The sequence below is a fragment of the Nansenia antarctica genome (genome assembly GCF_963989245.1).
Source record: "Nansenia antarctica genome assembly, chromosome: 16".
NCBI lineage: Eukaryota > Metazoa > Chordata > Actinopteri > Argentiniformes > Microstomatidae > Nansenia > Nansenia antarctica.
Window position 1 is genome coordinate 20253711 of NC_137686.1, and position 71355 is coordinate 20325065.

The following is a 71355-nucleotide window of genomic DNA, read 5'->3' on the forward strand; positions in this document are numbered from 1 at the left end:
CTACTGGACCTAAAGTATGGCGGTCCATATGTTGGTGTGAATGGAGGCCTTTGTAAATAACCGTGCATTTATTCATCAATGACCTCTGTGTGTTAGCATTGTGTCGATTTCAATATGTCTAAATGTGTTGAAACTGTGTATCACCTAGTTATTTTTCTTCTAACCCACAGTGAACAAAGAGAATGTTAGACCGGGCAGCGAGTGGGCCTATGTGACAGAAGCTAAGGATGCAGGTACCAGTGAACGCCACAACCTTGTCCGAAATGAGGACGGCAAGCAACACATTCAGAGGTTTGACTGACTTGCATTCTACCTCATCAGCTCTCTGCATCACCAAGGCCTTCAGTGACCATTGAGGGAGTCCACTGAAGATGACCGACTCTCATTTCCAAACTGAAAACAACTGAATTTTATCAGCTGGTCATTCGGCTCTCTGGAAACTTCCAGTGATGATGGGGGCCACTTTTTAAAACAGTGTGGTCCAGAACATCTAACACCAAGGACCTCAACATCACCCATACAGAATCCTCTCCCGGGAGAGAGGTGGTTGGGGCCAGAATGGGCCCCCCGGACCTGGACTCCCAGGACATCCAGATGACTCTGCCTGGTTTCGGCAGTGTGTTTGAGAACACTGAGGCCTTCTCGGAGGCTCCACTGTCCCCGGGAGGTTTCTGCCACTCTGGGCCGTCGGTCCACTCAGGAGCCCTGGGCATGTGTCGTCTTCCCCGGGCTCCGCTGTCTCTGACCTCCCTGGGGCTGGACCTCACCTCCATCCTCTGCTCTTCATACAAGGCTGCTGGGTCTCATATCAACAGAAACCTGGCTGGCTACGTCCCTACAGGACAGACACGGCCCAAACTCAGCCCTCTGAGACTGGAGAGCTACCGCCCGCCGACCCCTTCGGCCTGCCTGCTGTCCTCCTCCTCCTCCTCCCCCTCTCCGTCCTACTGCTCCCCCTCATCCTCTCTCCCCTCCACCTCCTCTTCGTCCACTTTGTTTTTGCCCTCTTCCACTTCAGAGGTAATGAGCTCCCCTCTCCATGCCAGCCCTGGACCCCCAATGTCCTACGCCAAGGGTGCCCTGAGGCAGCAGCAGCAGCAGCCTCAAGAATACCAGACAATCGTGACCAAACTGAAACAGGAGCCAACGGATGAGTTCCCAGCATGTGAGGGGGAGCTGTTTCACCTCAACAACCAACAGGGGGAGCTGTTCCATCTGAACCAGCACCTGGGAGGACAGCAGGGCCTTGTGGTCGGTCACCCTGGGAAAGACAGCATCTCTCCCCCTCACCAACCCGGGAGGCTCCCGGGACAGCCAGGAGAGGGGGCCACAGAGGACCAGTCTGGCCAGTCGTGCCAATGGATCGATTGCAGCGCGGCTTATGGCCAGCAGGAGGAGCTTGTCAGGCACATCGAGAAGGCACACATCGACCAGCGCAAAGGGGAGGAGTTTTCATGCTTCTGGGCGGGCTGCGTCCGCCGCTACAAGCCCTTCAACGCCCGCTACAAGCTGCTCATCCACATGAGGGTACACTCGGGAGAAAAACCGAACAAGTGTATGGTGAGTCTATCTCCTCTTATCTACGTTGATGCACTATTAGATCAATAAAAATACATTTTAAAATAGGCAAATAAAGTACCTTACCTACAATCTTTCAATCATTTGAGTGAGGTGATATTGCATTGGATGAAAAACAGCCATTTCCATTCATTGATGGTTACTGAGGTCATATAGTGCATGATCCAACTGTTCCCCTATTATGTGGGCAGGTATACATTCTAACAGGGTTTGAATGGCATCGACTTTAATGGGTTTTTGTCCTTACCTCATTGCTCCGTCCAGATGGCTTAGCCACAGTAATGGAGAGAATATGTCTGAGTAAAGGACTGATGATCAAACGTTTTCCTTTCCTGATGTCAGGTTTCCTTTACTCATGCATGCCAATGGGATAAGTCTAAACATGAAGAATGAATGTGGGTTCCATTGTGTGAATGGAAGAGTCTGGCAACCCTGACAACTGTAGGAGCAGAGCATACACAAGAAACAGAAAAGATGAGGACCATATCATGGGTCAAATACAACTGGATACCATCCATCTCACACAAGCTTCAGGGTTAAGTCCTCAATTGGGCGGACACAGGACCACCTTTGGATCTGCGTCCACTCTGAAATAATGCTGACTGACTCATTCATTCCAAGATAAAGATCAGATTCACTTCGTCATCATTTCTGTCCATATGTCCCTATAGATATACAATTTTCTACTCACGTCAGCCCTACATAAGCTAACCGATACACCCTTAGGACATCCTTTTTCATGAGTCATGTTACAAAATGGAGATTGGATGGAAACCCTCTGCCATTTGATGACCTTGTGTTACGGGCCAAACCACTCCCTCTGAGATTGAGGACACAATGTGTGGAACCATTTCTTTTCATTCCCCCAGTGATTTCACCACTGTCATCACCCTGAGTTTCCCATTGATATTTAACTCAGTGAGAAACTTAAACTTCGGGAAAGATTTCCAATGAAAACTTAATTAGTTCATTAAAAAGGCCTATTTTAAGGCCAACTTGCAAATATTACGGTGGAGCATTCCCTCTTGACAGATTCATACGATTAAATAAACACCGAAAAGCATTACCACAGGAACGACTTATTAGTCTCGCTTGAGGAGCTCACATTAAATCATGATGTGGACGAAGTAATTCAATTTCATAAAGAGGCCGAGCCAAAACACAATAATTAAGTCATGCCTATTGCAGTGATGGAAAACGAATACCTCGTACAGTATGAATAAACTCAGTGTTTGTTAACGAATTCTGCTCGTTAACCCAGCAAATAAAGTTGGATCCCAGATTTGAGATGTATTAGGCTGCTCGGGTTGTAAACAAGTAAATTATGGAAGAATAGTCCATGCATGTCCGTGTACTGTAGTGTAGGGGCTCTTTGGTTCTTGCCAAATAGAGTTCTGAATTTACAGTGCTATTATACAGTAGAGCATTCCAAGAGAACAATGTTTGCTCTAGATACAAATGTACTGTATATTTTATATGTACTGTACTGTATATTTGGAACATTATGATACACTGTAGAATGGTTGAGTGCTTACTGCTCTGCGCGCAACATGAAGTCTGTTGAATGTCTAGTACAGACAAGGTAGATAGCATGGATAGAAAGCGCAAGATTGTTTCAGTATACACAACATCTGGACAGTAAGGAAAGTCTTGCCAAGAGAAGATGCTCTCCGAAAATGAATAGCCTGCTTTGTCCCTACCTCATTTAATCCATCCATAAAGCAATTTGATGATTTATTTCAAGGAGATCTGCAGCTAGAGGAAGTGTGTTTTTCTGGACTTCATGCGGACGTGAATTAATGTCTATATCAGCTTCATGGCATGTGAAAGAGAATGACAAAGAATGTTCCTCTTGCACAAGGCTTTCCATTTCAAATACAGAGGAGATTTGCTGACACACACTCTGGCATGCCAGGGAAACAAAGTACGTACTGTAAACTATTAAATCTGGGTGCTTAGATAAAGCTGTGTTTAATTTTCCCCTCAATGAAGTAGTAGAGAAATCTGTTTCTTCATAACTGGCACATATGATCATATGGATATGGTTTTTTATTCACGCTCTTTTTTCATACGCTTTAAACTGTGGTAGCCGTAGGGTGATTGTAATGGGACAGATTGAATACACATGTTGCTTCCTGTCGTTTACTGTTTAAACATTTCCTTTCGAAGGTCTCAAGCAAAGGTATTAGGTAGCAGACGTGAGTGCGGTTGGCCCGGAAAGGTCAATTGACAGAGATATTTTGGTTGTAAAGTAAGTGGCAGCCGCTATTTTAGGTGGTGCAAGCCAGAGGTACTTGAATAATGTTTGGATTCACAATGTGATATTTACAATTTCTCATAATATCATAAAACATTACACACAAAACATTATTTTGAATGTCACAAAAAAGTTTTTGACCTGTGCGTGTGTGTGTGTGTGTGTGTGTGTGTGTGTGTGTGTGTGTGTGTGTGTGTGTGTGTGTGTGTGTGTTTGTTTGTGCGTCTCACTAACTCTCTGAAACAATACAGCATTTTAAGAGCTCCAATTGACTGCGGATTGTTATGCAGCAGTTCCTCAGAGGTATTCGGATGTTTCAACACACGTTGAACCTGAATCTGAATCTGAAAACAATGTATGCCGAATAAAAACAGTAGTAAGTGCAGTCATAAGGATCATGATCATATGAGATATATACGATATTACCAAATGTCTCGTGCTATAAAACAGTAGTCTGACATCAGGTATTCTGAGGTCCCTGTGGGGCATCGGCCAGGGTGCCCGCTGAGTGTGTTATTCACTACTTTCCTGGCGTGTGTCCAAAGGAAACACTTTTACCAGAACCTACCACAGCTTCTCAGATCACACTCTTTACAGGGTCTTGTGTGTGTGTCTGTGTCTGTGTCTGTGTCTGTGTCTGTGTCTGTGTCTGTGTCTGTGTGTCTGTGTCTGTGTCTGTGCGTGTGCGTGTGCGTGTGCGTGTGCGTGTGCATGCGCGTGCGTGCATGCATGTTCGATTGCATTGTGTATAACTTTTACTTCTGTCTATGTGTGTTTGCCTGCCAGTTTGAGGGCTGTACCAAGGCCTTTTCCCGCCTGGAGAACCTAAAGATCCACCTGCGTAGCCACACGGGTGAGAAGCCCTACATATGCCAGCACCCAGGCTGCCTTAAAGCCTTCAGCAACTCCAGTGACCGAGCCAAGCACCAGCGCACTCACCTGGACACAGTAAGCACCCTGCTACACACTCACCTTCTCTGGTTTAGGCTTATTATTATTATTATTATTATTATTATTATTATTATTATTATTTATTAATCATAACCCCCAGCCCAAAACATACACACACACAAACACACACACACACGCACATATTCAATTTCTGTCTTTCCCTATCCCTCTCTGTGTTGCATGTTTAGCGTAAAGACATCCATGAGGGACATTTCTGTTGATAAACACAAACGTGCTGAAGGAACGTCCTTCCTCTCCCAGATTTATCATCCAAACCACTGGGGTTTTATATACACTTACTGACGATCCAGGAGAGGGCAGATATCAACTTTCACTTTAATGACTAGGGATAAAACAGAGCCACTGGTATTGCGCCCCAGTGGTGTGATTAAGAGACATTGCTTTTGGGCATTTTTTTCTCTCCCTTCTGCATTCACACTAGCCAATAAAGGTTTGTAATAACCAGCATGCTGGTGATATCTGTTACCACTGAATGTCAACATAGTGCACCCAATTAAAGCTATAGGATTACAGTAGTTTATTTTTGTGGGTAGTATTTTGCAACAACTATAATTTCTCAGTTCTTTTAAGTGTATTTCATACATTAAAATACACAGGAGTATTGCACAATGTCTTACAGTAATTAGGTAGAGAACATTTTATTGGTTATAAGAGCTCATTTTATGAACACTCATGAACTTGTATTTCAGTTCAATGTTGTAAAATGACGTAGAAATATAGAAACAGAGCAAATACTGAACTGTTCTTCTGACTCTCGTTTCTCTTTCTCGTTCACCCTGACTTCTCAGCACAAAGGTACAGTATAAGGTTAGATGTCTGTTAGATAACATGTTACAGCAACATATTTACAAAGGTGTGCTTACGCTCTCTCAATTCAGCGTCACATTCAGCCGTAAAGCCATTCCCCAAATCCTAATATCTGTCCTAATATTAGTATAGATTTTCAAACATAGCTACTGTATTGTATATAACTTTGCACCTGTACCATATCCGTTTGGGATTCCGGATCTCCAGTGACTCTGTGTTGTATTTATAAATAGAGTCTTCCTTAAACTAATTATAACCTCATTTTTAACGTTCTGTCATTATGTGAAGCATCTGGTGGGTCAGTAAACTTTGCTCTAGCTTTATGCAACACAGATGTTTTACACACATCTCCCTCTCTTACACCTGTTTTTCACTCTCTCTCTCTCTCTCTCTCTCTCTCTCTCTTTCCTCTCATTCTGTGTCTCGTTGTCTCTCTCTCTCTCTGTCACACTGCTGTCCCTGTTATGGCAACGCACAGAAGCCGTACGCCTGTCAGATCCCAGGATGTACCAAACGCTACACGGACCCCAGCTCTCTACGTAAACACGTCAAAGCCCACTCAGCCAAGGGCCATCAGGAATGGGAGTCCAAGGTACCAACACAGATACCTCTGCTACAAGAGAGGGAGATAAAGGGATGGGGGGGGGGGGGGAAATGGGGGGGAGAGACAAAGGTGTGGGAGACAGAGAGAGAAGGATTGAAAGAAAGAGAGAGAGAGAGAGAGAGAGAGAGAGAGAGAGAGAGAGAGAGAGAGAGAGAGAGAGAGAGAGAGAGAGAGAGAGAGAGAGAACAGGGAGAGAGGGAGAGCGATAGAAAAAAAGAGCGTTGTTGTATATTTATGATACGGTAAGATGAAATACAGTAAAATACAGCACATTATTCATTCGCATTCCTTGGAAGTCAGAATAGGGGGCCTATTGTTCTGAGTTATCTGGACTTTTTGTTTTTTTTGTTTGTTTTTCAAACTGCACATGGATGAGTTTGTAGCCCTCAGTGTATTCCCAGGGCTTTTTGTGTTGTAAAGCAGAAACACGTGTGCTTGTAAGTTGTGACATCGCTAATAAGTCGTGGACCTGAATAACCCCCATTGGACCAGATGGAACTTTCAAATGTCAAACAAGCAATTCATTAATTTAACTATACATCCAGTGCTGCAGCATGTGTTTCCTGGAAGTGGCGTGTCAACTGCGATTGAAGTTTTCAAAAACATTGGCTTGGTTTAGAGGACGTTTTTTGGTAGAGTTAGGCTTACTGTAACGTTCTTTAACCCTTTTTTTGGTGTCTTTAGAAAGTTTCTTCGAGAGACAGTCCAGAACCTAGCAAGCTTGGCTCTATGTTTTAAGATCCCCAGGGAGATTCTCCTTGAATATTCTATAATAGATGGTTTTCTTCTGACCTTGTCAGGACACTTTTGGAACATTGGTTTAATTAAAAATGTTCATGGAGCATTCCATTGTAATGTTGTCTGACAACTGAACAAGAACCAGAAATGTTCTATGCTGCATGTCCTTGTAAATGGAAACAAAAGCAAATGAAATGGAGAACTATGTTGGGGAGTTCTCTCCTCATATTGTACCCCCATTTTAACAGTTAATACATTGATTATTCTTTCTGCGTTGTCTCAATGTCTGTGTGGCAGGTACAGGTGCAATCTCGACTGGAGTCAGATATCCTGAGTGAATGTTTGGCAAGACAGCATCTATACGGGTCTGTCCCCTCCTTGCAGTTTCCTGATGGCAGTAGAGGCACCAGATCCCCAATACCAGGCCTGGATGAGTTTACAGGTGTGCAGAGAATTACAGGTAACACACGGTCAATGGGAATGCCCCACATATCACCTCAGATCTCCCTCTTGAAAGTCATTAAAAAGAGAAAAAAACATTAAAACTATTAAAGGGATGTTTGACCCAATTACCGTAATTACATTTTTCTGGTTAGGCCCTGACCTTTGCTTTTAGTTGAGAGACAGTTTTATGCTTCCTTAGATAGTGAGTAATCATGTTTTGCGCCCCATAGGGACCCATTCATTCTGGAAATGTTTCCAAAACACTTTGCAGACACTGTAAACCAACTAATAGGCCTATTATGACGGAATCCCCATCTGAAGACTTTGCATTAGATTTTGGAAAAGTCACATCACTGTATGAATTGTGTTACCGTGACAATAAAATGCTTTCGATGAGGGCTCTGTCATAATATTAGTCGGTTTGGAGTATCTGCAAAGTGTTTTGGACATATTTCCAGAATGAATGGGCTATGGGGCCCAAAATATGACTATTCAGTATCTAAGGAAGAAAAATATTGTCCAGGCTAATCAGTTACAACCAAAAGATCAAAACACGTTTCTGGGGTGGAAAAAAATCCTTTGAAAAGTCCTCTCTCTGTCTCTCTTTTTCCTCATTCGCTCTCACCTACTCCATCCCTGTCCCCCCCTCTCTTCCCTCTGGTTCATCATGCCAGTGTTTACCTTTGCCCAATGACTGGGGTGCTGCTGACTGTGGGCAGGTTGGCCCTTCACTCCGCCTGTCTCTCACACTCTCTTAAAGATGTTTTTTCCAGCCAACCTTTTTTTTCTCTTCTTATTGAATGGCTGAAACCGACTCAAGAAGCTGTCAGATATACTGAAGCTCCCCTGGCAGGCGAGAGAAGTGAACGTCCAGGAGAGCTGTCCATGCCTATTACCTCAGAATAACTTGCCATTTTACACTAAAAACACGTTGGGGGAAAGCCTTAGGCCGCTGCATACAAAGAGTTATGTTTATTCAGAGAGAAACAAGCTGTCAGTGTGTTAAACTGTAGAAATACCCCAGAGAGAGAGAGAGGACTGTGTTCCATATCAATAGACCCCATCCAGCAATTTGATGAATCAGCAATGTAATACTTTGCGTGTAATCTGTTTTTAATCCATTTTCTCTATTCCTATTGGGTAAGTTACCCTTTGATACCCATCGTCTAAAATGGTTGGAATATCCTAAGTGGTTTGCTCAAATACATTTAGTTTGTCTTCCAGGCGTATACCGTACTCTGTCTCCAGTATGCCCATATAACAGAGCTGGTTCTGGGCTTCTCCTTTCAGCTCTGGACCCTTGTTCCAGGCATCTGGGCCTAGAGGGGAACTTCAGTGTCAGCAGCCCTCAGAACACCCTATCTCCACTGGACACCCAGGGGAACACTAGAGAGGGGTGAGTAACAAGATGTCTTGCCTATATATATATATTATATCTTGGAGGTCAGCAATGATGTTGATTTTATTTTAGCACAGTCAATTCAGTGAATTTAAAGTATTGGACAATTTCCAACACAGCAATTGACAGTGAGTTATACTTATATGATAACGCTGGTGGCCTCTAGGCTACCATTTCAAGAGCTATTTCCAGGAAGCTCTATAATTTCTATATCGCAGATTTAAATCCCAGCAGCATTCACCACCACCCCTCAAACACAGTTTAAAGAATCTCATGCTTAGTTTGATCTGCCTCTCAAAGAAGGGCTTACTGTGTGGCAACTGCGCCGGGAATGAAAGACATTGATGTGTGCCTACGCATACTTGAGCAGGCCAACAACATTATCATCAGAATTGGAGACAGAGCTTTGTGGTGGCGCTAATTGAGTGATTGGAGCCCTCAGAAATTACATGTACTGTAAACTGAGACGGATTCTAGTCTTACTGGGACATCTGAAGAGACACAGCTGAATTTTCTGGGGCAGTGCACAATTTAGGATTCAAGTCATCCAATCATCTATTTGTAAGACGGTCGTTTGTGGATTGCATGGAATTGTTATTGGCACTTGGAGCACTTCAATGACAGATTTCCCATCGGACCCTGAGAGCAAGAATAATGGCAGAGATACAGTATAGGGATAGATCAGATAACATGGAATAAACACCTTTAGGACACTGCTATCAGTATTTTATCCTATATTCAACCTACTTATGCATACTACAATATTTGTTTTGTGTCTCTTGTACCACATAACCTAGGAACAAACATGGACAGAACCTACTGTACATATAGCACTGAATATAAAAGTACAATCTGCCCATTTACATTCATCCTAAAATGCGGCATCCATGTCATTTAATCCCTGTGGTTAGAACAGTATATGATGCCTTGCCAAAGCCAATAGCAGACAAGCACTTGTTTTTCCCCAAACGGTTTAGCGAGACATTAAACATTTTAAAGTAAATTATCTTTGCTTCACTGTGCGGCTGGGATCATTTTCTGACCTCATCGTCGAGTGTATGTTTATACTGGCTGAAACGAAGCATTTTAAGTCCTTTTAATTATTTAATACTGCTGGGATTTGTGAGGCCCATGTTGAAATGTGTCTGTCAGCATGCATTTGTGATGTGTAGTGTGTGTGTGTGTGTGTGTGTGTGTGTGTGTGTGTGTGTGTAATCAGTGGTCTCAAGAGGGGGACGGGCTGGTTTAGGGTTGTGTATCCATCAGGGAGATGAGAAAAACTGGGATGGGTCTCAAACAGTCTTTCAAAAGTCTTTCATAAGCACACACTTTAGCGAGAGGGAGTAAAGGACAGTTGACTATTTATATCTCAGACTGACAGACGAGCCTAGCTATAGTTACGGTAATGGTTTTGATACGAGGCAATAGATCTATGTCATAGGAGACACCGTACATGGTATGGTCAAGATCGTCCAGGCAATGTTAGAGAGAGATACTGAATGGGATACTGTATCTTTTGATCACACACACACACACACACACACACACACACACACACACACACACGCCACCCTACTCATCCCCTCCTCAGATCCATCCAACTCCGATGTAATTGAAAACCAGCCATAGTCTAATGTCTGGGTTTAGTATGATTAAATTTTATGTGTATATAATCTGTAAGATGACTAAGTCAGATTTTATACGCCGCATGAAGGATTCCTCTCATTCCTGCTGACTCCTGCGTGGGAAGGCAGCTGGCAGTGGTTAGGTAGTGATTCACTCTGGACCGTGCGTAAAGAGAGCAAAGGGGGTGGGGGGGGTAAGCTGTAAAAATATGAACACTGTAACTGTTTCCTGAGTTTGTGCTGACAGCTTCTCCCCTGGGATTGGGCTCTCTCTGTTAAACGCATGGCAACTCCAAAGTACGGGCATTCTGACCGCAAAGACAGATGACCGCGAGCGAGCAGGCCTGCGTAGCACATAGCTCAAACATCTCTGCTATGTTGCTGCAACATTGCAAGAATGTAAGCGGTGGAACAGGCAGCATTGTTTATAGATAAGGTCAAAGCTATTCAACTTAGTTGTTAGATGATAATTTTTGGATAAGGCAAATGGAATTCAAAGATGTGCCGGATTCTTGGAACCCACAGTATAATAATGGCACAGCAATGCACATAATATATTTCAACAGCCGTAGTATATCAACCACCACATTGTTTACATAAAGTTATACAAAGCCTGTTTTTTATTACCTTGCTAACCCGCAGCCATCTGTAACTTATATCAGATTGAATACCAAAAAGGACAACTGATTCCATTTTGGCTTTTATACTATTTCTCTTTTTAGAAACAAGGTTTGGGAGATTTAAGGTGATGTCTTTTGACGTGGGAAATAGCCAATAAAAAGAGCCAGAGAAGATGAATGATAGAAATGTAAGGAAATCTCCCAAACATTTTCCCTGTTTTTATGGCTAGTCAGATCTGAGTGTGACCCAGCAGTGGGCCTGCAGATGTCCGGGACCCTGACAAGGCCCGGCTTGTTTTATGACCCCCACTAAAACCTCTCCAGTAGAAACCAAGGCCGTCTCACCCCTGAGGGACCGAAACGCTACATCATCCAAGAGAGAGCTCTCAGGCCCATATGAAACGCTGAGTGCTCTTTGAAGGGAAGAAACGCAAATATGAATACCATACTCGTACTTTTAGCATCCTAACTCCTTCGAGAGAGAGATTCCATGTGCCTCTTTTTTTTAAAAACTTGGCTCCATTGAGTCACACATTTCCATGTTGAGTCAGAGTACTGTGTGTGTGTGCATAGTCAGCGCATTCTTTCTGTGTGGTGATGGATACTGCGCTACAAAGCAAGCCAGCACAGCATACCCCCTTCTGGTTAAAATGTTTTGCTTTTAAGATTTACAATGTGTTAAATATGTTGACTATGTCATACTTCGGAAACAGCTTCATATGACTTTTCGCTATGAATTAGCTCTGGTTTTAGTGAGAGTGAGACTGTTGGCTATGCGTCAATCTTCCAAGCTCTCTTTATGTTTTGAGGCAAAGTCACACAGCCCATGCCTGTCGTTGTCTTCATTCTCCCCTCTTGTTTCTGTTTTCCAATGCTGAACCCCCTCCCTCACAGGTTGGCCTCCCCCTTCATACCTGCTGGTGTCAGCCCAGTGAGGACCCCACCAGACTGCCCCCCTCCACCTGACAGACAAGACTCCCCCAGGATGATCACCCATCAGAGAGGCTACACACACCACCATGACCTGCTGCCACAGCACCAAGGTACCTACAGTAGGAAAAGAAGAATAGATCTTTTGAGCACTTTTTTTATTCAATGTAATTCAAAAATAATGTATTTGTCAGAGGTTTGAATGATTCTCTTTCCTCTATCTTGCCCGTCCACTGTATCAGTTTTATTGCATCTGCACAAAGAACAAACCAATATCTCTCCCTCTTCCCCCTTTCCCACTCACTCATCCTCTACCTCCTCTCTGCCCCTCTCAAGGCGGTCATTATGGAGATGGTAAAATGGAACAGCCTATGAGTGATGGAGGCTTCCATCAGTGTGGTTATCCTATCAACCCCTCTGTATCCCACTCTACAGGTCAGTCAACAACATATCCTGTGAAATCAATATGCACCTGAATGAATCTAACGCCTTATTCCCTGTAAGTCCTAACGTCCTGGGAATGGGGACAGCTCTAACTCTGGTCTCCTCTCCTCCAGGTTTTGACATGGTTCAGGACCTCCACGGCCAGGCTGGGGGTGGGTACTCCTTCTCCTCTTGCCCAGACGAGAGCTTCCTCTTCCAGGCAGGAGTGTTTGACCGCTGCCTGAGTCAGATCTACTCTGTGTACTCAGACTCATGAGGACGGGAGATCCTCTTAAAATCCAACACACCAGCAGATAGGGTCAGACCAAAGACAGAATCCCCTCCCGGCTGAATGATGAACAGCCAAATAGAGCTTTGCCACTTTGGAAGGCACACGTTGGAACACCCAGTGATTGGACAGAGCGAACCCCAATCAGAAAGGACTTCTGCGTTTCTCTGATGCACCTCAGACACCTAGCCGACGAGAGGCTGTCTCTTCCTTCTTTTCCCTCGTCTCTCTGTAGCACTCTTCCTGTCACACACATGACATTAAACACACACATATACAGTGTTGTTTCTGATGTCCATGTCCTTGTGTGATTACGTTTAATATTGTATTTTATTTTGAGAGAGAGGATGGTGTTGTTTACATTTCGTTATATGCACTCTTGTTTTTCTGCATACTGTCATACCTTTGTCACTGTTAAAATACTTTGAATACTTTGAAAATGAGCAAAAGAGACCATGTTTACAAAAAAAAGTGTTACAAGGCCTACTGTATGCCTTCATAAAACTGATTTATACTGTTTCCTTTTTTATCTAAGTAAATAACATTTTATTTCCCATATCCTGTTTGCAATTCATTATTTATGAAACAACTTGCAGCTGGAGCAAGACTGTCATGGATTTTTACTCAAGAACGGGTCATACCCTCTCCACGGCCGCCACCTAGTGGTCATTAGAGTCATTAACCCTTTAGATCCCAATTATAATTCAGGAACAACTGTACTGATTTCTTAGGCACCATCTTTGAAACTATAGGCTATTTTTTAAACTCTACATACTAACCACAAAACCTTACACTAAACCAGCAAAACATTATACATCTCTTGCAAAAGCAGAAAATTCTTGCAAAACTCTTTCAAAAAACTCTCGAACCACCAATTACGCCCTGATAGTATAAATGAAAAACACTTGTGGCTTTTGCAATTTCTGTGTGCAGGGCATAGGAGTTTGCAATAAAGTTTTGTCATACATGTAGTAAATATACACAGGTATCCAAATGTGTCACGTACAGTACAGATGTGTATTCCAAACATAATACACTATGAATACAAATACACTGTGTACAGTTGCTTCATCCTACTTCTATTGCGTTTCAGTAGATGAGACTTTTTGGAATATGGTGTTGTCTGCCATTATGTGGTCTTGCAGTTCTCCGCTGAGTCTGCAATTTGCAATGACCATTTACAATGTGGGTCTCCTGCTCTAGGGAGCTCGACCTCTTCCACCTCTTTCTTGCAGTTTTCTAAAACATTTCAATGATAGATTTTAATGATAGATCCTTCTCCCTCTTACTCTCCCTCTTACTCTGTCCAATATTGGCCTCAATTGTTATCTAAACCAAATGTTTACCTGGCCTATTTATAGTACTCAAGCTCTGATTTGTAAGTGAACTCATTATCTAAAAGTATTTCACATATGTCGATGTGGAAAGGCAATTAGCAAAAATAGTTTAGCAATGTAGAGACCAATGTTTACAGTTTTGCTAGAAGTGTGTTATACAATTACAAAGCAGAGAATTTGCTTTCAGTTTGGCACACTTGGTAAATGCATTGGCTAGCCTCCAACTGCTAATGGTTTCAGAAATAGTGCTTCAAGAATCACTGTTAATGTTTAAGCATTCATTTTTTTTTTTTAAATGTAACAAGTGCATTTCTTTTTAAAGATGAGAGGCTCAACTTTATTTTAATTAAATGGGTCTCTTCTCTTGTCCCCTAAAATTCTGTCTACTTGGTCATGCCATGTGAAATAATATATTATCGAGCATTTAGGGAAGGCGTAATACAAATCTAACTAAGTCATCCCGTCCTCATTAACGTTATGTTGTACACTTTATGCTACTGGACTCAATTGGGCGCCCAATATCCATCAACAATGAAGGGAATGGTTCGCGAAAAAAAGAGCGCACTGGCATTGACCACCAGAGGGCGCACTATTATCACTCACTTAAACAAGGTGGAAAGACTTTCTCTCTCAAAGTTTTAATGTCTCCTGTCGCACGCACGCACGCACGCAAATGCACATCCACCCAAACACCCACACACACACACACACACACACACACACACACACACACACACACACACACGCACGCACACACGGGAAGCTGATTTTCCACATTCCGCTTGGAGTTGTAGCCTCCAGCTGAGGGCGGGACACACCCAAAGAGGAGACTCAGAGAAGGCGTTGGGGTTGATGTGATGCGGAGTCGCGTTCTGAACCCGAATAAGGGATTCATGACCGAGTCGTTTGACAAGAGTATCCTATGGGCATCTAACAGGGGAGAAAGCAACAGGTTGCAGCCATGGCAATTAAAGGTAAGAGAAATTGCACATGAATTTATTAAACCTATACTGTACAGTGCATGATACTAGAGGATGTTTATTAGAAGAGGTATAAAAATAACTAATAGTGGCCACTGATAGTTTTCATGTTTTATTTAGGAGAAGGTTGGTAATAATTCATAGTATAAATAATGCAATGTATTTGTGCTGTTTCCTCAAACCATAGTATGTTTTAGAAAAAAAAAAAGACAAATCAAATGTTTACAACAGTTATATGAATTTGATAGAGGGATATAAATATGATAGATATGACAGAGGCAAATTATATTGTATTCAGCTATTCAACTTTAATTTAATCTACCCCCCAAAACATTTCTACACTCACTGTACTCATAAAATCAGGGTCAGCTAAATGGCATATGATGATGATGATGATTATTATTATTATTACTATTATTATTGTGTAAACAATGTGTCTGACAGACAACAAGTCTGTGCATTATGAAAAGCAAGGCCGTTATCTCTGAGGAAACTCTCACGAAGAGAGGATGTAGCAGCTCACATAGTTGCTTAGTGAGATCATCTACGTGCTCCAGAATAAACCGTGCTCTTCTCTCACTGTATACACACGCTGAGACCAGACATTCCCAAGAAACACTCTGTTTGGATCATTTCAAGTGAACAAGCTGTTGCTACTGTACACATGAAAAAGTAGTGCCCACTTACATGGACATGGGTGGTGTGATGGTGTTTTATGGTGCATGGAGGGATAGTCATCCACACCCCTTGACCCCAGAGTGGATGTCAGGGAGGATGTGGTTTCAAAACACAATAACTAACTCATACTAATCTATGTGCTATGGAAGGCTATCGAGTCAATAGGCTGTGACTCATGTGAACTCTGACTTGACAAAAACAAGAGCAAAGACAGATTCCCCATAAGTCATAATCTTATCACGTCACAGATTTTGCAGTATTATCAATATGTTGAACCTTTAGACTATCTTGCCATTGATTGCGACCACACAAAGTGACTATTTACTTACTATGTAGTAAATACCTCAAGGATCACCCTGTTTGACTCAGTGGTTCAGTTGTAGTCAAGGACACACAAAGCCCTGTATGAAATGCTGCGTGAAAAACAAAACACCACAACTAAATGAATCACCACCACTTTTGTGATGCAATAATATACGGCAACAATGTTATCTCTTCATGGTAGTACACCACAGCTAAGCATTAATAAAACCACCCACTGATAGCAATCCGTTCAGATAACGCCTTTTCATACAAACTCTGGAGGATGCAAATAATATGGATTTGAATAAAAAACAGAAGTCAGAGTAAAAATAAACTCTCATAGCTCTCGATTATCATGGGGTAGGTAGAGTCCATGGGATAAGGCTAAACTCTGTACACAAAGTTTCTCCATCACTCCCTTGAGCATTCTTAAGAAAACACACAACATGATGTTGCCATAAATACGGTAGTTGAATAATGAAGTTACATTTGAAGATACTGTATGAAACAAATTGGACCAGACATGACCAGATTCTATTAGACGTCTAGAGCACATCATTAAATCTAAACCTGACCCCAGTTAAGTTCCTACTCAACTCTGACTACCTCTAATAAGCCTTTAAATGCCACTAACGTGGCGGGGATAATTGCAGTGCACCCATACTGTTTACCAGGAGGGTTTGAATGAATGCTTCACAATATGCCTCACCATGTGAACACGACTCTCTAGTTCAAGTAATCAGCTGTTTATATATATATCTTGAAATCACACACTACAGTACATGGGTCATATACTCCAAATGTTTTTTTTCACTCCTTCAATTGTGATTGATCATTAAGAAGAAAAGAAAAACAAATCTTTCAATGACATGGATATTTGGAGCGTTGCACGTTTTTGTAGCCTTTAGGCTGCATTTTCTTTTTATTATTCTGAGGGCCCACACTGCCTTATGTCCAGCTGACACCCCTCTAACCCCCGTCCCCGGGCAGTGAATCGGCCGTGTTGTTGGGGAGTTAGCACATTCCTCCCTCAGTGTAGAGCAGCTTTCCACCCCTATTGTAGAGGTCGAGGAAGTGTGATGTCAGAGCCACACACACAGACAGAGCTCTTTTCCTGACTGTTTAAAATGAACTGTTTAAAAAGTCAGTTGGGGAAGACAGGACTTGTTTATAGTGACCAGACTTTAAAGTCTCTTTTTACTGCTTAACAATTTCAACACAACCTCACAGAGATTGAGAACATTGACTCAGTGGAACACTCTATAAGATGTTATCTCCATGTTAGAAGCGTACTACCTGCCCCTCCCCCTCCCCCCTCACTCCTCCTGATGAGGTTTAAACTGGACTCCTGATCCCCAGCTCTCTGTATCACCATGCCAACACCCTAGCTAGTAACAACAGCCAGGAGTCCTTAGAAGCGTTGCTAGGTGCTAGGGTCTGTCTACATCTCTGTGGGACGGATAGCAGGTCCCCACAGGCTGGAGAGAGAGAGAGAGAGAGAGAGAGAGAGAGAGAGAGAGAGAGAGAGAGAGAGAGAGAGAGAGAGAGAAAAATGTACACAGAATCATATCATCAAATGATTTATTAACGCGCCTGTATAAAACGTTACAATAACAATCATGACGGGAATTAAATCACACATTCTGAATTGTCTTTGTTTTTTTGTCACTTCAGAAACAGTCTGCCGATGGGGTCTCCTGTTGCTGTGTACGTTGCTTGTGAGGGATGGACAAGTGGAGGGATGTGAGTGTCCTGGAGCGACCGTTCTGGCCCGGTTTCCATTGGAGCTGCCCACCAAGGCCTGCTGTCTCAACTACTCTGGCTCCTCTTTTGGTCATGTGCAGTGGCCCATGTTTACCAACGGGTCAAGCCTACAGATCTTGGACCTCTCACATTGTAACATCGCTCACATCGAGGTGGGGGGGATGACAGGCTTCACAAACTCTTCTCTCAAGGAGGTCTACCTGAGTCACAACAGACTAGCCAAACTGCCTGGGGACTTCCTGGCTACTCTCCCGGCCCTCAGGGTGCTCGACCTGGCCATGAACCTGCTCTATGAGCTGCCTGAGGGGTTCCTCAAGGGCGCTGACGACCTCCAGGATCTGGACTTACACGGGAATCGCCTGCGCTCTCTCCCCACCTCCGTCCTCTTCCAGCCCAGCCTGCTCAGGCTGGAGCTGACTGACAACCCCTGGGACTGCAAGTGCTCCCTGGTAGAGCTCCTGGAGGCCGAACTTCACGGGAACACCACCAGCAGGCTGCAGGGCATCGTGGGTAACTTGACCTGTGCCTATCCTCGGAGCACGGCAGGCCGGAACTTGTGGTCCTTGACGTCAAGCGACGTGTGCCGCCCACCGGGCCTGACAGCCCTCTTCATCCTACTCCCGCTCCTCATCCTTTTCGGCCTCGTGCTCTGCTGGTGCTGCGGGAGGAAGAAGAAGAGGAAGGAGACCCCCGCGTTTGGGTCCTCGAAGAAGAATTCCTCCCATTCAAATGTTAACGGGCATCGACATCGCTCCAAACACCCAGCAGGAGAGGTCCCCAAGGCTGGGGAGAGCGGGAGGGAGGGGATACTGAAGAACCAGCTCCTGCTGCGGCCCGCCTCCACCCTGCTCGGCAGCACACGGGACATCTATGAGGAGGTGGAGATTAAGCTGGGCTCCGTGGAGACCCTGCCCCGGGGCCCCTCCCCCTGCTCCTCCTCCATGGGGGGGGGGTCAGAGAGGCCGGGGTCCCAGGGGGCCGGGGAGGGCCCTGAGGTGGGGGGGAGCAAGGCAGAGCTGGACGCAGTGAGCGTGACGGAGGTGATGAAGGACTCGGCCGACAGGGAGAAGGCCTACCTGACCCAGTCCACTGAATACTACAGCTTGGTGCCTGGTATGGACTTAGAGGGCTCAGACCACGGAGAGTATGAGAGCGTGGACCTCTCGTGACATCAGACACAGGCCCAGTAGACTGGAGGGGTTATCTTTGAGGGTGTGTGTCTGTGAGGGAGAGTGTGTCTTGTTGACAGAGAGACAGTTGGTCGGAACACTGAAGTATCGCAATTGTGTTTGAGGAAGTGAGGTAATGTTGAGCTTTTCCTGTGGGACCAGAGACACACAAACCACAGTTTGAGTGAAATGGAAGGGAGGGAGGCCCACTATTTCTCTTCTTATAGGGTAGACTTCGCCGTCAATCATTTGTATTGTACATACGGATTTGTAAACAGGGATTTAAGCAGAGGGTTGGGGAAAAAACGTGTATCTCTACATTTCATACTCTACATTTCATGAAGGAGATTTCAGTAGCACAACTTTGTAACCGACGCAAAGTTTTAGAGCTACCGTGTCTCTGCCTACTTTTACCAAGTCGAGCAGCTAAATTTGTCAGCTAAATAGTTTCCTCTGCCTCACCCTTACTGAACGATCCTTCTGCATTCCAGTCTGACCTGTTACTTGGAAATGTTTTATTTATTTATTTCACGCCTATTATTGTTCTTTAATTAACTCCCTTGACGTTTATCACAACAGCAAATGATTAGGGGAACGAGGAATGTCTGAATATGCAACCAAGGCTACATTCAATATCTATAGTGCATGTGGAATTTAAACCATGCATAAGACTAAATTCCCATGTGGCAAAATGCATGTACCGGTAGGTCCTCATGGTGCAAAAACGAAAGAAACATGCATGCACATGCTATACTCCGTCATGTGGTGAAATGTGTGTACAGATTGGAAAAATACCCGGACTGTCAGATCAGGATGCTGGTTCCAGATAACATCTGTCCTGCCTGAATGGGGTTGGCTCAGCAGACAGAGGTAGAGAGGGCTGTTAAACAGAAGCAGCCGATGAAACATCCAATGTCGGTGCTGGAGCCCTAGACCATGGAGTGCCCCCCCACCTGCACAATTAAACTACTACTTTAACTGAATACTCTGGTAATCAAGAAGGTTTTAGACTTTAGAGCATACTGACTCCATTGTACTCACGGTGTGGAACACACACTGCATGTATGCACTCTTAGCCTTTGTGGTTTTGTAAGCTAATTTAACCCTGCGCCTATCAAGTGTGTGGGAAGTGAGGGTGTGGAACTTCCTGGAATTTCACGAGTAACTGAGGTGCATTGTCCAGACAGCGTCGTTGTGCCCCTCATGTTTTCCATTGAAGACTTCATCCAAAGGCATATCCCCATTGTATTCCAATTAAAAATGCTAAGACACTTGGACACTGCAATAATACTCATGTTTTTTTATGCTAACCTATGCAACACTCACACTGACAGAAACATTGACTGAATCTTATATTTAGTAACAGTGCAGCTATTGCACAATGATATTATATATATATAATATAATATAATATAATATAGCAATATATTAGCAATATAATAGGACTATTAGGGCTAAATGATAATGAATGTTCATAACAAGAAGGGTAATTACGTTTGTTACAAAGTTCTTACACTGTTATAATGGCAGCGATATAAAAAGTGTCATAATGCAACATAACCTTTTCATAGATGACCTCTCCTCAACAAAAGCACTGATTTTGGTCATTTCTTTGTGTGGTCATAATTGAAAACCATGTATCTGTCCATTTTGTACTTGTCTGACTTGCATTTAAATGCTATTTGAAGAAAAATAAATGTTTCTTTCATGCCCCTTTCTCTTTAATATGAACATGAACACGAAAACAAAACCTATAAGTTATCTACATTATATGAAGGCCAGTCTCTTACCCCCTCATTTGGAACCTGTTATACAGCCTCTCAGCCCAACCTGTCCCCATAATGACCCAGGCTATTTGCAGCTAACTGAAATCTCACTTCAACAGCTATGGTAGCAAAGCTCTGATTTCATCCAGTGTGGGAGGTTGTAATTATAGCATTAGGTTACCCAAACAATCACTCTGGAGCAGCCTCCTCTGTCCGGTTCTCAGAGGTCTTAGCCCCAACCAGCAGCTCCTCTGCCCGACCCGGAGCCAGGAAATGACTTGGCAGAAAGTCCTGGGGATCTCAATGGACGTTAATCTCTGAATGCATTTGATCTGCATCAACCACAGGTCAATGGCTTTCATGACGTGTAATACAGCACTTTAATTTCATTCAAAGATAAGAGTTGGCTACCCCCCTTACCTGGAAGGTCCTTGGCGGTCCTAGGTTCATTCTTCTATGATGGGTTTATTGGTAAGGTGTTGCTTTTCCACTTAAAGGTATCAGCTAAGAATGCCTCCTCAACCATCAATATGTGATTGAGTTATGTGTATCTTTAGCTAATGCTAGGTATGACTTCCCATGTTTGGCGCATGTGTTCTGAGGTAGAATTCCTTTATATGGAAGGACATGGCTATTGAGATAGGGAGAAAGAGAAGAAATAGATTCTTATTTAAGGTGTGGGATTGGGTTTTCCTACAGTTGTTGACATAGCTCAAGATATAAATATTGTGGAAATGCCGGAAGAGCTTTTCTCTTCTTCACTATATCAATTGTTCTGTGAGAATATCCTGAGAGCAGAATTTGAAGTTTCCTCTAGCTCTCAGCATGGGGTGGGTCCAACCACTTTTTAGACCACAAGAGTGTCATCCAGTGATAGGAATGGGAACTGCAGCTTATAAACACCTTGACCATACTGATCAAACCTTCTCTGCCGTGCTGCTAACTGAATTAACACCAAGAAACATAGAAATGTACATTTTATATGAACTCTATAACTGTAATAAACTACAGTCTACGTGATATTCATGCTGTCCTACATGATTTGTTGATCCCCACATTCATTACCATGACTTAAGGCTGAGGACACTGGCTATCGTCAAAAGAGGGAAGTCCACAGTGGAAGCCAAAGCTGGCCCCTCTGTGGTACACACAGGCCCATAAATATTCTGTCAGGAAAGGGCAAACAGAAGAGGAGGATAAAACAGTCCTGTGGAGAAGAGGCTGATTTATCGTCGATCAGTGAAATGACTCGGCATAGACATTATTCTCATGTGAAAAACAAACAGCTCAGTGAACGGAGCATGACAACGAGTAGGAGATAGGTGGGCTGTGCACATATGTCAGATATACATCAAGCTGTGCTCCTCCTCTTGTTGAGTGCTCCTATTTATCTGTTGAGATGAGATGAGAGTGGAGATATCAGTGTCACTGTCATCCGCGGAACATTATAGGATGATGTTGTGGAGATTTCTGTCTGTGCGGTCAATCAATCACAGTATATGTCTTTTTATTTCAACATGACAGGGTTGGGGATTGATTTATTTGAAGTTGTTGCACTTCCTTATTTTTTGTTGCATGTGTAAAGTGCACATGTCATGTCACTGAAATAATATACTAATGCAGAATTGTTGAACAAAAATAAGTTATATGATGATAGCGTTGTAAGTTCAATCACACTTAAAATGCATTATGATGGAGGTCTGTCTGTCAAAGCTGTCATCCTAATGGTCTCCTCACATTCTTCACTAAAGTATAGTGTTCCCAGCCAATAAATCCATAGGAGGATGATGGTTTTGACAGTCCCGTGGAGAGGGTTAAAATGGGAGATGAGGGGAATATTTTCTTTCTCACAACAGTGGGACAGGATACAGGAGAAGGTGCTTCAGTAACCCTTACAGGTGAGAGGAGTAATACTTTCAGCATGATTTCAAATATGAATCACATGACAGCAAATATATCAATAACATTATATTGTATTTTACAGGACGTCACTTTTTTTGCCACACCATACAAACAAAACACAATGACAGTGTCCTATACCCTTGAGGTGGCCAGTGCCAAATTCGGAGGGTTTTCCAAGCTGCTCTTCAGGTGGAGAGGGAGCATCTACAAGCTGCTGTATAAAGAATTCCTGGTCTTTTGTGTGATGTACAGCTTCTTCAGTGTCTACTACAGGTACAAGCAACTGTATCTTTTATACAGACTCATAAGAATTGACCATTACATTACACATATCAGAAATACTCTGGCATTACAGTAGATTTTATTATTACTATTAGTGAATTATCACTTAGTTGGGATGTAAGTTGAGATCTTATAATTAACTTTGCAGGTACCTCCTCTCACCAAAACAACAGAGGTTGTTTGAATCAATAGCCCTTTACTGTGATAGGTTTGGCAACCTTATACCTATGCCTTTTGTGTTGGGTGAGTCAAAATAACTTAAGTCTATTCATTGCATGTTTTTATTGCCTTTATCTGGACTAATGTGTGCAAAGTCTCTATGTTATGAAAGTGATATGCTATGTTTGCAATTGAAAACACCTGGGCAACGAGATTAAGTTTACTCAAAACATCTATTGTATAAACAGCACCTTGTGGTTCTGTTTGTATCATATCATAGAATGAGAGTCATGACATCCTCTGTTATTGTAAAGGTCCCTATTGAGATATTGAGATATTTGTGCTTCTTTGATGGCAGGGTTCTATGTTAGCCTAGCCTTCAACCGTTGGTGGGGTCAGTACACAAGCTTCCCCCTGCCTGACAACCTGATGATGGTGGTTTCTGGGAATGTCCATGGGACAGATGAGAGAGGACGGATGCTGCGGCGCACACTAATGAGATATGCAAATCTGTCATCTGTTCTCATCCTTCGTTCCATAAGCACTCGGGTGCGCAATCGCTTTCCATCCTTGGAACACGTTGTGGATGCAGGTAAGACTGACCTGTGTCATTTCAACAACTGAATAAATCCCTGTAAACAAAGAAAATATCTATGGATTATGATTCACAACCAAAAATGGCATTTTGGTATTGAATGTGGTTGTTACCATTCTCCTTGCTCAAATGAAACCAGTGCCATGTCCTATAGGGATCCTGTTACAGGCACTAATCTTCCCCTGCAGGGTTCATGACATCCCAAGAGATCAAAAAGCTTGATAGTCTATACTCAGATTTCAACAAGTATTGGATGCCGTTGACTTGGTTCTCAAATCTGGCATCCCAAGCGAGAGAGGAGGGTCGAGTGAGGGATGACATAGCTTTGAGACTCCTCATGGATGTGAGTCATTTCTTCAGAATACTAAATGTGTGAATTGACACAGTGACTACACCATGCAGTATAAATCATGTAATAGTACCGTCAATTCCACCATTATCAACATCATAAATAAATCATGATGACACACCATTTCCTCAGGAGCTGAATAAGTACAGAGGCAAGTGCAGTCTACTGTTTCATTATGACTGGATCAGCATACCTCTCGTCTACACACAGGTATGCTTGGTCAGGAATTGTAGTGAAATTGGTGCACGTTAATATAGAAACAAAACTATTTTCCTAGATAGAAATTAAGCCTATAATCTTAGACTAGAATGCATCTTTAATGAAGATTTACTATTTACTTCAGAACTAGGCTACATCTGTGTCCTAGAAACTGCCCCTTAATTTAAAAAAAAAAAAAAATCCGCAAATCATACTTTATGTGATGTCACACACACAGGTGGTCACCCTGGCTGTCTACTCTTTCTTTGGCTTCCGTCTGATTGGACGACAGTTTCTGAAGCCCGAGAAAGATTATAATGGAGATCGCAGTCTAGATGTGTGCGTGCTTTCTGTTTTCACTATGCTCGAGTTCTTCTTCTACGCAGGCTGGCTCAAGGTGAGATAAGCGTCCCATCTCGTCTTCTTCTTGCATGCCCAGACAAGTGACTTTCTCACTGTGGATGTATGTCTATAGCCAAGCGAGGCTCTTTAACTAAGGTGACATTTACCTCTTATGATAAAAGGTCTTGGTTGTAACTACCATCTTGTCTGCTCTGTAGGTGGGGGAGTTGATTATAAATCCCTTTGGAGAGGACGATGACGACTTTGAAACCAACCAACTAATTGACCGAAATATTCAAGTGTGTGATATATCATCTCACTTCACTTGCGTTCACACTGAGTATTGTCTGATTTAGTTTTATTGCCATCTGGCTTGTTAAACTTGTTCTCATTTTCTCACAGGTATCAATGCTGGCTGTGGATGACATGTACCAGAACCTGCCCCCCACTGAAAAGGACAAACACTGGGCGGAAAGATGCTTCCCAATCCCCTACACCACCTCTACTGCGGCAGAGACTCTCAAACCAGTCTTCATGGGCTCCACATACGATATGAGGTCAAATGAATGATTATCATGTTCAGTATATCAGTGGGTCCAACCCCATGTCTTCAATCCATACATGGATAACTATACTAATATACTACTATACTACTATACTAATACTGCCCCTCCCACCTCTTTGTTTCTATGTGTTCACCATCTGCAGGATGAGTGAGGAGGAGCTCACACACCACCAGACTGCAGACACAACTGGATCAGGCCAATACCTGCCTCACAGAGGCTCACTGGATGATGCCCTTAGCAACCACACCCAGGGGGGCCAGGGGGTGCAGCTGCTGCAGGTCCATGGAGGCACCTGCTCACCATACATCCATGAGGACGAGTGTGAAGATGGGAGGGTCTCTTATGAGCATAAATAAAAAGGGGAAGCTCTGGTTATGATTGCAGTGGAACTCACCCAAGCCAATGAAAATGGGCAGACATGCTGAATGAATGAATATTGGCAACTATTATGCAACAGTAAAAAAAAATGTTTACTAGCTGAATGCATCTGTTTTTGCATACATATTATGTTTTACATATCTTTTGATAATGTTAATGTCATGACATCTTGTTAATTAAAAGTTTCGGAAAAACATAAGGTTTTCATACAATCTTTTCTTGTTTTTAGCCTGCAGCAGTAGCATAGCTTTGTTTGTCCAAAATAAACTTGAAAATGTTTAAAAATCGACAAGAAATCAAAATAAATCAAATATTATAAATTGAAAATATAACAATTCCACACATAATTATGAAGCAGCAACAAAACGTCTAATTCACTGAGGTAATCCGCTTGTTAAATCTGACGTCAAAAGTGACGTTTAGCCATTTCCGAGTCCAAACCAGAAATTCCCCGCACCAGAGTACCAGTGAACAACAGCGGTAGAATGACAGTTTAATCGTTTTTTAGACTCGGATCTATTCATACAACAAGAGGGACACAGCACTTTCCCGTTTTCTCCATATTGTCAGGGTATTTGAGCCTCGGAAAAGCGCTATATAAATATAATTAATTATTATTATTATTTCGGCATTTCGAAGACAGCGCCTCAGCCAACGTTGGACCCGGAAACACGTCACGACTTAACAACTTGACTTCACGCGCAAAAAGTGAAACAGTCAATAAAGGACCTTTACTTTGAAACGCGCCAGCGACCATCGATATCATCTGCAACCTTTAGCCTTGCGAGGGAACTTCCGTGTTATGCTACCTGACATGATTTTACACAAGTGAGAAAACTAGCACATGAACAACGCAAAACTACACTTTCAAGACTGCCATGTGTGAGTAAAACTAATGATCGTTCGATTGTTTATTTGGGGAATCTAACGTAACTAAGCTAGTAGCTTGCCAAAGACCTATTTCATCTTCAGTCATGATAGATAGGTAAGCCAGCTAGCGATGCTAGTCCCACTAGCCTGACACACCACCACCACCACCACCATCACCATCATGGGGGTCAAGCAGCCCAACATGGTCAACGTGGTCAACATGGTCAACGCTATGGGGCGTTTCGCCCTTTTCGAGCTAGAGACAGTCAGCACGTTAGCTAACCTAGCCAGCTAGCAGAGGATCTGATGATGCATTGGCCCATGTAATGATGAGAATGTTCCATGTTGTTTGAAACGTCAACCCGGGGGATAATCAGCTTTTTGTGTTGTCTTGTTTTGTTCAATAGGAGCATTGCCACCACGGCATACCAGGCATACAAAGGGAGAACTGAACCCGAACACTGTGATGTCAGGTGACGTCCCTGTCCCTTCAACTCTGTGTTGACACACATCAGCTCAACCAAACTGCACTGAGATGTCCCCAGGGGACAACCCTCACGTTCTCCTCGGAAGGATTCGCTTTCTGAACAAGTGCATCGAATGTTTTAGGAAGAGCGAATCCTTGCCCGACTGTTTATGTTTCGTCCCGAATGAGGTATGTTACAAGATCTGCAAAGATTCGTCATCCAATTCAACTGCCTCTACTAGCTCGTCTGCTGCCAACTCCTCCGTTGGAAAGACCCTGATTTCTGTTTGGGAAAGCCCCCACCAAGCTCCTCACAGTAAGAAACTATGCAAGTGCAACATCGAACCGAAGAAAGGGACGTGTATTCGGACCACAGGGGAAGAATATTGCAACAGTCAAGGCCTGTGGGTCAAAATAAACAAGGTAAGATTTGAATGCTGTTACAGTACTGAACACAATTTTTAAAACTGTTTATAAAGTTTTTGTCCTCTAGCCCTGTCTGTCCTCGGGTCTGTCTGCAGGACCAGTTGGAGGAGCATCGTGTGGGACAGGAGCTGGAGGAGGGATGGATTCTGGTGTGTAAGCACACAGAGGGAGGAGACAGACTGGTTCCTGTAGAATCATCTGACACCGTCAGCAGACACCAGCAGCTCTTCGGCTATGACCACAAACCCTGCGACAGGTGTGTGTGTGTGTGTGTGCGTGCGTGCGTGCGTGCGTAATCCTTAGCTGCCTTCGCAAACATAAGCTCTTCTACTTGCAATATTAAAGGTATTTGACTTTGTAGTTGGTGTCTTCATGGATGGCCTCCTCCCCCCTCCCTCCCTACTCTCTCTCTTTCTCTCTCAGATGGGAGCAGGTGGTGGATGTGGAGACTTCCCTGCACATCGGCTCTAAACCCAAGGTTGCCGAGAGTGACGAGGCTGCCGTCCAGAAGCTCAGGTGAGTGGTTGTCTGTCAAATCAGACTGTCAACATAAGGCATGGCAAGTGAGTGATGAAACGAAAGGTGGTCAGGTGGTCAGACAAGGTAATGTTCTCCTCCTCTCTCCCCTGTCAGATATGTGCCCCCCACCTGGACCTTTGAATGTGACGAGGACCTGGTGCACTACTTCTACGACCACATAGGGAAGGAGGACGAGAACCTGGGGAGTGTGAAGCAGTGTGTGACCAGCATTGACGTCTCGTCCTGTTCTGTGAGTAGTGCAGTGAGAAGGACAGGGTTAGAGTTCCTACATCAGGGGCCGGAGATGCACAACTCACTAATGCTGGTTTGCATTTCACGAAGGTTACTATACTGATCAAAAGTATGAATCAATCACTTTTATGCTTGTGTGTTTGGATGTATTCCCTTGTATATCTGATTGAGTACAGTCATGGGATACCCCGTGAAATATTTACGCCTAGTTCTTTTATAAGAAATATGGACATATCAATATTCAATCTTCTTTCAAACAATATCTATAGATAAAGGTGATGTAATTGAACCAAAAACAATGAGAATGTAACTTTGTCATCAGTTATTTAACAAAAAATTAACAAATATGTCAATTCCCATTGGGAAAAAAAGTTAGGACACCCTATGCTCTAATAGCTGATAATTGTCCCCTTTGGCTGAAATAACCTCAATTAGACATTTCCTATAACTGTATATCAGTCACTGACCCACTCCTTCTTTCAGCTGTGTGATGTTTGAGGGGTGTCTTTCACAGCCCGTTTCAAATCACTCCACTGAAGATTTTCATGAGGCGTCCTATCTTTTTCACATGACTGCTTGTGCTGGCAGGAGGACCCAAGTGGAGGCGCAAGCTGTTTGACTGATGGAGACACAGAGACGTACTGGGAAAGTGACGGCACGCAGGGCCAACACTGGATCCGCTTGCACATGAAGAGAGGCACTGTGGTCAAGTAAGGGCTGGGGGGCGTTCAATGAATGGGCCACTTCTACTACTTCAGTTATAGACTTCAGTGATACACTTTGATGTGGTATAGGACACAGCTAGAGAAGGACTTCTCATGCGTTGTACAATTGGAACCACTTTGTCCTTTGTTCTCCAGCAAGCTGATCTTGACTGTGGATTCTACGGATGACAACTACATGCCTAAACGAATCATTGTGTTTGGGGGAGAGGGAAGCAACGTGAAGCTCAGCGATGTCACCATAGATGAGTAGGTTATTTACCTTTTAATTTATTACACTGGTATGAAAACTTTGTTGTCTTTTGTTTTAGATATTGATAGATTATTGTTTATTATTATTTGTACCCCAGCAATCTGATTGGAGAAGTATGTGTGCTGGAAGACATGACAGCCCACCTGCCTGTCATTGAGGTCAGGATTGTGGAATGTAGAGGTAAGAGCTGCTTCACACATGAGAAAGGAATGCTGAGTAATGGAACCTATAGATCTTTCAGAGAATATCTCTAACAGTGCAGTTCAAAGTGCCAACAATCGAATGGTATTAAGCACTGGCAAGGTGACAACTTGAAACTCCTTAAATCCCTGCCCTGTAATCACAACTGGGATAGCCAGCGGGACTGCAAGTCTCTGTTGTGTAACTAAATCAACTTGGACTTTGGATAAAGTCGTGTGACTTAAAATTAAATAATCAATCCTAGGTGTATTCTCAGGCTTTGTGTCCCCAAAATGCCCCTCCTTACGCATCTCTTTCCCCTCCCAGATGAGGGAATCGATGTGCGGATCCGAGGCCTTAAGATCAAGTCATCGTGTGAAAGAGACCTGGGCCTTAACGCTGATGTGTTCCAGTCCCCAAACCTGGTGCGTTACCCCCGCCTGGAGGGCACCCCGCCTGACGTCCTCTACCGTAGAGCACTGGTCATCCAGAGGTACGGAAATGTGGCTCATACAGGATGCATTTATCTGTTAGATACTGATGTATGTTTCTGTATGATCTACCTGTATTTTACCTCTTTCAACTTGACTGTCCCTCATAACCCATCCATTGCTACCAGAGTTATGTTCTGTTAGGCTCTTACCCAGTGTGTATGCAGTGAGGTTTCCTGGTCATTTGATTGTGTCTCCTTCCTCGTGGGTGGGCAGGTTCATCTATCTCCTGGACAGTCTGTTGCCTCACCTGGTGCCAGCTTGGGACTACAGCCTGGGCACCTTCAACCAGATCAAAGTGAGTGTCATAACTACCGTATTTTCCGCACTATAAGGCGCACCGGATTATAAGGCGCACCTTCAATGAATGGCCTATTTTAGAACTGTTTTCATATACAGGGCGCACCGGATTATAAGGCGCACCGGATTATAAAGCGCACCGGATTATAAAGCGCATAGAATAGAAAATACTGCAGTCAAACGTCTGACTGGGGTTGCGTTACGTCCAAGCTCCACCTACTGCGTTGCGTCACCTCTCCATCGGTGTTGTGTCAACTTCCCGTTGTCCATGCTCCACCTGAGCGTTGTCACCGTCAACGTTCTACCTGCTCCACTGTCAAAAATATATATTTTTCCACCTCAGCCGTTCGTCATCCATTTTTGCAACAAGCGTCAAGGACCTGCGGTGATTCACAGCTGACTCGCGTGAATAGCAATTCGCAATAGCTGCGACCACGAGATATAGAGTAGTTGGCTACAAGCATTTTCAATCTGGTATTATCTCTATTAGTGGATTAACCGCTGTGGTGATTTAACAGCTGATAAAAATACATCAAGTAGACTACAAATAGGGATGCTCCGATTTATCGGCCACCGATTTAAATCGGCCGATTTCACTCCAAATGACTCGATCGGTGATCGGCAAAAATGGCCGATCGCGAAAACCGATCTTTTTTTTTTTTTTTTTTTTTTTCCCCCTGGGGAAGACAGATAACTGAACAGAAAACATAGGAGGACGTAACAGTATGTAAACCATGAAGGCCACGTTTATGATGTCTTTTCTACAGCCATATCGACTGACTTGGGCTTCAGGCCCTAACTGGGTGATAGGCCAGACCTTTACTATGCCATAAAAATGGGTCTGCGTTTGCTTGGTGCCTAATGGATAAAAACTTTTGTCTAAAAAGCAAAAAATATGTAGGCTATCCAGTCAGTAGGCCTACAGTTATGTATTTTTAAAAAAATCGGTATCGGTATCGGTTGATCTTGAGGAAAAAAATCGGTGATCGGTATCGGCCCCAAAAATCCAGATCGGAGCATCCCTAACTACAAACAGAGCAAAACAATAAAACAACACCAGAAAACAACCAATAGGCTATACAATTATAACCAACAACCAATATGTGACAGCTCCTGGTGAAATGTGCAACGTAATTTTTCAGTTTTGTGACTCTGAACGCAGCCACAGCTACGAACGCTGCTAACAAAACACATCGCTACGAAGGTCTAAACTGTATTTTAATAACATGACAACATGCTGGGAGAACATCGACATACTAAAAACACATAACTACACATAACTAGATGAACACACAGTTCTTGCTTTTGAACACGAACTAAAACGAAAGTATTTTTACAAGTCAACCCTCCCTTACCGGTAGCCTCCGGCAAACGAGAATAATGAATCCAATACACACATTATAAGTGTTTAGTGATCGTTAAACTGTTGTTTATTATATCGAGTGGGTACTTTAAAACTTCAAGTTGAAAGCACCAAGAAGGACCGCCTCGAAATTCATCGATGTTCATATCCCGTGCTCGCGCTGTTGCCTTCATTCGAATAGTGACTGTAGAGACGCTTCTACTTGCTGCTCTCTGTTCAACAACCCACTGTTCGAGTTTGTCCTCTAACTGTTTGCCCTCTAACTGTGTCTAACTGTGTCTAACTGTGGCCATCTCGCTTTGTTCCCTCGGAAACTCTGTTTAGTCTTCTTTACTTGGGGTCTTGTGGTGTGGGACTGTGAGTAAGCACATCAGTACCGGTGTTTACTGATTACCGTAATGCTGCAAGCGGTGCGCCTTTGTAGTTTACCAGTCGTACTGAAACATTTTGACAGAGCGCCTTGAGCGCCGTGTACAACCAGTATGGATCAACCAATTAACAAATTGATCCATATATTATTATAAGGCGCACTGTCGTTTTTTTGGAAAATTAAAGGCTTTTAAGTGCGCCTTATAGTGCGGAAAATACGGTAAGTAAGCATCACAAAGACATTACGGCCAGGATGAAAATCTGCTGTTCTACAATGTCCTAGATTTGTTGTGTGTAGATTGGTGTTATTTTGTAGTTGTTTTGCATAATTGAATTGTTCCATCCTTCCGCAATCTCACATTGTTACATTGACCAACTTGCTCTCTGCCGCCACCTAGAGTATAAAGCAGTTCCTGCTGTTGTCCAAGCGCCGCTCCGCCCTCATCACCCAGTGCCTGAAGGACTCGGAGACCAGCAAGCCCAACTTCATGCCCTGTCTCTACATCAACCGTCGCCTGGCCATGGAGCACAGGGACAACACTTCACTGGACCCCACCTGCAAGAACGCTGTCTTCACACAGGTACACTGCAGTCTGGTCATCGCATAGTAGAACAAGTAACAAGTGTTTCAAGTGGGTGATTTTGACTCCTTGTTTTAATCATGCAGGTGTACGAGGGTCTTAAGCCGTCCGATAAATTTGAGAAGACGTTGGACTACAGGTAGGCGCTGTCCTCCACCCACCATCTAATCATCGTGACAGGGTCCTCGTAGTGAAAGGATCTACAACAGTCTAGAAAAATACATGTATATTAGAGAACTTGATTGAATTTATGTTGCTGTTCATCAGGTGGCCTGCACGATATGACCAGTGGTGGGAGTGTAAATTCATTGCAGAAGGAATCATTGACCAAGGTTAGTCCCACTTGGACAGCATCTTTACATACTATCACACTAACTGTACTATTGACGTAGCAGGTATAGCTGATCCACTCACTCAATCCATCAGAACATTCTCAAGGGCCTTCCTTTATTATTGGCTATAGAGGACCCGTCCAGTTCCACCAACCACTGCTGATTTGTACCTCCTGTGATCTTGTTGTTGTCCTCCAGGAGGTGGGTTTCGGGACAGCCTGGCGGACATGTCTGAGGAGCTTTGCCCCAGCTCAGCAGAGTGTCCCATGCCTCTGCCCTTCTTTAACCGGACATCCAACCAGGTAACCCCACATCCTCCACCTTCCCTAAGGTATGTCAGGTGTTCTGACTAGAGTTTCGTGGCTAGATATTAGCCTTGTTTGCTGATAATTTTTTGTTCTTGTCCTTTTTGACAGATGCTAGGAAATAATAGACAAATAATTATCTAGCGTCAACTAAAACCTGCAGAAGGATTATACATAGTTTTTCAGAATGATTCCTTTCGCCTTTGTAGTTCAATGGATGCCTTGTTCTCTTTCCCAGGGAACAGGAGAAGCCAGAGACTACTATGTGCCCAACCCGTCCTGTAGAGAGTTCCACAAGTTTGAGTGGATCGGCCAGGTCATGGGAGCCGCTCTCAGAGGGAAAGACTTCCTGGTTAGTGACATCACTCCCTCTCCACCCTCCTTTTGTTTGGGTTGGATAGATCTTTAAATCTTTGTACAGTACATTGAGATATATCGTTGGACATGAACCCTCTCTGTCTGCTACAGGTTCTGGCTCTACCTGGGCTGGTGTGGAAGCAACTCACTGGAGAAGCAGTCAGCTGGAGCAAAGACTTCCCAGCTGTGGACTCAGTACTGGTGAGCACCCCCTCATTGTGACGTGTCATTGGTCGTTTTCTCTAAGCTTAGCCAACTCTTTCAATAGGGATAAGTAAGTCTTGATGCTGCATTTCCTTCTAATTTGTTGTAGTGTTATGTTGTAATGATAGTAATAAGTGTAGTCTGTGTGTGAGACGGTTTGTCTGGTATTGACCCAAGTATGTGTATGTGTACAGGTGAAGTTGCTGGAGGCAATGATGAATATGGACCAGGATACGTTTGAGTTTAAATTTGGCCAGGAGCTGGTGTACACTACTCTGCTGAGCGACGGCAGTCTGGTGGACCTCATCCCTGGAGGCAGCAGTGTGGTTGTCCGATACGACGACCGCAGGGAGTTCATAACCCTGGTGCAGAAGGCCCGTCTGGAGGAGAGCAGGCAGCAGGTAATAGTAGTGAGTGTGAGTGTGAGTGATTGACAGTTTGTGAAGTGATGCTTGGAGTAGAGAGATGAAGTGTATGCATGTACCCCTGCATGCTGTGCGTGCAATTGGTCATGCTTGTGTGTGTGTGTGTGTTCCAGATTGCGGCCATGCAGGCTGGCCTAGTGAAGGTGGTGCCGCAGGCTGTACTGGACCTGCTTACCTGGCAGGAGGTGGAGAAAAAAGTTTGCGGAGACCCTGAGATCACCGTGGAGGCCCTAAAACGACTCAGTGAGTCCTTGGTCACAAATACATGATACTACATTAATCAGTCACACAAAACTGCATTTGTTTGATGTTAAATCTACTAAACATTGTCTCTATTTCCCCGTCAGCCCGCTACGAGGACCTGGAACAGACAGATGTTAGAGTACAGTACTTGTGGGAGGCTTTGATGAACTTCACCAACGGTTAGTTACACACCTGTAGATGCATGTCTGAGACTTGGATTAGGATGCTGCTGAGCATTGAGCCCCTGCTGCATGTGTTTTTGATTGCTGACAGTCTCAAATGCTCTCTGTTTTCAGAGGACCGCAGCAGGTTTTTGAGGTTCGTCACTGGAAGAAGCCGTCTTCCTGCCCCTATCTACATCTTTCCTGATAAACAAGGGTATGTAGAACACAATTCCCAAGCTAAATACTTCCCTGCACTGATGTTTCTGTTTGCAACTTTACCTATACTTTTATTGAAGATACAGATATTAATGGTGTGTTTGCTGCACTTTTACAAAACATATTTTTATAAACATTTTCCCTCTAGATCTGAAACCACAGATGCGCTACCACAATCCTCTACCTGCTCTAGTACCCTTTATTTACCCAACTACCCCAGGTGAGTGAAGTGAAGCCCTGAAGTTAGCGTTGAAGCCCATGTCTTCGATTGCCAGAGGGAATGTAGAATAGTTAGTGTACAAATGTTGATTGCAATCTTATAGAACAAAGGATGGCTCAGGGGCTCCCAGTCCCTACGTTACCAGCGTTCCTGCGCACTTCTAGTTTATGTTGGATGCCCTTTCACATTGTGGCCACTCAACGGGTTTTTGATATGTAGATGTCTATCTTTGCATCCACATCACAGAAATAAGTCCAATGCTATTTTGGAGAAACAGTTCTTCATCACAATCCATTTTTAAAGCTCAGTAAATAATACTGACATGTCTTCCAATTCACTAACAGTGTATTTCTGTGCATCCCTCCTTTTGTGTTCCTGTTCCCTACAGTGCGAAGGTTTGTGAGGAGAAGCTGCGCTATGCTGCCTACAACTGTGTGGCCATCGACACTGACATGAGTCCCTGGGAGGAGTGACTCCCCTCCACATCAATATAGGAGTTTTACAGATAAACATATTTTTAGCAGCACTGTCTAGCCAGAGCTAATGCCAAGTGTATAGCTATATAAATGAAATGATATATACGCAATTGCCAATTAATCACAGCTGTACAAAATAAACTATGCTGAATCAGGTATCAATGCTGGCTGTGGATGACATGTACCAGAACCTGCCCCCCACTGAAAAGGACAAACACTGGTTGGAAAGATGCTTCCCAATCCCCTACACCACCTCTACTGCGGCAGAGACTCTCAAACCAGTCTTCATGGGCTCCACATACGATATGTTAAAATCACTCTCATATTCAGTATATCACTGGTCACCATACCCATCTCTTCCATCCATACATGGATAGCTACAATACTGCCCCTCCCACCTCTCCCCTATCACTTCTCTGTGTGTTCACCATCTGCACCAGACTGCAGACACAACTGTATCAGGCCGATACCTGCCTCACAGAGGCTCACTGGATGATGCCCTTAGCAACCACACCCAGGGGGGCCAGGGGGGTGCAACTGCTGCAGGTCCATGGAGGCACCTGCTCACCATACATCCATGAGGACGAGTGTGAACATAGGAGTGATGTCAACACTCTTCCCCTTGGGGAGGGAGATTCTGGGAAGTCTCCAATCAGCATAAAGAAAAAGGGGAGGCTCTGATTATGATCGCAGTCAAACTTACCCAAGCAAATGAAAATGAGCAGACAGTGAAAGAAAGAAAGAAAGAACAAAGTACCAATGTAATGCATCTGTTTTTGCATGCTTCTTATGTTTGACACATCTTTTGATGATGTTCATGTCATGACATCTTGTTAATTAAAAGTTTTGTGAAACATGTTTTTGCTCAATTACTTTACTGTTTTGTTAATGTTTAAAATCTACAAGAAATTACAGATCAAAATAAATCACATAAACAAAAAAATATAACAATTCCACACATAATAATAAAGCAACAACAAGTCTAGTATAATTCACTGAGGTGAGGTCATACAATTGAGTTCATGCGCAAAAGGAGGTAGAGCCGGCGTCTAATGATCGCAAGGTCTGCAGTTCTGTGGTTCGAACCCTGGCTGGCCATGTGCCGAGGTGACCTTGAGCAAAGCACTGAACTCCTAATTGCTCCATCTATGGCCCGACCCCTTGCCTAAAGCATACAACAATTGACTTACTTTGCATGGCAATAAAAACAACGATAATAATAAAAATCAAACAGTTCTGTCAATGAAGGACCTTTACTTTGAAATATGCCAAAAAGCACCAGGGGCGGCAGCCTACATCCAGCGGGACTGACTATTGTCAGGTAAAAGAAACAGTAGAACATGTACTTGTTAGCTGCAGGAAATATACATCAGAAAGATAGGAAAGAATGGAGGGACTGAAGAGAAGATTTGGAGGGCGCATTGGAGTGTGGTGGAAGTGGACAGGGCAGGAAGTGTCGGGTCAGCTTTCTCAAGACAGAAGGACTGTTGGGGACTGACAAACTGGACAATGTAGGAGTTGGCTAAATCCAGAAGATGGCAGTAGTGGAACGTTAGGGATGCGAGCTGCCTTTAAATCCAACAGAAGAAGAAGAAGGGGCGGCAGCTATCGCGTCTGCCTCACCGAGGCACATGTTTATATAGAGCCCACGTAAGGACACCATGTTAGCTAGTTCCAGCAACACATGGACGTTATACTATCTACCAAAAATGGACCTTATATCTAACCTTAAACATTTCTCAAAATTGGACTCTCAATCAAAACAGGGAGTGATAAACAGTGGAAGACCGTTGCCTGAGCTTAAGGATCTCAAGGATAAAGGTCGACATAAACGGTTGTTTTCAAACGAGTGGTACCAACGGAAAGACTGGCTGTGTGGCTGCGCTGCGAGGACTCGCCTCTACTGCTTCCCCTGCCTCCTGTTCTCCACTCGGGACAACGTTTGGACCAACGAGGGATTTTGTGACTTGAAAAATCTGCCACGGGGCCTCAGCAAACATGAAAAATCGACAACTCACATTCAAAGCCAAATCGCTTTAAAAACGTTCGGAACTTCGGCGATCGATCTGGCTTGGAATGAACAGCGGAGGTTAAACATCAGCACCCACAATGCCAAGGTAAAGGAAAACCGCGAGGTTTTAAAAGACCTTATTAATGCGATCTGTTTCCTGGCCAAACAGGAATTGGCATTTTGTGGTAACGAGGAGAGTGCAACAAGAGGCTCTTCTAACCGGGGCAACTATGTGGAGCTATTGCATGTTTTAGCTGAGAAAGATAAGAAGTTAGCGAGACATTTGGAGACTTCCACTGTGTTTTCTAAAGGCTCATTAAACGGAATACAGAACGCTTTAATCGAAGCGGTCGGTGATGTCATTAGAAATGATATCCAACGGGAGATCAATGCAGCCCCGTGTGTGGCAGTGGAAGTGGACGAGACGACGGATGTCACAACGAATAAAGCCCAGATCTCTGTCATCTTGCGTTATGTGGCTGAAGGTCAGGTGAAGGAGGCCTTCTTGGGATTTGACGATCTGAGTGACAAACGAGCACCGGCGGCTATTCCCGATTATGTGTTGGGAGTGTTGGGGAAGTACAATTGCGTTGAGAAGCTGGTGGCTCAGACTTACGACGGAGCCTCTGTGATGGCGTCAGATCTGTACGAGGTGCAGGCCAAGATGAAAGAAAAGGCACCCGAGGCCACGTTCACCCATTGCCACGCTCACGAATTGAACCTGGTGCTCTCGGATTCAGCCAAATGTGCAATGCCTGAGTGTAAAACGTTTTTTAAAACAGTTGAGGGACTTGCAAAAATTTTCAACCGGTCGACTAAGCGTGCCCACCTACTGGACGATGTTGTGAAGCGACGTTTACCAGGAGCAAAGCCCACCAGATGGAGCTCAACTTCGAGACTAGTGCAGACGATCGGCATGTACCAGGCCGATCTGCGTGCTGCGTTCCAGATTATGAGCGAAAATCCTGATGGTTGGGACAATGACACCCTGATGATGGCCGCCGGATATGATCTCTGGCTGTCCAAAGCATCCACCTGCTTCTTCATAATGGCATACGAGGGCATTTTCAAGGAAACCGATGCACTCTTTCGTGTGCTGCAGAATAAACTAACGACGGACATTGACGTCTGCTGTGCGCGAATCCGCGACACCAGGGGAGTTGTAGAGCGCCAGAGACAAGAGTTTGACAGTTTCCATGATCGATTAGAGCAAAGGTGCGTCACCCTTGGCCTGACAGACGATGCCCGAAGTGAACAACAGCCGATCAGAGATGAGAGGAAAAAAATGTTTCATAACATTCTGGACAATGTCAGTGTTCAAATCGAAGCTAGGTTTGATCATTTCCGTGAGCTGACTTTCCTGAGTTTGATCGATTGCACACAAAATGTCAAAAATGACATGTCACAACATTTCGCTGACTCCAAACTGCAGAGCCTCTCAAAATATGCCAGGCACTTTGACTTTGTTAGACTAAAGGGTGATCTTATCGGATTGTTTAGTTCACAAATGGTGAGGAACGAATGCAAATCACCCGCACAGCTCCTCAGCTTTTTGGCCCAGAATGATCTGATGCAGACGGTTCCCGAGGCGGCAAAGTTACTCCAGCTGGTGCTCACTATACCAGCTACACCAGCCTCCGCTGAAAGGTCGTTCTCTGCTTTGAAACGACTCAAAACATACAGTCGGAATCGGACTGACCAAGGAGGACAGCGTTCATCCCTGGCAATCATCTCTATTGAGATGGAGAGACTTTTAAAACTAAAAGAAAATAAAGAGGACTTCTACAACAAAGTCACTGACATCTTTGCCCAGAAGGATAGACGAATGGACTTCATTTACAAGTAAAGGTAAGACCATATATTTTCATTTGATCTTACTCCTTTCTATCTTACGTAAATAAGAAACATGTCTTCCAATTCACTAACTGTGTCCCCCTCCCTGTGTGTTCCTGTTCCCTACAGTGCGAAGGTCTGTGAGGAGAAGCTGTGCTACGCTGCCTACAACTGCGTGGCCATCGACACTGACATGAGTCCATGGGAGGAGTGACTCCCCTCCACATCACTAAAATGGACTGCACTTCTATAGCGCGTTATTCCAAAGTGCTTTACAATGGCCTCTTATCCACCTATTTACACACTCACATTCGCACACCAATGGCAGCAAGCTACCATGCAAGGCGCCGGCCAGTAATTTGGAGCAATTTGAAGTTCAGTGTCTTGCCCAAGGACACCGTGACATGTGGACAGGAAGAGCCTGGGATCGAACCACTGACCTTGCATTAGATGCCGACTCTACCTCCTGAGCCACGGCCGTCCCTGACATTGACACTGACATGAGTCCCTGAGAGGAGTGACTTCCCTCTGCATCATTATATTTTTTTAATAGAGTTTTTATAGAGTTTTACACACAAACATATTCTTTAGGAGCAGTGTCTAGCCGGAGCTAATGCCAAGCGTATATAGCTATATATACGCAATTGCCAATCAATCACAGCTGTACATAATAAAAATAAACTGCTGAAATATAATAAACTCCACTCTGGGTCATCTTTTCTTACCTTCTCACATGAACATTCTGAAAGAAATTGAATTTTATATTATATTTTATTTATTACATAGACTATACTAGATTAGATTTATGCATAGACTTTATAAGAATGTATAATTAATAAATCTCACCCTAAGGTCTAGGCCTGTAGGATGACACAAGTTGGAATTACAGATAAGGGGTTGTATTGTCATGAAACAAACAACCACTAAATCAAATTGTCAAGACATTTTCAGACAATATCCAAGCTGTACAGAAAGCTCAGCCATGTACCTGATACAATGGTCAAAACAATGCAAGTCAGAAAGTATAATTGTCTAGGGAGGTATTCCATCAACGTCACTAAAGGAAAATCCAGACATATTTTGATGTCTCAAGAGCCTGGATTGTCCTTAAGCAACTTTGATAAAATACCTTAGAGAAGTGCACAATTGTATTGTTTTGAATATCTTAAAATCACACTGCAGTATTTCATGGAACAGAATAAGAGAAAGACAACAGAAACCAAGATATTAACATTTTAACAACACATACACACATATAGTATAAGCAATTCCAATCTCGACATTGGCGCTTCCTTAACTTAATTTAATTGAGAAATATGAGCTTTTTTTCACCACCTCCAATTGCCCACTTACATCCCAGTTCACAAGTGATCGTGCTGCTTACAGTCTTTCACAGATAGATGGCGGTACTGGTCATTTAAAGTTGTGCAACGATCAAGGAGGAACATAAAAGAAGTAGGGTTAGTCTTTACGACTAACCCTAAAGACCTGCACTCAATTCTCGTGCTTTCTCGCGATATTTGATACCTTCAAACTTCCCCCAGGAACCTTTGCGTGTCCTCTTTCTAGCCGGCGCCTGAGAATGGGTACGTGTTTTCATGCTCGGTTCGGAGAGAGAATCCATGTCCATCAGATATTTTGCGGCAGGAATATAATAATTATGCTCTGACAGGTTAAATATAATTGTAGTATCCATAAGATTATTGTTAACTTGCATCGATATCTGTATTTATTCTTATTTTGACGAGATTATTGTGAAGTGATGGCTGCTGACATGTCTCAACAAGATGGCTGCTCGCATGGGGTATTTGGCGTTCTACTAGAAATGTCACTATATTTGCATTAATACACTGAGGTCGCTTTGGTAGTTATTCATTGCGATATCTGTTTTCATTGCTTAACATCCATAAAACGGACTATTTACGGCATGGAAACATTGCTTTGGTGTTCCAGTGTTGGGCTTCCTAGGTTAGCAAGTGATGCTGTGTGGTTCGCTAGGCCTGGCGATGTCTGCTCACCCACTCTGAATGTTGCTAAACTCCTGGGGTTTTAACAATCTTACTGGGGTCATAGAAAGTAAACGTTAATTGTCATTCACTGAACTACAGTCATCTTTTTTTTCACCCAAGTGTAACTAACTAACTACCCTAGTTCGGCACTCAGCTAATGCTAGGTGAATGGTTGGCTACCTACCCCAAAGCCATGCTTTAGTACGGGAATTACCGTGTGTAGGACTTGTTGAGCAACCGTGCTTGAGTGTTTATGATATTATGAAGCTGTGTTCCGATTTCAATATGAGGATAACACCTTGGAGAACTGACTACTCACTCAAGCACGTTAATTTGCACGTGGAAGTCCTGCTGCTGCACAACATTTTCTTGAGCGTGTCTCACTGTTTTGTGTCTCTGTTTTGCACCCCAGGTATCTCCAGGGACAACTGGCACAAGCGCCGCAAGACCGGCGGCAAACGTAAGCCTTACCACAAGAAAAGGAAGTATGAGCTCGGGCGTCCTCCCGCAAACACCAAGGTAAGCTCCCTTCAAGGGTCCACGTGCTGGAGTATTTAGATTTGACTGAGCTGTTGTCATTTGAGGTGTGGGTGATGAAAACGTGACCTTAGGTAGGTTTGTTTTTGACCGTTTTGGTTTCAAAAGTTATGACCTGCCAATGTTAGGACTTGTCATAGTTACTCTGACACACCGCAATGCCTGTGAAACAGGGGACTGAACATGATCTGCTAAGGGGGTGAAATGTATCCAGCTGACTTGACTGCTCTGTACATTTATCAAACTCATAATGCTTCTCCCTGTGTCTTAGATTGGACCTCGCCGTATCCACACAGTGAGGGTTCGCGGTGGCAACAAGAAATACCGTGCTCTCAGGGTTGATGTTGGCAACTTCTCATGGGGCTCTGAGTGTAAGTGGACCTCAAAACATGACCCTCATGGTTGTTGCCTGTCAATGTTTCAATCAGTGGAAGTCTTTCTATGACGATACCTTTGTCAGTTCTGCTACTGAATGCAAGTGATGATATTTGTGACTCTGAGAAAGACAAAAGAAGATACCCTACAGGAGTTTGACATAATTGTCTTCCACATATAATGGGCAATGAGTGTGTTAATTCCACTACCCTTCAACCAATTGTGCATAGAAAGTTGGATTGCTTGTAAACACTGCTTGCTTGTTTGTAGGCTGCACCCGCAAGACACGGATCATTGATGTTGTCTACAACGCCTCCAACAACGAGCTGGTGCGAACCAAGACCCTGGTGAAGAACTGCATCGTCCTCGTTGATAGCCTCCCCTACAGGCAGTGGTATGAGGCCCACTATGCCACTCCCCTGGGACGTAAGAAGGGAGCTAAACTGGTACGTGGACCACTTCTCGTATATCCCAATTCTGGTTTCCAAAGTAGCACCATTGGTTTCTGTCAATTGTGTTTCTTTCTTCTGACAGTAGTGTGATGTGGCCAGAGGGGTCTGTTGTGCTGTTTACAGAACCAAATGAAGCTTTGGGACCAGAATTGGCAGATTGATGCAAATGTTTCATAGGTGCATCACTTGTAAAGAATGCACTTGTAGAGAATGTTCACGCATATGCTGTGAACACATGTTTGTATGATGGTCTTTCTATGATGATAACTGTCCAGTTCTGCTACTGAATGTTAGTGATCGATATTTGTGACTCTGAGAAAGACCGTTGTTTCAGAATAGAAATGAATGACAGTTAATTCACTGGCACATATATTATATAATAAATATATACATTCTGGATGCTAACCTTGGAAAATAATGAAGAACTTGTCTAGCCTGTGCTTGTCAAGCATTATTATTGCAATGCAGAGTTGTGCATTTGTCCATTCATTGATGCTGATCGACTCCTTTGTTGTAGACCCCTGAAGAGGAGGAAGTTATTAACAAGAAGAGATCTAAGAAGATCCAGAAGAAATTTGACGAGCGCAAGAAGAACAGCAAAATCAGCACCCTCTTGGAGGAACAGTTCCAGCAGGGCAAACTGCTTGGTGAGTGAAAGCTAGTATTCGACTGGTTAAAGCGGTTTTCAATCATCATCTTCTTCCAGTTCTCCTTCTGAATTGTCAGTAATAAGTATTTTTACCATTTCCGGTCAGACTCTAGTGACTCTATTGTACTGTTGGTGTTCTATTGTACTGTTGGTGTTCCCGCTTGAATTTGTAATCATTGCGTTTCATCTCTTTCCCTGCAGCCTGTGTGGCCTCCAGACCTGGCCAGTGCGGCAGGGTAGACGGCTATGTCCTGGAAGGCAAGGAGCTGGAGTTCTACTTGAGGAAGATCAAGGCCAAGAAAGGCAAATAGATGTACACTTGTTTGATACTTCGTCAATAAAACCCAAACGTTCCAGATCTGTGTGCTGTCTTTCTTTCCTTCTTTTTTTACTGATGGGTCTATTTGGGTGTTTAGTGTATACAAGTACTTGTGACAGGAAGTCCCAGTCACTAGTGTTTGTAGAGGGTTAAAGGGTTATCATTGTATTGTATTTACTGCACTGTCTAGTGACTGGTCTGCCGTTCCCCTGGTTGTCCAGTCTCATTCCAGTGCCAGATTAACCTCAGTCAGCAGAAGGGCTGGGCCACATCAATGGCTCCTCCCTTTCGAAGGCCGAGAACAAATCATGAAGTGTTAACTGTAGGGCTACTTGTTGGCACTATACAGATTCCGCATCGAGTTAAACTGCTATTTGCAGAATAAACTGAAATGCAGCAATATATCTTCATGTCTTTTTTTTATGGTTGTGGCTTGTGGGGATTGAATTGGGACATATATTAGATCAAACTTTAGGGGACTTCAGTGTATGGCAATGCTTTTCCAAAACTGCACATTGTAATCCATTCAAGTTGCTAGTGTGTCCTTAAATCTAACACTCAGAATCATTATACCTCTGATGGGCTCCTAAAAGTCCGCCCCCTTGTGGCACAATAATAGAACTGAGATCCCACGGTCCTTCAATGTGATTGTCCTGTACAGTCGGAAAATGTTGGAAGCACATTGTTTCCCAAATGTCTTGAATGTGTAGTGTCTTCATTTCCTCTACTTAAGTATGTTGGGTGACATAGACATTTTATTAATTTGACTTGAGTTAACACAGCTGGATTTGTAGTACTGGTCATCAGCCAAGCACGATAGCTAACCATTCTACTGGCATTAGATGCCCGAGCTAGAGTAACTTAACTAGCATAGCAGCTCTGCACTTCTGTGATTGACATGCCATGTGGAAATACAACCATTTATCGAATAATCTTAAATAATCCGGCAAATATGAGCTACGGATTTCTATAGTACTTTTGCTTGACTGTCAGTTATTTGTATTTTCTATGTCATTTGACCTAATGACATTGTAGTTATGATATAACTAGCGTATCTATTGTACATAACACAATTACATTTTGTAAACATCAACATGATGAAGCTGGTTACCTAGGTCCGATGAAGCAGTAGTAGGTTAGTACAAGGTAAACATTTCATTCCAGCTCCCAGGCAAACTTTGGAATGTTGCTCTGAATGGTACTAACCCTAAATAACCCTTTATAACCATAACATGGTAAATACGGTATGGACTGCACTGTATTACAATGGCCTCTCAATCGCACACACCATGCAAGGCGCCGGCCCGGCTTCCTGATTCCTGATCGAATTCTCTGTGTAGAAAAAAGTAGGCATACACAGGTTTTCAGCGTCAATGCAGCTGTTTTTTTATTATCTTGAGTCTCAGTGTATCTGAACATAACATTTGAACATAAAATAAGCTCGAGCAGCTGGCTGTAGCTTCAAAGCTATCCGTAGCAACAGTCTGTCTGTAAACATCTGAAATGGGAGAATATTTGTTCAGCATTCGCTTTTGTAGTTTATTTGTACTTAATAATGGGCCTATATGTTTGCTATGAAGAAATGTCTCCTGACTGTGGGGCAAGGTATTTATGACCTCCAGGCCTCTCCCCCTGACCTGATAGGACCACTGGCTGTGACTGCATTTTGACTTTGTTTATAAGTAAGGGTGTGGGCTCTGGCCCTGTCTCTCTTCTCTCTCACCTCTTGACCAAGCAGCTCTCTCTCTCTCAGGCCGCTCCTCTCAGGCCCTCTCTCTCTCTCTGTGCCTGACCACGGAGCTCCTCTCTGTCCCCCTCCCCCTCTCTCTGCTCTCTCCCTCTCTCTCTGCCAGACCAGCGTCCAGCTTTGATGTCTGTATACTTTTGTATTTTGAATAAATGGTCTTAACCTGCTCAATAACTATTCTTCATTTTAGTAGCCAACAGGGTAGAAATATACAACACTTTCATTTAGGGGTTCTCAGTCAAATAAAAAATCTGCTATGCCTGCCTGCGTGGCACTAATATTATTAGCATAGGATATTTACCCTCAGTAACGGTGTGTGGTGCCAACAATTGTACGTTATCGTGTTAACATTAAAGTTAACCTAGCTTTCTGTTGCTAACTTAAGTGATGATGACAGTAGATATTCATTCAACTAATGTTGCAATTTTCATCTTTTGAAATTCATTCAAATGAATGTTAATTCATGCCATGTATAAACATGATTATATTATATAACCCCGTTCTCGATTCCTATCCCTAGTCCTGAGTGGTGCAATTGCCATACCAGGCGGTGATGCAGATAGACAGGATGTTGGCGAGGATCTTAGGTGCCATGGAAAATGTCCTCAGCCGCCCGAGGAAGAAAAGCCGCCTTTTTGAGTCGATGTGAAGGGACTATTTTCAGTTTATCATGAGTATGCCAAAGGTTGTGAGGTGTAGGATCCAGGGGCAGAGAGGAACCAGACGAGGCATTGCAGTTAAAAGGCAAAGTCCACTTTACTTAGAATAATCCACAGGGTAGACAGGAACGAACTTTCGAAAATGTAAAACACTCGGTCTCAACCAGGACGCTAGAGAGGCAACGCTCCCTCAAAACTTGCAACATCTGTGGCATTGTGCTGTGTGATAAAACTGCACATTTTAGAGTGGCCTTTTATTGTTACCAGCCTAAGGCACATCTGTGCAATAATCATGCTGTCTAATCAGCATCTGGATATGTCACACCTGTCAGGTGGATGGATTATCTTGTTAAAGGAGAAGCGCTCACTAACTCCCATCCTTTATTCTTTTCTTCTCCCTCTTTCTCTCTTCCCCTGTCCATTTATCCTTCTCTCCTTCCTACCGTCTCGCAGTAGGAATGAAAAATAGAACATTTAACATTAATCCAAGCTCATTCAGACTGCAGACATGGCATAATGTCATGTGACACACACACACACACACACTAAGCGATGAGGAGTCTGTGCAGGAGCCAATATTTCTAATGATTCATTATGTCTTGTACATGATTCTTGTATATTATTCTTTTTTTTTTAAATTTGTTTTTCTGATTTTATCCTTTTTCACCCAATTTAGTATCCAATTGTACCCAACCTAGCATCCAATTATCCCCTGCCTATTGCGTAAGATCCGCCGCACGACCCCGTGGCCGGCAGCCCCAGAGGAGATAGCCAGGCAGACTAGCTGTCTGGCTTCTCGAGCCCGACACCGTTATTCCGGCACCCAGGGGGCGGTGTTGCGCGACGGATCCTTGTCCGGAAATAGTCCTATACCCCCCTTGGGAGCGGCCGCTCAATATGCCGATCCCTGTGAGCCCCGGCCATATCCGGGTCTGGCGAGACCGGGATTCGATCCCAGTCCCCGGTGGGCAGCTTGCACTAGAGGCTAATGCTTAGACCGCTGCGCCACAGCGGGGCTACTTGTATGATTCTTGTTATGATTACATTTCTATTGGGATATTGCCTCAGGCATAGCTGTAAACATGCTTAGCTACTATATTTGTTGCTGTAATCGCAGTTGCTTCTAGCTATGATATTTAAGATCACTTATCTAGTTACACAATCTTCAGCATAACAAGTTCATAAGATATGAAAAATGCACAAGCAAAAGGATTGAATGCAAATAATTTTTTATTCACGGTGGACAGCAGCTCCAGTTGTGACCGTCCTCTGGAGGAGTCGTCACAGCCGCCACTGTGCCGGGCGCTAGAGAGAGGAGAGAGAGTTCATATGAGCTTCACCAGGCCTATAGCTACAGAATTAGAGTTGGGTACCGAAAATCGGTACCGGTATATACCGGTTACTGTACATTCGGTATATACCGTACCGAATTGCAAAGGAGATTTCGGTACCTCATTTCGGTACTTTTCTATCTCGCCCCCTGGTGTCCGGTGTCATGCAACAGTCAACTGGTGACTCGTGACGTCACATCGCCTGTTAAATTTCCACTCAGTGCGTGTCATGGTAGTAGTGAGCTGAGCAGTTGTGTTACGAGTTAAGAAGAGTGAGTGAAAGCATATATACTAAATTATGATATTATCTGAATTGTATTATTATTATTATTATTATTATTATTATTATTATCATAATCATATTATCTAATTTCGCTAGCTAGCCTAGCTACGAGGTCACCGAGAATGCCGAAGGCCCTAATGAAGCAGCGTTCTAAAGTGTGGCTGCATTTCACCCGACTCGACGAAAACAACGCGAAGTTCAAAATGCTTAAAATCATTCGCACTTTATCGCTATTATGGCGATGTGCTGTGCCTATGGTGTTCCTCAGTCCAGCGGCAGTCAAATGCGTAGATTCGTGTCTTGCTCTCTCAGCACCGCTTCCTGGTTGACGACTCCCGTTGACAGCGGGGGGAGAGAAACGTTTTACCAGGGAATTCGCTCTGCGCTGTGTCGTTCAGTTTCAGGTGAAGTGACGTGAAAACAATATTTGTTTACTTTATGTTTATAAATCTGTGCCATTAGACAATTATGTCAAAACAAAAAAAAAGTCAAAATGACAATAAAAAAGTCAAGAGAGGTGTCGTATTTTGCCAGAGAAGGCAAATATGCTGATCTTTTTGCAAAATAATTGCTGAGGTGGGAGTTTTATTTGAGTGTATATTTAACTGTAATATTATATATATGTATATTGTGCCTCAGTCAGCAGGAGTTTTATTTTCATTTATTTTAATTTGAGTGTATATTTAACTAATATATATTGTGCCTCAGCAATAAAAAAGTGAAAAGCTGTTTAATGTTGTCGACCGTGTTATTATTATATATATATATATATATATATATATACAGTATGTCATTTTTAAAAATCAAAAGTACCGAATTAAGTACCGTTTCGGTACCGGTACGTTTTTAAAGTATCGGTTAGGTACCGGTACCGGATAAAACCCAAACGATACGAACCCAAACCCAACCCTATACAGAATAGAATACTTCATTAGTTTAGTTAGTATGTCCTTGGTCTATGTGTTCTACATGTTGACTTACCTCTGCTGTGTCCATCGTTGTGAAGATGGTTACAGGGTCTCGGGGGACGGAGGCCGTCTCCTCACAGATGTGAGGATCCTCTGGAAGAGGGAACGCTTCTGTTTCTTTGAAGCTCCGCTCTCCTCACAAGGCGTCGTCTCAGCTGTCACTGGGCTGGTCGCTAGAGAGAGGAGAGAGAGTTCATATGAGCTTCACCAGGCCTATAGCTACAGAATAGAATACTTCATTCGTTTGGTTAGTATGTCCTAGGTCTATGTGTTCTACATGTTGACTTACCTCTGCTGTGTCCATCGTCGTGGGCAACCTCGATGCCCTCCTGTCCTGGGGCTGGAGGCTGGACACCATCATTGATGTCCTCCGGTCCTGGGGCTGGAGGCTGGACACCAACCTGGTTGGTCCTCTTGCACTATATCAGTTGTTACAGAAGAAGAATCAATGACAGAACATATCTCTTAAAACCCCATTATTCCTACAACAACAATGCATAGCTTGTCTGCTGTTTTATGATAAACTGGTAAGACTTTACCTTTACATTACACTTCCTTAATGTGAAATTATGTGGAATGTGGCGCATAGAGAAGCAAAGAGGCGAGTTTGTTATTATCAAACTAGTAACTAAATTAGAAACGTTATGCTAGTTATTAATTAACGTTAATTTCGCAATGAAGACCGAACTGCAGCGTTTTAGCCAACACCTAGCTTGCTAGACAGGTGTGTTTTTTTTCTCCAGCTGACGTTATGTTAGACTCTAGAATCATGGGCATCATTTATTTTGTAAATTGTTTTTGTCAAACGTAGCTTATTATTGCCTATTAATTCTTGTACCTTACTCAATATCATTTTTGTTATATTTTTAAATTCTCACTGATTATTTTGGTGAAAGTTGTCAATTATTATGACAGAAATTGGCAGATCTCCTGCAGTACCTCTGCGGACCCCCTAGGGGTCGCGGACCCCCGGTTGAAGACCACTGCAGTAGAGGATACAGGCCTGGAAGAGCTTTGAGGTTTGCTCTTCATCGATTTCCGAGGACTGCCGTCTATTTTCTTGGAGCCCTGAATGTTGAGAAAAGGTGCAAATGGAAATGCCATACCTGTTGCAGCTTATCAATCCCAATAAAGCAATGCAATTATACAAACTAAAATACTACACATATGAATATAAATGTGTAATTCTGTATCAATTAGTTAAAGACAAGGCAGTGTTATCAATTAACATTTTGAAAGATATAGATTCAGTATGTGTAATATACCTTCCAGCGAGAGAATAGTTTTCCCTTCTTTCCTTTCTTGGCTGCCTGTGCTGCACCACACGAACCAAGAAGCTCCGTCGTCAATGACGTCTCCAAAACATTGACAATTGCTGGATATTTGGACTCAGCCGCCATCTTGAGGCCTTCCTCACCACCGAACTGTTGCACAAGCTCCTTGTGAACATCCATGTAGATCTTGTAGATGTCCAGACCCCGAGGGTATTCCTGAGTCCGTGGGATGCGTGACGCTGCGCAGAAGTCTGAGAGGACCGACTCTGTGACGCGTATGCTCTTCTCATTCAGGTCTCTCGCAGATATGGCGGGAAATATATTCACCAGCAGTTTGGTGCAGATCCCTCGCACCAAGAGGCCATAATCCTCCTTGCCAAAGTTTGGCAAGACATGTGATACCCTCATATCTGGTGTCACATAGGCAAGGCGAGGTGAGTTTATTTGTAGCACATTTCATACAATAGAGGCAATTCAAAGTGCTTTACATACAGCATTGAACAATACCAAGAGGAGGATAGTAAGAAAATATATATATGTGTTACGGTACATGTGGGAATACGGTACATGTGGGAAAACTAGGGTTAGGGTTAGGTGCTAGGGTGACTTGGTACATGCTGGCATGTCGAACCCTAATTCTAACCCTAACCCTAACCCTACCCCTAACCCTAATCCTAACCTTAACCCTAGCACCCTAGCACCTAACCCTAACCCTAGTTTTCCCACATGTACCGTATTCCCACATGTACCGTAACATATGTTTTAAATTACAAGAATAGATATATATGGATAAACATTTAACAAGATAATTATAATTATTAAGATAATAGATAATGGATGAAAAGACATAGATCGAAGTGTTAGTGTTTAACCATTACTGTTGCAAAACATTTTTTTAGCTTAGATTTAAATATTTTTAGGGGCCTGTTTGATTTCTTCAGGGAGTTCCAGGAGCATGCGGCAGAGTGACTAAAAGCTGCTGCACCGTGTTTTGTTTTCACTCTTGGAATGATTAGCTGATTAGTCTACCAAGACCATTTTGTGATTTGTATACAATTAGGAGTACTTTGAATTCAATTCTCTGATAGGGCTTTCACACCGGCAAAGAACCGTGCCGGTTCGCGTTCGCATTCGGAAACCTCCGAACGTTGGCGCTGTCCGGCGAACGATACACTGGTATGAACGCGGGCTCGTTCGCCAGACAGCGCCAACGTTCGGAGGTTTCCGAACGCGATCGCGAACCGGCACGGTTCTTTGCCGGTGTGAAAGCCCTATGAGAGACTGGTAGCCAGTGTAGAGATCTCAGGATTGGTGCAGTGTGTTCAAACTTCTTCGTTATATAGAGGGGTGAAACTAGATAGGGTTGGGCGTTGCCTGTACCTCCTGAATAACCGTCCTTATAATAGGACATCCAGGATCAGGCGTCTGGTTAGTATGTCCTAGGTCTATGTGTTCTACATGTTGACTTACCTCTGCTGTGTCCATCGTCATGGGCAACCTCGATGCCCTCCTGTCCTGGGGCTGGAGGCTGGACACCATCATGGATGTCCTCCGGTCCTGGGGCTGGAGGCTGGACACCAACCTGGTTGGTCCTCTTGCACTATATCAGTTGTTACAGAAGAAGAATAAATGACAGAACATATCTCTTAAAACCCCATTATTCCTACAACAACAATGCATAGCTTGTCTGCTGTTTTATGATAAACTGGTAAGACTTTACCTTTACATTACACTTCCTTAATGTGAAATTATGTGGAATGTGGCCCTCTTATAAATTCACTGTATATTTTCTGTTTTACCTTGAGCTTGCGCTTCATCGTTGAAAGGAATTTGCTGAATTTCCCTTTCTTCTTCTTCCCACTAGCATCCCTCTGAGGCTGTGTGACCGAGGCTGTGGAGGTGTCGGATCCCATTGAGAGGGCCATCACCTGGTTGACCTGGTTGACCAGGGCCCCCCCAGGAGGCTGACATGTGAGACTACCCTCACTACACACCCTCTCTACATTCTCCAGCAGAGATCCTACAGCACTGTGGCATTGCTGTAGCTCCACTGAGGTCTCCATTTTCCCTGACTGTGCCACCATGTCACCCTGAATGGCGACCAGGGTCTGGCTAATGCTGTCTCTAGCCTCAGCCATCGATGCACTCTGCTCAGCCTCATGCATCTCATGCAGCGGCACGCATCTCTCATGCAACTCCTTCAGCTTCCTCTTCAGATCTCTGCAGGTCCGGTCCGTCTCCGTCTTGTTGAGGCTGCCGGACAGGTGTCGCTCCGTCTTCTGTTGCACGGCAAGCTCATGCCGCAGATCTGCCCCGACACACAGGAAGAGCAGACACAGCATATCAGCCATCCATAATGGATAACATTCATCCAAACTAGCAGTATGAAGGATGTCAGGAATCTAACACGGTATATATCTCCTAGTAGCAAGCCAAGGGAAGAGTAGGCCCCCGTTTGAATAGTCTTGAAATAGATACATCCATCCATTCACTTTCTTTCCATTTCACCCTTATTTGACCAAGTTGCCTGAGAGAACACATTCTCATTTGCAGCGAGAATCTGGGGAACTGTTGCAGGGGGGAGGGGTGGGGATGAATAAGCCAACTGGTAGCAGAGGGTGACATGTTAACGCCTACTCTTGCGATAAGTGCCATGGGATCTTTAACGGTATTCGGGAGTCGGGACCTCGGTTAACCGTCTGTCTTTCTTTCCTTCTTTCCTTCCATGTATAAATCACTGATCTGACATGACTTGATTGGTGGTAAACAAGCAATGAAAATGTTGCTTTGACCAATCCAATCACATTAGATCAGTGACTTCCTCAAGGATGGAAGGAAAGGAAGGAAGGGTGCATTCAAGTACTCGAATAGGGTAATCAGACAATTGTCAATCAACCATCAGATGACTCATCCTTTAACAGAGAGGCTGGCTGGAGTGTAGAACTAAACAGAGACAGTTGTTGTTGTAACATTAGACGCTCCTGTGGTGAGCTCTCGGCCCGGCGCTCACCTCTTTCTTCGTCCTTGAGCCTCTGCACAGACTCCAGCAGGTTCTCCTTCTCGTCCAGCTCGCCCTCCAGGAAGGCGTTCCTCTCGATCACATGGTTCATCCGCCCCTCAAAGTCCTCCAGGGACATGATGTTCGCCCTGGGAGACGGCAGGGAGGGAGAGACAAGACAGACATGATTACATTAGAAACTGTTTAATTGGTCTTTAGCATCACCAGTTACATCAAACATAAAATCATTGTCATCATTAGTCACCATACACAACAAACTAGCTCATTACTGCCTACATTGGCAAAGCCGCCGTTGTCCATTACGTGCCAAAATTGTGGAACTCCCTGCCAAAGGGTATCAGAGAGGTGGACTCAGTAGACATTTTTAAATGACAGCTGAAAACAAATCTTTTTAACCAGTATTTTTAAACTGGCATATCATTATTAATACTTTTTTTCTTATTATATTCCTACTCATTTTTCATATTTTTATTTAAATATATATTATTCTTTCTTTTATTAAAGTTGCTCTATTTATTACTGTATTATGGCTGTGCTGAACTATTCATTATTGTGACATGATTGTGCTGAACTGTCAAAGCACGTTGAGCTGCATAATCTAAGCCATTGTAGCTAGAATTCTATCCATGTGCTCTATGGGTGTGGACTGGCATTGGAGGGAATTATATTATAGATATGATAAAGCATCTAGAATGTTTGCTAATAGTTTGTGTGAAGTCCCTCTTCAACATACAACCTAAATTGTTTTACTTATTTAGACAGGCTCACAAAATACTGAATAACTTCATGTAGGTCAGGAGAAGGTCAAAGCAGACTGACCTCTTTGCCCTTTCCAAGTCATCGTTGGACTGCTCCAGCTCTCTGATGCAGTCTCGGACCGCCGTGGTCTCAGCCAGGTCCACCTCTAGTGTGGAGATCTGCCTGAACGCTTCCGAATGCTGGACCTCAAACTTCTCCTGCAATATCACAACAAATAGACAACAGATTATATTTTCATAAAAATAGTCATTTTAGAAAAATGTTGTATTATTATTATTATTATTTAGAAAATGTGTATTATTATTCATTTCACATATTATTAGCAATTAAATATGGTATTATTATTATATTATTGACTTAATATTATTATTGATGTATTATATTATTGACAATTAAATATGGTATTATTATAATATTATTGATTTAATATTATTATTGATGTATTATATTATTGACAATTAAATATGGTATTATTATATTATTATTGATATGGCCTCTGGTGATGGCCATGATGTCGTGTGTGTGTGTGTGTGTGTGTGTGTGTGTGTGTGTGTGTGTGTGTGTGTGTGTGTGTGTGTGTGTGTGTGTGTTCTACCTTGATAGTCTCCAGTTCCATAAGCAGGCGGTTGTTGTCTCGACTTATCTGCTGAGACTCCTGCAGCTCCTCCTGAGACTCCTCAGCCCTGAAGACACAGACACAGACACAGACACAAAACAGTCAAAGATGTCCTACAGTTCAACATAGCTAAGATGAAGTTGATTCTTTGATCTGTGTGTTACTGGCAGAATTTGAACCCTGGTCTCCCACGTGAAAGACTCAAGCATCTCTCCCATTAAGCCAAGAGGACGTCCTCAAAGTCACAGTTTATAGGTCTCAGACAGGGCTACCTCATCACAAGAAGGTGCTTTCAAACCATGTGCTTGGCAAAAATCCAGACTGTCTCACTGATGGAATTCGTTAACTCTGCTGGTGTTTTTCTTCCTGCTCTTTCCAGAAACGCTGAAGGGACGCGAACCTTGTTTTATTTGGTTCTCCCATGTCTTTACAGCACCTAAAACAAATCTGATGTGACTTCTTCTGGTCTCAATCTTCTAGTTGTCTATATAAACAACGGGACATGTGAGATCTACATGTGAGATCTACCAAGGTCTACCAAGTTGTGATCGTTGACAAGACGCACCGTGGTTTCATAGTGGAACACTCTAATACGTCATAGTACATTATTATGCGCGATGTCCGTCACATCAGTGGCTGGATGTGAGAGCGCAGGTAAGGGCGGGCATGCAATGATTGATTGACCAATCACAAGAGATCATTTTCGAGTGGGCATTGAGTGATTGACTGCAGTGATTGACCAATCACAGAACATTCGAGGCTTGACGGAAAGCTCAGTCACACTCCTCAGGTAAGTGTAGCTCTAGCTAGCTATATAAATTGTTTCTTTTAAATGTAACTCTCTAAACCATATCAGTATTGTGCCTCGCTTGTTTTTTTTCTTTCATCGAAATACATGTGGAAGCTCATGACCTTCATGTAAGATAGCTAGCTAGCTATGAATGAATGAATGGTCTTTATTGTCATTGCTATAGTACAGGTACCAAACAACGAAATTTAGGATGATTGTTGATAGTATGATTGTTGATAGTAATAGTGGTTTGATTGTGATTGCGCTAACTTAGCTAGCGTAGAAGTTAGAACTACTGTTGTTTAACTAACCCTACCAGCGTTTTTTCAAAAAATACTTTTATGCTTATGTTAGCTAATGATATGTCAATTTCTGAAAACTTGCAATCTATGGTAATGCAAGTGGCTACATGTATATTTTTCAGGTAGAAAACTGATATTGAAACAGATCTCCTCAGCTGCGTCAGACAAAGCTGCCCACAAAACCACACAAACTAGCAGTGGTTTACACAGTTCTCCCACAGTACGTCAGCCCATGGGCACTCTAGCTGGGGCAAGTGGTGCCCTGGGGGTTGGCCAGCCTGTTAGAGCTAACACTGCAGCAAGAAATGCAACGGTAGGTAATAGGCTAGGTGCACGATCTCACTACTTCCTGAAAGGCACCTGGCATGAACATATCCTGTCTCACTCTATTGGTTTAATTGATTAATCAGCTGTGCGGTAAATCGTTGGAACACACAGTGCACAGCTGATTAATCAATTAAACCAATAGAGTGAGACAGGATATGTTCATGCCAGGTGCCTTTCAGGAAGTAGTGAGATCGTGCACCTAGCCTATTGGGAGCAATTTGGATTTTGCCCAAGGACACCTTAACACATGGCCAGCCAGGGATCGGACCGCCGACCGTGCGATCATTAGACCCCCGCCCCAGTATATAATATATATAACATATTATGTTACGGTACATGTGGGAAAACTAGGGTTAGGGTTAGGTGCTAGGGTGCTACGGTTAGGGTTAGGGTTAGGGTTAGACATGCCAGCATGTACCAAGTCCACGTAGCATCTAACCCTAACCCTAGTATGTACCGTAACATATACATACATGCATGATGTATTCTAACAAACAGTCAGTCCTAATTTTAGCCCAATTTATTTGTGTCTAGATTAATTTAGTTTTTACATTTGGAACATAACCGTTTCTAATTGTTCTTGCAAACCATGATAAAAGTATTTTTCTAATGTATTTTCCCCCCCTAGATAATTCCCCTGCAATTGGTTTTATTTGTTTTGTAAAATAAAAATGTAATGTTATAATACCGATGTTAGGTAAGAAAGTAGGGCAACAAAACTCATCCTCTGTCTGGGTGACAGGAGAGTTGTGATTAGACAGAAATATTGTTTGGCGTGCGACAAAGGTAGTGCGAACTGCAGTGCATTTTCCCCCTTTGCAATCATGTATTTTGGTTAATATAAGTGGAAAAACCGGTTTTAAACGTTTTATGTCAAGGGAGCGCTTTTATTTTGAAGTTTTCGCCAAACCGGAAGTTCCGTTAAATGTGTTGGTTTCAAGCAGAGCAAGTTAGGAACTCGGTCTTTGCGCTCAGGTCGTTGGTGGTGCGGCTGCTCTGGGGCTCTTCAGTGTGGACGTCTCAGTCATTGTGGAGGACAATGCTGTTTAACACGGTAATGTAGACAATACAAATAACTGACATAGTCAAGCAAACGTTCAATAGAAAGCTGTAGCTCGTATTTCCCAGATTATTCGATAAATTATTGTATTTCCACGTGGCAGAAGTGCAGAGCTGCTATGCTAGTGAAGTTACTCTAGCTCGGCCGGCTAATGCTACTAGCATTACTAATGCTTAGCCACCTACCCTAAAGCCACGTGCTACCACATGTGTGGCCCATTTGTCTATCGTGCTTGGGTGTATATGATGACTTAAAAGCTGTTTCCGATGTAAATATGCGGATAACACCTTGGAGAACTGACTTACCCAAGACGGAGCAACTCTGCACGTGGAAGTCATGGATGACCACGTGTCCTTTACTCATTTTGTCTTTCTGTGTTTTCCACCAGGTATTTCCAGGGACAACTGGCCCAAGCCTTACCCCAAGAACCCAAGAAAAGGCAGAATGACCCCGGTAACGCCGGTACGCTCACAGCCTGTGTAATCTGTGTAATAATCGACTCAGTGAAATGAGCCATGACTACACGTGGCCCTGGCCTGTGACAGAATTTGTGAATTCCTAATAAATGTTTTTTTATTATTATTGAAATGAGCAATTCACGAATGATTCGTTATTTTCACGAACAACTTATCAACTATGTTAGTGTTATTATAAACATATCTGTTGCCTTGCCTGCTGCCACAGTCCTGGTTAGCTAACTCAGGTGAATCAACTCACCCTATTCACTAAAGAGTCAAAAATAACGATTAATTCCGGAACTGCACATGAAATATTTTAGATTTCACTGAACTGTTATTTGAGGTGTGGGTGATTTACCGTTTGTAGGACTTGTTGAGCTACCGTGCTTGAGTGTTTATGATGACATTATAAAGCTGGAGTCTGATTTCAATATGAGGAGAACACCTTGGAGAACTGACTACTCAAGCACGTTTTGCACGTGGAAGTCCTGCTGCTGCACAACGTTTTCTTGAGCCTGTCACTATTGTGTGTCTCTGTTTTGCACCAGGTATCTCCAGGGACAACTGGCACAAGCGCCGCAAGACCGGCGGCAAACGTAAGCCTTACCACAAGAAAAGGAAGTATGAGCTCGGGTGTCCTCCCGCAAACACCAAGGTAAGCTCCCTTCAAGGGTCCACGTGCTGGAGTATTTAGATTTGACTGAGCTGTTGTCATTTGAGGTGTGGGTGATGAAAACGTGACCTTAGGTAGGTTTGTTTTTGACCGTTTTGGTTCAAAAGTTATGACCTGCCAATGTTAGGACTTGTCATAGTTACTCTGACACACAGCAATGCCTGTGAAACAAGGACTGAAGATGGGCTCTTATGAGGGATGAAATGTATCCAACTGGCTGATGCACAGTACATTTGTCAAGCATATAATGCTTCTCTGTTGTTTTAGGTTGGACCTCGCCTGATTCACAGTGAAGATTTGCAGTGGCAACAAGAAATGACGTGCTCTGAGGATTGATGTGGCCATCGTTCATGGGGCTCTGAGTAAGTTTGTGCCTCTTCACGTGGTCCTTTTTAGGGTCTGTAAAGGTTAGTTGAGATGGGGTGGGTAGTGCAAGTCTTTCTATGAAGATAATTTTGTCAGTTCTGCTACTGAATGCAAGTGATGATATTTGTGACTCTGAGAAAGACAAAGGTAGAAGATTACCCAAACAAATGTTTATGATGTAGAATTAATTTCCTCTTCCATCAATCTTCTGCATAGATGGGTGTATGAGGTAGTTTATTCACAACCCACTCAGCATAGAAGGTTAGCTTATTTAATAACACTTATGATTTGTGTTTGCAGCACGCCGTCGCAAGACAGAGATGGTTGGTGTGGTGAAGAACTGCATCGTCCTTGTTGATGGCCTCACCTACAGGCAGTGGTATGAGGTCCACTATGCCAATCCCCTGGACGCACAATAAGCTGGTACGTGGACCTTTTCTCATATCTGTATCCCAATTCTGGTTCCCAAGTACCACCATTGGTTTCTGTTAAGATGCTGCAATCTCTTTGTTGAATAGTGAAGTAGCCGAGCAGTTTATTTTGCTGTTATAAAAGCATAATGGTGCTTTGCAACCAGAGTTGCCATCTGAATGTTTCACATGAGCATCACATTATTATTATTTGCACAAAGGTTTATCAACCGTGGTCTTTCTATGAAGATAATTTTGTCAGTTCTGCTACTGAATGCAAGTGATGATATTTGTGACTCTGAGAAAGACAAAGGTAGAAGATTACCCTAACAAATGTTTATGATGTAGAATTAATTTCCTTAGGTAGGTTTGTTTTTGACCGTTTTGGTTCAAAAGTTATGACCTGCCAATGTTAGGACTTGTCATAGTTACTCTGACACACAGCAATGCCTGTGAAACAGGGACTGAAGATGGGCTCTTATGAGGGATGAAATGTATCCAACTGGCTGATGCACAGTACATTTGTCAAGCATATAATGCTTCTCTGTTGTTTTAGGTTGGACCACGCCTGATTCACAGTGAAGATTTGCAGTGGCAAAACAATAAATGACGTGCTCTGAGGATTGATGTGGCCATCGTTCATGGGGCTCTGAGTAAGTTTGTGCCTCTTCACGTGGTCCTTTTTAGGGTCAGTCTGTAAAGGTTAGTTGAGATGGGGTGGGTAGTGCAAGTCTTTCTATGAAGATAATTTTGTCAGTTCTGCTACTGAATGCAAGTGATGATATTTGTGACTCTGAGAAAGACAAAGGTAGAAGATTACCCAAACAAATGTTTATGATGTAGAATTCATTTCCTCTTCCATCAATCTTCTGCATAGATGGGTGTATGAGGTAGTTGATTCACAACCCACTCAGCATAGAAGGTTAGCTTATTTATTAACACTTATGATTTGTGTTTGCAGCATGTGGTCGCAAGACAAAGATGGTTGGTGTGGTGAAGAACTGCATCGTCCTTGTTGATGGCCTCACCTACAGGCAGTGGTATGAGGTCCACTATGCCAATCCCCTGGAGGCACAATAAGCTGGTACGTGGACCGTTTCTCATATCTGTATCCCAATTCTGGTTCCCAAGTACCACCATTGGTTTCTGTTAAGATGCTGAAATCTCTTTGTTGAATAGTGAGGTGGCCGAGCAGTTTATTTTGCTGTTATAAAAGCATAATGGTGCTTTGCAACCAGAGTTGCCATCTGAATGTTTCACATGAGCATCACATTATTATTAGTTGCACAAAGGTTTATCAACCGTGGTCTTTCTATGATGATAACTGTCCAGTTCTGCTACTGAATGCAAGTGATGATATTTGTGACTCTGAGAAAGACAAATAGATTTCCTATGCTTTTGCATCATGTAGATTGAATGGCCCCTTTAAATTCATCTTTATAATTGGTGTATAAACAGGTATTTTAAATCACAGGTACAGTTGACCCACTTAACACACTTTTTTTTTGCATTTGCAGGCTTCACTCCACAAGACCAGGATCATTGATGTGGTCTACAACCAAACAACGAGCTGGTGCGAACCAAGACCTGGTTAAGAACTGCATCGTTCTCCTTGATAGCAATTGGCAAGTGGATGCATATGTTTCACACAAGCATCACTTGAATAGAAAGCAACTGATCTCCATGCATGTGTTGTGAACAATGGTTTATGGATCTTGGTCTTTCTATGATGATAACTGTCCAGTTCTGCTACTGAATGTTAGTGATCGATATTTGTGACTCTGAGGAAGACCTTGGTTTTGGAATAGAGATGTGACAGTCTGGCAAACTTGAAACACTATTTACAATCTAAAACATATCAATTGGCAATACAATTTAGCACTTTCTAATGATTCAACCTGTTTGTAGACCCCTGAAGAGAGGCATTTGTATTCATTGCGTCCTTCTCCCCCTCCCTACAGCCTGCATTGCTTCCAGACCTGGCCTGTGGCAGACGGCTACATCCTGGAAGGAAAGGAGCTTTAGTTTAAAGTTTATAGTTGTATCCCATTATACAAGTACAAGAGTAAAATTCTTAGGCTTCAGTTCCTCGACATTTCAGCGACAAGAGAAAGGAAGGTCAAGGCTGTACCGTGTTTACTACGTCAATAAAACCTCAACATCCCAGATCTGTGTGTTATCTTTTTCTTTCTGATGGGTCTATTTTGTGTGTACAAGTACTTGTAAACTTGGAAAGGGTTAAAAGGATTATCATTGATTTCATTGCACTGTCTAGTGACTGGTCTGCCGTTCCCCTGGCTGTCCAATCTCATTCCAGTGCCAGATTAACCTCAGTCAGCAGAAGGGCTGGGCCACAATAATGGCTCCTCCCTTTCGAAGGCCGAGAACAAGTTAGTGTTATAACTGTAGAGCTACTTTCTGCTACGAGACAGATATATCCTTGAATGAGTGCTTGTGACATTTGCTTAATAAACTGAAATGCAGCAGTGACTGTCTAAATGTGATGTCTTTTATAGGTATGTTGGAAACTTGATACAGACCGACCACACACACACACACACTAGATGTCTGTCATGTCAAATATTACGGGTCTCCGGTGGACTGCAATGCTCTTACTACTGCACATAGTGAGAAATGCATGTTGCTAGTGCATCTGTCAGTACATCAATAGAACCATGAGTACTCCAATAGAGCCCCCTTGTGGCACAGCAGTGGAGCTTTAAGAGATCCTTCAAGGTGATTTTCCTGGTTTGAAGCACATTGCATTTTGTATCTGCACTTTGTTTTAACATAAAGGTTTTAACATTTCTCATTATAGCCAGCTGATGTGCCCTCACCACCATATCTCCCCCTTGACATGTAATAGTCGTGTAGGGAGAGGTTACCTAATTGTACATTCCAATAGAATGAATGAATGGTCTTTATTGCCATTAATATAGTACAGGTACCATACAACGAAATTTGGGAGGGGGGCTCCCCTGGTGCTAGGAAAAAAATACTAAAAACGAGAAGGGAAAAGAGCTTGTTTACATAAATAAAGGCTATATACACTATCCACTATACAAATAAGACACTGTGCTGTACTAGGTAACCCATACCATCGTCACAGTTTTAGGATTTGGCATGTGTGACTGATGCCTTATTCAACAGAGAAAATATTAATGTACATCTCCTTTAAAGCAGTAGTAGGTCAATCCAGGTGAACATTTCATTCCGTCCTTCAGGCAAACTTTGGGATGTTTCTGAGGGGTATACACAGACAACATAAATAAACATCAGTCCTACTCCTAATCTAATTTAATCTAATATTTTTTATAGAAAGCTGTTGCTAATTTTATGTTAATAATTTAAATCTAATTTTACATTTGTATCACTATTTATATAAAATATTATATTATAAATATTATTTATAGAAATACCTATTAATAGTAATGTATTTTGTTTTGGGAAATGAATGTATAAATACTGACATACGTAAGAAGTAGGGCAAAAGTCATTCTCTGTATGACATTAAACGTCATGTGATTTACAATCCGCTCCTCTGATTGGTCAGAAACACCTCCTATGTGGGCTAAAGGTGGCAGGGCTGCTCAAGGGTTTTCTAACGTGCGGACTGCTGCTGTGGGATCGTAACCATGCTGTTTAACAAGGTAAATGTGATGTACAAATGCTTTTTAACAAGGTAAATGTGACGCAAAGGACAATCCATAGAACGCTGTAGCTCGTATTTGCCAGATTGTTCGATAAATTGATGTATTTCCACATATCAGTGTCGGTCACTGAAGGAAATGCAGAGCTGCTATGCTATTTTAGCTAATGTGTCTGGTTGTTATGAAAGATGACATTTAATGTCTGGTTGTTATGAAACATGACATTTGCCGTTCGTTCGTCCTGATCGTCACATAGTAACGTTACCCAGGCTTTGTGTGCTAACTCTACCCAGGCTTCTTCCCAGATGGGATGTTCATACACTCATTGTAATACCAGTGTTGTGAGACAGCTCCAGGGCCTGTATGTCAACAAGACAGGAGGACAATCGTTCTTCACTCTTCACACTAGCTACACATTGACAGGAAATCTCATAAGGAGCTGGTATAGCGAGTGCTTCAAATGTGATGTGTACCCAAGTTATGCGAAGCCAAAAGCTTGTGGGTTGGTGGGATTACTTGTGTTGTGAGTGTCCCCCTTGAACAAGGTCACAGTAGACAGACTTATTGATATGCTCCTTGTCATTCCACCCTTTAGGACACTTTAAATGAATGTGCAATAATACTATGTGCAATATGACAACCCTCGGGTACATAAGGTTCAGAGATAGGAAATGTTAGGATATTTATAGCATAGCATAGAGTACAGCACAGTGTTTTATTTGTATAGTATAGTATAGTGGATAGTGTACATAGCCTTTATTTATGTAAACCAGCTCTTTTCCCTTCTTGTTTTAGTTTTTTTTCCTAGCACCAGGGGAGCCCCCCCTCCTAAATGTCGTTGTATGGTACCTGTACGGTATTAATGACAATAAAGACCATTCATTCATTCCACCCTTTAGGTACTCCGGGCCGGCGTCCAGACTGGACTCCGGATCCAGAGCTCGAGTGCCAGTACCGCTGCAAAGGCTGCCACCGCCACCAGCACTCAGCAAGGAGGCTTCTGCTTCGGTGAGTTGGATTTATCAATGCATGCCTGTCTGTTTATTTTTAGATGGTGAACACTTGTCTCACAATCACCGTTGGCATTGTCAACAGAGATGACCGACCAGCAGAAAGAGTTTCAAGAGCTGGCCAGGAAGTTTGCCCGTGAGGAGATTGTCCCTGCCGCAGCAGAATATGACAGAAGTGGTGAAGTGAGTGTTATCAGTCTGCTTTGGTTTAAAACCTCACTCAATATGTGGGAATTAGAATACATTCTGTCCACATACAGACATGACAAACAAAGGTTTAGCTGATCCTCTAATAACAGTAATATCAATGTTTATTGAGAATGCAATGTAGCTAGAGCTTAACAGTCAGTTTTTTATTTATTTATTCCACAGTATCCTTTCCCCCTCATCAAGAAGGCATGGGAGCTGGGTCTGATGAATTCTCACATTCCAGAGGACTGTGGTACGCCCATGCCTCTCTCCTATACAATATCAGCCTTTGAATCATGTGTTTAACTCTTCCTCCACCCTTGCAAAATAGAGCAGTTCATGACTGTCTCTTGATTTCAGGTGGAATGGGTCTGAGTATATTCGATTCCTGCCTCATCACAGAAGAGCTGGCCTACGGCTGCACAGGTGTACAGACTGCCATTGAGGCAAACTCTCTGGGTGTAAGTGAACATTGTTAGTGATGATATTTCCTCATGGTCAGATTGGTTATGATGGTGTATAGTATACCCTGGCCTAGATGCAGTCGGTGAGCATTGCAGTCATCAATGTAAACCTGGACCATGCTAACCTCCTAGCCTGCACCTTTCTATTTTCCTACAGCAAATGCCAGTAATCATTGCAGGAAATGACGCGCAGAAAAAGAAGTACCTAGGAAGAATGACAGAGGAACCGCTTATGTGTGTAAGTGTTTTTCTTCCTTTAATGAGCACTCAATATGATCACAGGGAATCCATGACGCAGGGAATCTATTCTACCGAAGTGTGTACTGTCGTGAACGAACCAGTATGAACTGATGTGTTGACAGGCGTACGGTGTGACAGAGCCTGGGGCAGGCTCGGATGTGGCAGGCCTTAAGACCCGTGCAGTGAAGACGGGGGATGAGTATGTTGTCAACGGACAGAAGATGTGGATCACCAATGGAGGGAAAGCTAACTGGTGAGTGAGGTCACATACTCGACGACATTGCAGAAGAATAAATCTATGGTCACGGAGACTCAATGCATTCGACCAAAGGGAGAGATTTGACGGATGTATACCTACATCGACAACAGGTATTTTTGGGGACAAATGATCACGTGTTGTTCCCCCATCTTCACAGGTATTTCCTCCTGGCCCGCACTAACCCAGACCCTAAATGCCCAACCAGCAAGGCTTTCACTGGCTTCATTGTCGATGCAGACACCCCCGGAATCATAGTGGGGAGGAAGGTGAGAATTTTTTTTCTTTCATTGTTTTCTTTCATAAAAATGGTGTGGCTCAACTTAAAAGCCCTGTCGCCATCATGGTTTAACGTAACATTGCTGTCTGTCATTCTCCCTGTATGTATAGGAGTTAAACATGGGCCAGAGGTGCTCAGACACCAGGGGCATCACCTTTGAGGATGTCAGGATACCCAAAGAGAACGTCCTGATTGGAGAAGGAGCCGGCTTCAAGATCGCCATGGGAGCCTTCGATAAGACAAGGCCTCCAGTGAGTCATGAAAAGGATGAGCCGCTGCCATGTAGAGTGTAAATTGATTAGTTGATCGTTAATTACCCCCATTGTCTGGTAGTGGCTCTGTTATGCCAGATTATGTCCGCCTGCCAAATACTGTCCGCCTGATGTAATCAATGTCTTCCGACGCTTCCATCTTCTTGCACTTGAATAGCTAGGGATGCTCCGATCTGGATTTTTGGGGCCGATACCGATCACCGATATTTTTCCTCAAGATCAACCGATACCGATACCGATACCGATTTTTAAAAAAAATACATAACTGTAGGCCTACTGACTGGATAGCCTACATATTTTTTGCTTTTTAGACAAAAGTTTTGATCCATTAGGCACCAAGCAAACGCAGACCCATTTTTATGGCATAGTAAAAGTCTGGCCTATCACCCAGTTAGGGCCTGAAGCCCAAGTCAGTGATATGGCTGTATAAAAGACATCATAAACGTGGCCTTCATGGTTTACATACTGTTACATCCTCCTATGTTTTCTGTTCAGTTATCTGTCTTCCCCAGGGGGAAAAAAAAAAAAAAAAAAAAAAAAAAAAATCGGTTTTTGCGATCGGCCATTTTTGCCGATCACCGATCGAGTCATTTGGAGTGAAATCGGCCGATTTAAATCGGTGGCCGATAAATCGGAGCATCCCTAAATAGCACCACTAGTCACACAAACCATTGACGAGCCAGTGTATTGTACAAGCAAGTGGCGCCTGTATCATTGTTAAAGTGACTCTGCTCTATTTGTTATTGACTCTGTTATATTTTGTCATGAAGGTAGCAGCAGGGGCAACAGGCCTGGCCCAGCGGGCTTTAGACGAGGCTACTAGGTACGCCCTGGAGAGGAAGACCTTCGGAAAAGTCCTTGCTGAGGTAAGGGCTGTGACCCACAGCTAGCATGGTGGCAGAACAGTTAAAGGGAATGGGAATACGGATGCAAGATTATTATTATTTTTTTACTTTCTTTTTATTGAGATGTTACAGATATACAAAAATAAGACTTTTCAGTTTTGGTTTGTTTTTACACAAAACACAAACATGTCCCAAAGGATGCAAGATTTTAATGTTTAATCCATACAGGCTCACCACAAGCTAATAAGTAGCCTTCCCTGTATATTACCTAGTGCTCTGAGGTTTGATCTCACCCGTCCCCATCCCCCCATTCTGTCCCACAGCACCAGGCAGTGTCCTTCATCCTGGCTGAGATGGCCATGAAGGTGGAGCTGGCCAGGATGGGCTATCAGAGATCTGCCTGGGAGGTGGACAATGGCCGAAGGAACACCTACTACGCCTCCATCGCCAAGGCCTTTGCCGGTGACATTGCCAACCAGTGTGCCAGTGATGCTGTGCAGGTCTTCGGTGGAAATGGATTCAACAGTGAATACCCTGTGGAGAAACTGATGAGGGATGCTAAGATTTACCAGGTTGGTGTAGATCTGTTCTACCACTTAACTGGATGGGGGTTGTTGTACGGGAAGTTATAGATGATTTAACACTATCTGTTTTTTCTTTTTTCTCTTTTCAGATCTATGAAGGCACTGCCCAGATTCAAAGACTAATTATTTCTCGTGAACACTTTGGGAGATTCAAGATGTGAACCAAGACCTTGTCCTCGCTGAAATGTCGCCTTTCCTGTTAAAACACTTTTATATTCATGTGAATAGAACCGATCTAGACAACTCAGGGTGGAATACACAATGTTGGTTGCCTTTGTCTATTATATTATAATGCCTTGTTCTATGAAATGCAGATGATTTATAAATTAACTGATGAAAGAAGGATTAATGTTGATAAAGGAATGTAATTATTGTTTTTCTAATGGTCATATCTCTCCCTCCAGACAAGCAGCTTTTGTTAAATATAATAAACTGTGTATACTGTGTCAGTGTGTGTTGTCATTGAATTTGTTTAATTCCTCATCATGTCACGCTGGGTTTAACCCTTTTAGACCTAATTATATATTCATATTTTCATATGTTCATATTCCGGAATATGGCATACAAGAACATTTATATTATATTGATATTATTATATATATCAATATTGATATTGATATTAATATATCAATATTGATATTATTAATAACAGAGATATTGATAGAAAACCCAATATCCAATATAAAAACATTACCTAGGTGTATAATATGGCATTACATGTTTCCAGTAAGAGTTTGCCCACTTTCAATCGTATATCTATTTCACAACAACAGCATTTTTTGTTGTTGTCAGATAGCACAGCCATTTTTTTGTCCGCTTAGAACTGACGTAAAACGTGATGACGTAGTTATTCCGCGCCGCCATATGATGCGAAGATTTTCAGAATGGTAAACTGAGTTGTGATAACAACATTTACTCTCTATAATATTTACTTAATTATTAAGACCCTTTGTTTTTACTGTGTCTCATAGTGAGTGTCCGTCCGTAGTTAAAGCGTTAAAAATAGAATGCCAGACTGTCAATGAGTGATACGAATGTAAATAGCGACCAGCCAGCCAGCTAGCTGTGTTGTAGCTAGCTGTGTCATTGTTTTCAAAGCAATCTGTAGTCACTGCTGCTATCTTTGAACACCGGTGAGTGTAACCATGTTAGCTAAATCTGAATGACTAATGTGTACATTGTGTGATATTGTTTGTCTGATCTAGGGGACCCAAGTGAAAGATGTTGTCATCAAGTCGGATGCCCCCAGTGCTCTCTTCCTGGACAAGCATGCAGACTACATTGCTGCCTACGGCTCCAAGAAGGATGACTATGTCAGTATTTCATGTCAGGTGTCAGGAACAAGGAACAAGAATGTCCTGCACGTGGGTTGTCAATGAGAGCAAACAAGAAAACTATGGAAGTATTGCTTTCTCAATGTGATGTTTTGTTTATCCCATATCTGCAGGAGTACACACTGTCAGAGTATTTGCGGATGAGTGGAATATACTGGGGCCTGACTGTGATGGACCTGATGGGCCAGCTCCCTCGGATGAACCGGGAGGAAATCACTGAGTTCATCAAGTCGTGTCAGCACGAGTGTGGAGGCATCAGTGCCAGCATCGGACATGACCCCCACCTGCTTTACACCCTCAGTGCAGTGCAGGTGAGACCACTGGAAACATAGTTCCTCCTGAGGCATTTTGCCTGACCACATACGTATGCCTATGTGAAATAAATGCTCTTTTTGACAACAATAAAAATGTTCCCACTATGAGGTTTTATAATGCATACTGACATTTTATATCATTTTGAAACTTGGTCAAGTGCTTTATTTCTCCCTCAGATCCTCTCCTTGTATGATAATGTCGATGTGATTGACGTGGACAGGGTGGTGGAATATGTGAAAAGCCTCCAGCAGGATGACGGGTCTTTCGCAGGAGATAAATGGGGTACGTTTAAGTCCAGTTTTCATAGTTATGACAAGCCTGAAGCCCTCTTGTGCCATGCAGATCTAATTAAATTTGAATTGGATGATATTGAGCCAGTGGGTTGTGAATTATATAGTAGGATAGATGCATTATACTGTGCTGCCTGTTGACTCCATGGACCATCTCTTTACAGGGGAGATAGACACACGATTTTCCTTCTGCGCTGTTGCAACACTTGCATTGCTGGTATGTGCAAAATTCTGGTGTCCTGAATATTTCCTCTGGTTGCATCATACAGTTGACTCTCACACGTGTCTCTTGTTACAGTCATGAACAACAAATATTGGCACCCCTGCTCTTCTGTCAGATAATACACCACTTCTCCCAGAAAACTGTTGCAAATACAAATGCTTTGGTATTCACATGTTTATTTGTTTTGTTTGCATTGCACAAAAAAACACACTGTGAGTACACATTTGTAATTGCAACAATTTCCTGGGAGAAGTGGTGCATTATCTGTCAGAAGTGCAGGGGTGCTTTGTTTGCAGCCGATAACATAATGAACATTTTTATTTGCATTTTTTAAAGGGCAAGTTGGATGCGATCAACCTGGACAAAGCTGTGGAGTATGTCCTGTCCTGTATGAACTTCGATGGAGGATTTGGCTGCAGGCCGGGCTCAGAGTCTCACGCTGGTCAGGTATGTCAGGTTTAGTTCATAACACCTTGCTGTTGTCATGGTTGCACAGCAGTGTGCTTGTTTGAATTGAACTGTTGTATGAGTAACATCAGCAAAAAGCAAAGCATCCACCTTTTTTAAGCTGGACTACGAGACAGATAAATTATACATTTCGCACTTCAGTGCCTCTGACAAATCCCTGTGAGCCACAATTTCTCTGCTCTTTTTTTTTTCTTCTCCACTTCTACAAACTCCCTCCCACTCTCAGATCTACTGCTGTACCGGGTTCCTCTCCATCACAGGACAGTTGCACCAGGTGAATGCTGATCTGCTGGGCTGGTGGCTCTGTGAGAGACAGCTACCATCTGGGGGCCTCAACGGTCGCCCTGAGAAGGTACATTGAAAAGGAATCACAGAGAGGTTTTGTGTTTTGCCCCTAGCTTACTAACCAATATAGTGAAACAGTCATGTCAAACATATGTATCCTCAACTCACTATCACTTAGTATTGTGATGGGGCATGCAATGACGTGTCTACACCATCTTGTCTTAAATACATAATAATAAAAATAGTATATAAATAGTGATATAGCACTATATCACTATTTGCACTTCTGGTGAGATGCTAAACTGCATTTCATTGTCTAGTGCTTGTACTCTGCAATGACAAAGTTGAATCTAATCGAATCTTAAGTATTCCTTCTCCTTTTTCTCTCCCTCCTACCCCCCCCCCCCTCCCTCAGCTGCCTGATGTGTGTTACTCTTGGTGGGTCCTTGCCTCTCTGAAGATCATCGGCAGGATCCATTGGATTGACAAAGCCAAGCTGCGATCCTTTATTCTGGCCTGTCAGGATGAGGAGACGGGTGGTTTCGCTGATAGACCAGGAGACATGGTGAGTCCCCTCAAATGCATGCCCAACCGGCTTTCAGTAACTGTTCCATGTCCAGACTCTCATTGTCACACCACATCCCCTCACGCTTCTTCTTTCTTAATATTTCTCATTTTCTCATATCTTTCACTTACAAATAACTGTACCCTATCTTTCTCCTCATTTTTTCTTTACCCTGTTTCTGCAAATCCCTTTCTCCGTCTTCTCGCTGACACCACTCCTCCTCTCCCTAACCTTTTCTCTCCTCTACAGGTGGATCCGTTCCACACTCTGTTCGGAGTGGCCGGTCTCTCTCTCCTCGGAGACGAGCAGATACAGGCGGTTAACCCTGTGTTGTGTATGCCAGAGGGTGTGCTTCAGAGGATAGGCCTTCACCCAGACATCCTGAGCTAGCCCTCTACACTCCACCACCACACCCCACCGTGCACCCGTCAACCACCCCCACAGCCCCCACACAGAGCACCAGGACGCAGGGGTGGTTCGGGGAGCAGCGAGAGGACCACGATGTAAGACTAGGGCTCGGCCACCCTGGTCCTAGAGACATGACAGTATCCGCAGGCTTTCTTTCTTCTCCGGTGTTCAAACCTTCTCATTCAAGTTACATTCAAATAAGTGATTCTCTTCATTTGGCCATTCTAGATGTACTACTTCTAGAATTTAATTAGATGTTTTGATGACAAACTAGAACCAAAGCCTGCACTACCATTGCGTTCTAGACCATGGTTACCACGAGCAGTGACAGAGGAAGGCCGTTGGTTACTCCAAGGACATTGAAAGGCATACAATACAGAGTCACCTTTGAGTATGATTGGTTGTTGTTGAAAGATAACTACATTCGTATGAAGCACCAAATCTCTCGTTCCTCTCTGGTCCTGCCTTTTTCTGCACCTTGTGTCACAGTCAAAAAGGTCACCTAGCCACTTATGAGGGCGTACCACCTTTCTATGTTTACACTAGAGAAGCCATACTCTGTTCACCGCTAGAAATGATCACTGTGTCTCTTGAGGCTAGCACCTGAAGCTATTAACAACAGGATTTATTGTACACGAATCTTACATGCTGTTTGTTTGTTTTTGTCATGTTAATGTGCATTGTATTGAAAGAATATGCAGTAACAGTTTGGGGGGAAAGACATTCTAGAGAGGCTCTTGTAGTAGCATCTTGATCTAACAGCATCGACTTCTGGTGCCAAACATGGCATTTCTTTGTTTTATGCACAATACTAGTATTTATTTTAGTTATTTTTATCAAACCAAATGTTTTCATGTGACTATTAATTATTAGCATTGTTAGAGAGAGAGAATGGTCTCCCCAGCACAAGAGTACACATTTGAATCATAAAAATACATTCTTGATCTTAAATCTGTTTTGTCTCAGATGTTTTCTCAGAGGGAGTCTGTATGATAGCTGTATGATCACTTAAACACATATGCATTTCTTGAACATTGATTCATGTTTTGATTTAACAAATAACCATTATTTTGATGAGAATGTTACAGTATATGTGATAACAACTTGTTGCACTGTTGTTGCCTGAATGATATCTATCCCATCTTAAGGAATGGAGATACACTCCTAATGAAATTACTGTTGAATTGTTGGGGGGGGGGGGGAATAAAGGACATTCTGAAAGATAAATTCCCCCCCAAATGTCCTGTGTCATACAACCACCT

At 43.1% G+C, this 71355-nt stretch overlaps 5 protein-coding genes and 1 long non-coding RNA gene across 7 annotated transcripts; all 6 read left to right on the top strand.

Moving 5' to 3' along the window:
• Window positions 1–22706: 22706 nt before the first annotated feature.
• On the top strand, window positions 22707–25432 carry best4 (bestrophin 4; the record flags this gene model as incomplete). Its single annotated transcript, XM_080547005.1, has 9 exons — window positions 22707–22858; window positions 23016–23110; window positions 23385–23618; window positions 23810–23964; window positions 24103–24180; window positions 24407–24565; window positions 24729–24809; window positions 24913–25067; window positions 25219–25432. The coding sequence occupies 9 exons, from the start codon at window positions 22707–22709 to the stop codon at window positions 25430–25432; spliced, it is 1323 nt and encodes a 440-aa protein (XP_080403131.1).
• An 835-nt stretch (window positions 25433–26267) lies between these two features.
• On the top strand, window positions 26268–35940 carry hectd3 (HECT domain containing 3). The gene is made up of 22 exons (XM_080546338.1): window positions 26268–26336; window positions 26732–27213; window positions 27312–27472; window positions 27640–27732; window positions 27850–27985; window positions 28576–28697; window positions 28848–28958; window positions 29060–29142; window positions 29470–29635; window positions 29850–29931; window positions 32064–32246; window positions 32333–32385; window positions 32514–32578; window positions 32777–32880; window positions 33122–33235; window positions 33352–33441; window positions 33639–33845; window positions 33983–34112; window positions 34217–34291; window positions 34409–34490; window positions 34641–34712; window positions 35101–35940. The coding sequence occupies exons 2-22, from the start codon at window positions 26860–26862 to the stop codon at window positions 35183–35185; spliced, it is 2568 nt and encodes an 855-aa protein (XP_080402464.1). The 5' UTR covers window positions 26268–26336; window positions 26732–26859; the 3' UTR covers window positions 35186–35940.
• A 4634-nt stretch (window positions 35941–40574) lies between these two features.
• Window positions 40575–43410, top strand: rps8a (ribosomal protein S8a). Its single transcript, XM_080546484.1, has 6 exons — window positions 40575–40618; window positions 41454–41560; window positions 41850–41949; window positions 42224–42399; window positions 42923–43052; window positions 43256–43410. Exons 1-6 carry the CDS (start codon window positions 40615–40617, stop codon window positions 43363–43365), a joined length of 627 nt encoding a protein of 208 aa, XP_080402610.1. The 5' UTR covers window positions 40575–40614; the 3' UTR covers window positions 43366–43410.
• Window positions 43411–56423: 13013 nt separating this feature from the next.
• Window positions 56424–60566, top strand: LOC308171436. 2 transcript variants are annotated; one of them, XR_013937825.1, is made up of 8 exons: window positions 56424–56502; window positions 56897–56970; window positions 57515–57621; window positions 57907–58001; window positions 58306–58428; window positions 58972–59068; window positions 59377–59510; window positions 60393–60566. It is a non-coding gene; the product is annotated as an uncharacterized lncRNA (long non-coding RNA). The 2 variants fall into 2 exon arrangements; XR_013937826.1 differs by lacking the exon at window positions 60393–60566 and adding an exon at window positions 59933–60158 and having other exon boundaries at window positions 59377–59499.
• A 1403-nt stretch (window positions 60567–61969) lies between these two features.
• Window positions 61970–66651, top strand: acadm (acyl-CoA dehydrogenase medium chain). Its single transcript, XM_080546645.1, has 12 exons — window positions 61970–62065; window positions 62965–63073; window positions 63161–63258; window positions 63448–63517; window positions 63625–63725; window positions 63886–63966; window positions 64091–64221; window positions 64385–64493; window positions 64615–64755; window positions 65547–65642; window positions 65945–66193; window positions 66295–66651. Exons 1-12 carry the CDS (start codon window positions 62051–62053, stop codon window positions 66364–66366), a joined length of 1272 nt encoding a protein of 423 aa, XP_080402771.1. The 5' UTR covers window positions 61970–62050; the 3' UTR covers window positions 66367–66651.
• A 427-nt stretch (window positions 66652–67078) lies between these two features.
• rabggtb (Rab geranylgeranyltransferase subunit beta) lies at window positions 67079–71247 on the top strand. The gene is made up of 9 exons (XM_080546731.1): window positions 67079–67092; window positions 67411–67518; window positions 67653–67850; window positions 68031–68136; window positions 68309–68361; window positions 68704–68814; window positions 69062–69187; window positions 69536–69685; window positions 69935–71247. The coding sequence occupies exons 1-9, from the start codon at window positions 67090–67092 to the stop codon at window positions 70073–70075; spliced, it is 996 nt and encodes a 331-aa protein (XP_080402857.1). The 5' UTR covers window positions 67079–67089; the 3' UTR covers window positions 70076–71247.
• Window positions 71248–71355: the final 108 nt, after the last annotated feature.

Coding starts and splice junctions, on each gene's coding strand:
- hectd3 (XM_080546338.1), top strand. CDS start 26,860: ATGTCCCCAGGGGACAACCCTCACGTTCTCCTCGGAAGGATTCGCTTT. Junction 27,214..27,311: donor TGTGGGTCAAAATAAACAAG/GTAAGATTTGAA, acceptor GTCTGTCTGCAG/GACCAGTTGGAGGAGCATCG. Junction 34,491..34,640: donor ATCTTTCCTGATAAACAAGG/GTATGTAGAACA, acceptor TTTTCCCTCTAG/ATCTGAAACCACAGATGCGC.
- rps8a (XM_080546484.1), top strand. Junction 41,950..42,223: donor CTTCTCATGGGGCTCTGAGT/GTAAGTGGACCT, acceptor GCTTGTTTGTAG/GCTGCACCCGCAAGACACGG. Junction 42,400..42,922: donor GTAAGAAGGGAGCTAAACTG/GTACGTGGACCA, acceptor CCTTTGTTGTAG/ACCCCTGAAGAGGAGGAAGT.
- rabggtb (XM_080546731.1), top strand. Junction 67,851..68,030: donor ACACCCTCAGTGCAGTGCAG/GTGAGACCACTG, acceptor TTTCTCCCTCAG/ATCCTCTCCTTGTATGATAA. Junction 68,362..68,703: donor TTGCAACACTTGCATTGCTG/GTATGTGCAAAA, acceptor CATTTTTTAAAG/GGCAAGTTGGATGCGATCAA.
- acadm (XM_080546645.1), top strand. Junction 63,518..63,624: donor TCACATTCCAGAGGACTGTG/GTACGCCCATGC, acceptor TCTTGATTTCAG/GTGGAATGGGTCTGAGTATA. Junction 64,756..65,546: donor TCGATAAGACAAGGCCTCCA/GTGAGTCATGAA, acceptor TTTGTCATGAAG/GTAGCAGCAGGGGCAACAGG.